A 60,948-nucleotide genomic window follows, 5' to 3' on the forward strand; every position below is an offset into this window, starting at 1 on the left:
AGAGATGAGTTGCAAGCTTACGATAGATGGAATGTAACAAGATATGGAGTTACTCTGAGTGAGAACCAGCGAGCAAAGAGATCCTCCTTGATTTGGATCGTACCCCATCAGGGTCACCTATGTCTGCAAGGTAATGGCAAGAATCCCAGAGCTCAGCTAGGGAAAAGTATCTGCACTGAAACATACGTTTTTTCATCTCAGACTTCCCCTCCGTTTCTAACAGCTAAGGGTACCTATTTCATCTGCCATGATAGAGCCTATACGTGGTTGCCCCCTAACTTCTTGGGCACATGTTTTGTTTCGTTCCTGTTGCCTCCCACCTACACGGCCGCGGCAGATTACCATAATACAAGGATAGTTAGAGGTGTCATCAGTAAAGAAGACACTGCAGGACAAGAATTTGGAGATTTTGTAAAGGGTTTTCCGCCGTTTTGGGGACCTATGGTTAACAGCAGGAGCATAAGGCAATTGACAAGGGTGGTTGAATCCACCGTAGTTGAAACTGCCGGTGCCCTTAGTAATTTGACGGCTGAGCTCCAGCCAGATCGCCTTATGACTCTCCAGATTAGGGTCACATTAGATGTCATACTTGCAGACCGAGGTGGGGTATGTAAACTGATCCAATCAAGTTGATGCATTTTCATCCTTGATAACGCTCCGACAGTTTACCAGGCCATTTCCAAACTGCATAAGTTCTCTGAATCTATCCACGTGGATAAAGGAGATTGGTCATTGATGGGGTGGTTCTGGGAACTGATATCTGCCTGGGGATGGAAGATTCTGATAGTCATTGGGATGATCTTAGCCATTCTTTTCCTGTTCTGTCTGTGTGTACAGTGTGCTCCTGCAATATGTGGCCTCTGTGCTACATCGTATGTATGGAAACCTGTATCAAGAAACGAGCTAAGTAATAGGATGATGCTACAGCAACATCTCAATGACTTTATGAATATAGACCTGGACTCAGATTAGCGTGAGTATAGGTTATTGACTATGTAAGGGCAAAAGGAGGATCTGTGGTACTGAAAATTCTGGACCCGTGTTATAAACATCGTCGTATCATGGCGATTTTGGTATCAGCAGACCGGTAATGATTGAGAATCTATGTACAAGCATTTCTGTCATATTCGAGTGACGAAATCACCCTGAAATCAGAGTTTCCGTCCTGAACCCTCGGGGTCCATTTTGTGAACGGCAGCCATTTTGTGATTGCCCTCACCTAGGCTAAATGACTAAAGCCGAAATCGAGTCAGAAGGACACGTATACCTTTGCTGACTCCTCTGTGACCTGGGCGAGCTGAGTCCACTGCCTGAAGCCAAACCTGTTCGGCCGGTTCCTTTCCCAGTGGCCGAATGAGATTAACATCAAAGCACAACATGTCATAAACCTTTCATCGCACACAAACTATGCCTAATCTTGCACACACCTGTCCCTGTTTCTTTCTTTATGACTTGCTTTACGAGGAGGAGGTGCCCGTTTTTATTAGGGGTCCGTCGATATCTGATGAAAGTACTGGGCCTTACCAAGTAATTGATTGTGGGCTGAACAAACTGAAATATGGGCTTGTCATCATGACTCTCCTTTTTCTTTGTAGTGAAAATATGTGAATGGTCAACTGTAAAATAAGGAATGTTTGTCCGAAGCATAATATTTTGTATAAAAAGAGAAGGCTGGCTTTGTAAGATTGAGCAGTCTCCTGAGAACATACACTGTGTTGTACTTCTAGGATACCTGTTACTGGCTGCAGCCAATAAATACAATCTTTGACTTTACCTAGAAGACTTTGTGTTTCTGTAGTCTGAAACAGGAAGTACTCAAAGTCTTCGGGTGTGTCCCTGGCACCGCTGGGTTCTTAAAAACCCAGTACTTCAGGGTTCCCATTTAATCTCCAACCAAAAAGAGTCCAAAGATGAGTGCAACTGCCACACAGATCACAGACATCACCATCAATCATGGCCTAAGAGCTTGTAATGGGTGTACCTCTTTGGAGCTCTCTGCCACGCCAACCTTTAAGAGGGGAAACGATTTCATTAACATTGACTACATAGTACTCAGCTTCGCTATCTGGTACGAGCTGGTTGATATGGAGATGATCGATTGCCTAGAGAGCGACTACTTTCTTCTTGCCCTGACACTAAAAGGGACCCACATTGAGGATCAAGCTTGCTTGGGGATATCATCCCATAACTCCATGGTGCTGAGCAGTAATAGATGGAAAGTAAAGTGGGTGGATATTATAAGCAACAAGGCTATATTGGATGAGTTGTATGGTGCTGTTTATTTCACATTAGTAATTGTATAGCTCATGCATGCTCTCCTTCCTAGACATTGGACACACACAAATCATTGCTTGGAAAATTGAAACCCTTTTTTTCGAAAAAAAATCCCACATCGCAAAGTGGTACCTAGAATACAAGAATGGTTTGACAAACAATTTAGAGGGGCCAAAACAGCCCTGATTAAAGCCTTAAAAGCCAACACAAGGCCAGCTATTGTGCAAGACAGATGGAATTATGCCCAATTATCAAATCCAGTAAGTCCCATTGGGAAGACAGGGTTTGGGAGGATCTGTTGGAAGAAGGTAAGTAGAGGGACCCCAGGTTGGTCTGGCATCTGGTTACTCATAATGGTCGTAAAGCTAATGCCGTCTCTGAATGCCACCTCCCTAAGGCTGACTGGTTGGTGCATATTACGACTCTCCATGCAGACCTATCATAATCCTCCCCTAATGGAGTGAAACACTTCCCACTAGAAGGAACGAAATAGAGGAAGTAGTGCATTTTACCACAGAAAAATCTATGAATGCAGTGGAGGAGCAGAAAGTGAGGAAAGCTCCAGGCATTGGCGGGACTCCTTCAGACTTGTTCTGTGCCAACCCCTGATATGGGCTCCCCAAATTAATATCCAGACCAATGCAATTGTTGTGGTTCCCCGATCACCAACTCATGCAGAGGGGCCAAAATAATATCCATCTATAAAAAGGGCTCAAGGCAAGAACCTGGCAATTTTTGCCTAATATTGGAAAATGATAACATCCAAAAAGTATACACCAAACAACTTCTGGTAAGACTCTGGGATCATATAAGATCTAAAAAGGCCCTGTCTCACCTTCATGCTGGCTTCATTCCTAAAACAATCACGGTGGAGCACATTTTTCGGCTCTTGACCCTGAAATGAAAAGTTGTCGACTTTGAACGGAGCACAATGTGTGTCACATTCGTTGAACTTCGTGCAGCATTTGACCTTGTCCCAGGGCTTGTAATGCATTCATGAAACCATATTCTATTTTATACATGTGTGAACGATGCTCCCAAAATTGACGGTTCTAAAATTCCAAGTATGCTATTCGCAGACGATGCACTACTCATATCCAGAACTGCTGTTGTCTTACACACATGCATCATTGTTACATTTTGCGATTTCTTAATTGCGAAAATTAAGGAATTGCAATTAAGAAATCGCAAAATGCTATGCATTAAGAAATCTCAATATTTTTTGCGATTCCTTAATTTTCCTTAATTGTGATTCACAATTTGCGAATCACAATTAAGGAATCCCTTCCCATTGATTCCTATGGGCCTAGAGGCCCATAGGAATGAATGGGAAGCCATTCTCATTTTGCGATTCGCAATTAAGGAATCGCAAAATGAGTATGCTATTATAAGGGTGCAGCCCCCCCACCCCCCCTGCACCCCTGAAATTTATCTTTAAGAACATTTTTCACACACACATGCCCCTAAGGGCATGTGTGTGTGTACAATGAAACTTTCAAAAATGCACTTTTTGTGCATTTTTTAAAGTTTTAGCAAATTACCATGAAGTTCAACTTCATGGTAATTTACCTCTTCCTATTTGCGAATTCGCAAAAAAAAAATATTCATGCATTGCATTTAAGAAATCACAAATTGCGATTTCTTAAATGCAATTACAATTTAAGAAATCGCAACATAATTGCAATTCCTTAAATTGCGAAAAAATAAAAAAACACCATGCATCCCAAAAAAGGAAATTGCATTTGCAAACGGCCGAATTTTGCGATTCGCACCGTTTGCCAATGCAATTTACCTTAATCTTGATGCTTGTGGGCATTACTGCCCTCCTGGGGAAGTTCAACAAATTTGGCAAAGACCATGGCCTTCAAGAGAATGAGTCCCATAAAAATTATATGATATTCACACACAGAAAGAAAGCGAAAGGGAATGTGGTCCTAAATTGAGCCAAGATGAACAAGGTGACATAATTTGATTATTTTGGGGTGAGGTTGACAGACTCCACTAGCTGGTCATTGCATATAGGCAAACGCTCTCTGTCTCTTAAACATAAAGTTGGATCTTTGTTTAGATTCACAAATGAAGCCTCTACTTGTCCCATCTCACCGGCACACAAAATGTATAGGGCACAAGCATGCAGTGCCGCCCTACATGGCTCTGATTTGTCAGGATGTTGTAATCTTGATGTGCTAGATAAAGGAGAAACTACCTTTTTAAGATCTCTACTGACGTTACCAAAAGACAAACCACCACTTTCATTAGGGTCTGACTTAATTGTCAAACAACGTTTAGACGCAGCCCATCCGAATCCTATTTTATTGTGCCGAGGGATATGGAAATACAAGCAACTAGAGCCATACAGAGCAGGTCTAGAGGAAATTTCAGCTCGCCACCTGGCCATTAGGATCCAGTGGATAGCCCACGTTAAATTGTGGCTGGTTAAGCTAGGACTGTCTAAATTCTGGCCTTAACCAACCTTAATGACCAGCTGCTCATGTGGTCCCTTTGCTACCCAACCCCTTCACCCCCCACCTTTGAGCTGCAAAGTGTCTCAAATGAACCTATATTACATCTCCAGTAGCAAAGCGTTTATAGTTGTCACTAGTAGAAGATTACATTTGAAAGGAGACCATTACCCCTAACTAAACATTCCTGGTGCCTTATAATGATCAGTTTCACATTAACCAGAGATGGCTTTCAAGCAGCGTATGGATCCAGGAAGAGAAATGGAAAGCCAATGTGTTTTGTCCTTCCTGGGACTTCTTAAGGGCTTGGAGATTCCATTCAAATGTGTTAGTGAAAATAAAGTTTTCATCATGTTGTCCATAGATTCAACGTTCTCTGGAAGGGGTTCTGTGCAGCATGCTCATAGTTTACAGCTGTATGCTATGAGCACCTTGCACTAGATGCCTTCAAGAGAACCTTGTTCAAAACTACAGGAGAAACTTGTATCCCCAGTTGAGAGCTGGGTGGGTACAGTATCATGCAACAATGTCTCAATGGGAGGGTACAACTTTTTGATAGTAAATTAATTTTAAAAACACACGCAATCTCAACATTTTGTTTCCATGTAGGGGAAAGAATGTGGCCTAAAGGCTAGGGCGGTGAACCTCGGAGCTGGGGAACCAGGTTTGAGCCTCAGCAGAGAGGCTCAAATTCTGTGATTCTGGGCAAATCACTTTGAGCCCGATGTAGGTGTCAAAATACCGGTCGGAAACGGCCGAAAATACCGATTTTCGGCCGTTTCTGACCGGTATTTCGACATTAGTATGTAGGGCATTGAAAATCCTACAGATTCGGTAATTTTATAGAATCGTTAATTTTACTGAATCTGTAAAATTACCGATTCTGTAAAATTACAGAATCGGTAAATTTTACCGATTCTGTAAATTTACAGATCGGTAAAATTACCGAATCTGTATTTTCCTATGTAGGTAGCACTTCTAACAGTGCTACAGGGCCTTTAGAATTAGTTATTTACCATGTAATACAATTGCATGGTAAATAACGAATTCTTGCGTACATGCACATCTGTGCATGTACACCTGTGCCATGTGGCACACACATACATGCCCTTAGGGCATGTATGTGTGTGCCACATGGCACACAAGCCAAAAACAGGGGTGTAACAGGGTGTCAAAGTGACACCCTGTCCCCCTTGGCAATTCGGTATTTTTACTGATTCGGTAAATACCGCATCAGTATTTGCTGATGAATCCTATGGGCTTCGTGGCCCATAGGATTCAATAGCAAATACCGATTCAGTATTTACCGAATCGGTAAATACCGAATCTTAACGATTCGGTAAAAAATACAGAATAATTGCCTACATCAGATTTACCGATTCTAAAATACTGAATCGGTAAAATTCGGTATTTTAGAATCAGTAAATCTAATTTACCCACATCTAGGGCCAGATGTAGGTAGCCCTTTACCGATCGGAATCGGCCGAAAATACCGATTTTCGGCCGTTTCCAATCGGTAAAGGGCTATGGAGATGTAGGGGCACATATTCGGTAATTTTACCGAATCGTTATTATTACCGAATCGGTAAATTTACCGATTCGGTAATATTTACCGATTCAGTAACATTGCCGAAAATGCAATGTGGGTAGCCAATTTTTCATTGGCACATGGCTTTCAGAATCGGTATTTTACCATGGAATACAAATCCATGGTAAAATACCGATTCCTGTGTACATGCACATCTGTGCATGTACACATGTGCCATGTGACAGACAGATGTGCCCTTAGGGCATGTCTGTGTGCCACATTGCACACATGCCCGTTTTGGGGGTGCTAGAGGGTGTCAAAGTGACACCCCCTGCACCCTTGACAAATTCGGTATTTACCGATTCGGTAAATACCGAATCGGTATTTGAATTGAATCCTATGGGCTTCAAGGCCCATAGGATTTATTACCAAATACAGATTCGGTATTTACCGAATCGGTAAATACCGAATTTCAAGGTATCGGTAAAAAATCCAGATGTTGGTACCTACATCCCATTTACCGATTTTGAAATACCGAATGGTAAAATGGGATTTACCTACATCTGGGCCCTAGCCCTTAATCTCCCCGTGCATAAAAAAAATGAATGTGTCCATCTGTTTCGTAATTGGTGCTCATGTAAAGTGCTCTGATACCGTTAGGTAAAGTTCACACTATATAGAATTCCATTAAAAAAAGATATATATTATCAGAAACAACATAGATTTAAACTTACAAGGGTTATAATGCAGCAACACCAATGCTTTTTAGGTTCTGTATTAAGTGCAAAGTGAACACATTGCGCTTGTGCAAGGTTTAACATGAGCGAGGAACATGCTTGGCTCAGCTGCGCCATTTTGGGTATAAATGAAGACCGCAAGAAGAGCAGATTCATCAGGGATCGCTTTAGGACCTTCAATTTCAATTCAAATTCCAGATGAGCCTCTTTGCCGGTGACCAGCTGGACTGGCCCAGGTCCAAGCACTAGCTACCACGTGTTTATAAACTCATTTAGGAAGCAGTCATCCTTTTTGTGTTCCTTTGTGCTGATGATGACCTCAGGGCATGAAGGTCAAAATGCTGTTGACTTGTATCAGCTAAATTGGGATTGTTAATTATAACATGATTTTTTATTTGTGATATAAAGAAAATGTTCATGTATAATATTGCTTCTCAAATACCTCCAAGATTACGCTGTTTTACCTTTATCACCTTTCACTTGCGCTGTTTAAACCTTGCAGGAGCACACTGTGTTAGCTTTACTCCAAATAAACAACAACACTTTACTATCAACAAATTGTAACCTCCCTCAATGACTCCCATTGAGACATTGTTGCATGGTACTATTCAAAAGAACCTAGGCACCATTCCGGGGAGCATGCCTGCTGCCATTTTGGCTTTAATTGGAAACAGAGGAATACTGCTTTGACATTACCTCTCCAAACTAGAATAAGGTTTTGGGTTGCCAACAGGCTGTTGATTATATGGATAACATGATTAATACTTTATTTTCATTAATACATTTGATTGGAACCTCCAGGTCCTGAAGAAGTCCCAAGTGGGATGAAACGTGTTGGCTTTCCATTCTGTATATCGCCCTGGCTACAATTGAGATGTTTTAGGAGAAGAATGAGACAATAAAGAATCAAAAATACGCGGCATGCAAGATCCTTTTTCACATTTATTCAGAGATGGTCATTGATTGGCATTGCATAGTCTACAATATAATTTGGCTTCAGTGTTATGGTTTAGAGTGCTGAGTAAAACTTAATTAGAATTGTGTTTAGGATGATTCCCTGACAAAGGGCTTATAGTGGCTGGTTCCTCATACTCGTTTACCCTTTTTCTCTGATTGAAATCAATAGGGGAGAGTTGTAAGTGCAGTCTTATTAACATTCTTTTTTATTATCAGTGTGATGTGTCTTTCCTACCAGATGTTGCCTAGTATTACTCTCAGGCCTCACTAGAATGATATAGCACTTTGGAAAGAATATGCACCCGAGCAGTCCAGCACTGGAGCACAGGATGGCAAACACCTCCACGGCTGCCATGTATTTGCCCCGTGTGCTCAGGTACGCTGGGATGAAGGAGATCCACACACTGACAAACACCAGCATACTGAAGGTGATCAGCTTGGCCTCGTTGAAGCTTCCAGGCAGATTCCTTGAGAGAAAGGCCACTATAAAGCTGACTGTGGCCAGGAGGCCCATGTATCCCAGCATGCAGTAGAAGAAAATGGTGTTTCCTTCATTGCACTCAAAGATGATCTTCTCATTGTAAGTCTTCATGTTCAGTTCTGGAAATGGGGGAGACTTCACTAGCCAAGCAGTGCAGATTACAGTCTGGACCAGTGAGCAGAAGAAAACAATGCAGATTGGGGTCTTTGATCCCAGCCACTTCCTCGCAGAGCTGCTGGGATTAGTTGCCTTGAAGACAAGAACAACAAGAACAGTCTTTGCAAGAACGCAAGAGACACTAATGGAAAAAATTACCCCAAACATAATTTGTCGAAACATGCAGGTGAGTGTCCTGGGACTGCCGATAAAGAGGAAAGTACAGAGGAAGCAAAATATGAGTGCAAGGAGGAGCAGGTAACTGAGGCCGCGGTTGTTGGCTTTCACAACAGGAGTGTGTCTGTACTTGATAAAGATTCCCAAGACAGAAGCAGTGAAGAAGGTCAGGATGGTTGCAGAGGAGGTGAGAGTTTGCCCCAGGGGTTCGTCATAACTCAGATACTCAATCACTTTGTGGACACATTGATCACGCCTTTCATTGGGCCATTGGCTGTCAGGACATTTTAAGCACATGAGTGTGTCTGAAAAAGAAAGAAGATCCTTGGATAAGTTAAGGGTAATGTTTCATAATGTTTTAGGTTTTTGGAGACTTATCTAGATACTCGAAAGGTTATATTTTCTAGGAGTTTATTGTTCTTGAAGATTCCAAAAGGCAAGAGTTCCTTTTGGTGATTATTTTCTAAAGAACAATGGAGCATTTTTGACAAGATAACCACAAAGTCAAAATGCATTTTACGATTAGAAAACTACTCAACTGATACAACCCTCCATCCTTTCATTTTTTTTTTTTTAAATGTGTTTTTATTGCAGACAAATAGATGACATATAAACATTTGTTCCGTGTGCCATGGCTCTCAGGTATGGTCCGCACCATTCGTAAAGTAAACTTCACACAGCCTTTTAGCCCACATCCCGGGGGCCGGGCGGCAATAACTACAGAGTGCCAAACTAGAACTCACAAAAGGAGACCATGACATTTGCTCGGCAAAATTATCCTGCATCTGCTCACCTTTTTCTTCCCAACCCCTAATCCCAACACTTAAATGGCTCTAATGCTCGAACGACAAGGTGAGTAGTACTATGAGAAGCATGTGGCTCACCTCCCGCCTACTTGCCTCCTTGCGTAACTGCCTCATAGAAACATACCCATGTGTACTACCTTCTAAGCTCGGGGGCTACTGTTGTTGCATGATGATATACGAGAGAACATGCCTCTGCACTCCTTCCCCTCGGGCATGGTATGGGCCCCTAAATTCCCTAGCAACATTCTGTGTTAGGATCTGCAGCTGCGCCGCTATGTAGTAAAGTTCGAAGTTAGGAACTGCCAGTTCCCCCTCCGACTTTGGCCTCAACACAGTATTTAGTGCCTCACTTCGCCGTCCATGCCCCCACAGGAAGTCGATGGTTAGCGTCAGAAATTCCTTGAAGAAACGCGGAGGTACCCATATTGTCAGCGTACGGAAGTAATAAAGCAGCCGGGGTAAAGCTACCATTTTTAGCAGAGCCACTCTCCCTACTACCGAGAGGGGGAGAGTCACCCAAAACCCCATACAGCCCTTCAGGGCACGTATACAGCGTCTCCTCCAACATGTCTGCAACACTATGGTAAATCCGGACAACCAAATAGGTGAAACAGGATGGTTCCCACAACAGATCAGCGTCAATGGTGGCTGGGGCATATCCGCACGTAGCGGGAAAATGCATGTCTTGGCCCAGTTCACTCTAAGGCCCGACAGCTTTCCAAAGTCCGAAAGCAAGTCTACCGCCCCCTGTAATGCTTCCGTTGCGTTCTCCAGAAACAACAGCAGGTCATCTGCATATAGTGAAATGTGGTGCAACGTACCACCACACATAAAGCCCGTGAAGGCCGTCCCCATACGCGCACGGGACGCCAAAAAGCTCGATTGCGAGCGCAAACAGCAGGGGCGAAAGCGAACATCCCTGCCTAGTTCCCCTCCTCACCGGGTACCCCGCAGATACCACAGGACCAAAGAGCACCCTAGCAGAGGCGAGGGAATACAAGACCCTCGTCCAACATCGAAAGCGCTCTCCTAAACCAACATTTTCCAACACCTTATCGAGGTAATCCCACTCCAGGTTATCAAACGCCTTTTCTATGTCGACAGATAACACATCCAGCAACATATCCACATCTAAGGCACTCCCCATCACTCGTATCAGACGTCGGATGTTGTTCGAGGTATTTCTAGTGGGAATAAACCCAGCTTGATCCTCATGAATTAGCGCAGCCACGTGGGGCAGCAGTCTTGAGGCCAGTATGCGGCTTAAGATTTTATAGTCCACCGTCAGCATAGACAGGGGTCTATAGGTGTCACATCACTACTCTCCCTCCCCGGTTTCAATAAGGGGATGATCAGCGCCTCCCTCATAGATTCCGGCAAAAGACCCAACTCTACCGCCTCATTATATATCTCCACCAGGTGTGGTGCCAGGAGGTTGATGTATTTTACATAGAATTCTATCGGCAGGCCATCCACTCCTGGTGTCTTGTTCCTAGCCATTTGCTTAATCGCTCCCCGAACTTCCGTCAAGGAGATGGCCTGGCCCAGACTCTCTGCTTTTTCTACATCCAAATACGGGAGTTGGATTCCCGCCAAATAGTCCTCCATGTCCAGTTTGCCCGCCTCCTGGTGACTCTGGTAGAGCTTCTCATAGTAGCCCAAGAAACGCGAGATAATCGCCTTCTGGGAATAGACCATTTCTCCTGTCTCCGTACGTACGCTCAAAACTGGGCACCCACCCATCCTCGGGTTCGCCATCCTCGCTAGTAGTGTACCCACCTTGGCCCCCTCGTTATGAACTTTTTCCAGGTATTGTTTGTAATCATAGATCCGAAGCTTCTCTGTTTCCGCTGCTACCAGTTCTTTAGCCGCTAGTAGCTGTTCTTGCAGTGTCTGCCGTTCTGGTCTCTGCCTCTCCATTTCCCACAGCGCCTCCTTTGCTTTTTTTACATCCGCCAGTACCACTAGCCTTTCCCAGAGTGCTTACTTATGCACAACCCTCTCACCACCACCTTAAACGCTTCCCATTCTACAGCCCTGGTGAACGCTGTATCCCTATTCTCCGCGAAATAGCGTTCAATGCCGTTTCTAATTTCAGAACTAAAGACCTGATCCTCCAGAGTGTCTGGCTGCAATCGCCAAGTGGGGATCGCCGCCCTCTCATGCTGCCATTGGAGGGACACCAATTGGGGATTATGATATGATATGGTCCTAGCCAGATACTCCGAGTGCGTGGTCAGCTGCGCCACTGAGTTGCTACATAAGATGGTGTCAATCCTAACATGTACTTCGTGCAGTGCCGAAAAGAACGAGTAGTCCCTTTCTGCTGGGTGATGTCCCCGCCACACGTCGACCAATCCCCACCTATCCTGCCACTCTACCCTCTGCTTCGCTATTCTGCGGACCTGTGAATCAGCCAATGGTGGATGCGATCTGTCTAATGTGGTATTCGTTATCGAGTTGAAATCTCCTCCTAGTATGACCTGGCCCGCCAGACAATGCGCTAATGTCCTCGATAGTTTTTGCAAGAATCGTGGCTGTTCCGTGTTCGGTACATAGATACTGCAGAGCACCACATCCCATCCAAACAATCTCCCTTCCACCGCCACATATCTGCCCTCCGGGTCAATTACACTATTCATGACCTGAAATAGAATCCCCGTCCTCACCCATATCAGAACTCCCCTGGCAAACGCAGAATAGGCGGTGCCAAATACTTGCCCCACCATCGCTTCTGCAATGCAGCACATTCTTGCTTGGTAAGGTGTGTCTCCTGAAGCAGCGCTATTTGGATTCCACGGCGCACCAAATATGCATGCACCTTGTGGCGCCTGGACAAAGTGTGCAATCCACGCACGTTCCATGTAATACATTTCAGTTCAGGTAACGTCCCCATTGCAATAGTTCCTCAACAGCTCCCTCTCCATTCTTCGCCAGCCCACCCCAGCCTGAACACCCCAGAAAACCCCCCTGACCCTTCCCCCCAGAACAGGACCCAATAACAAATTATCAGCCCCCATCCAAACTACCATTCCAACTCACACAGTATAATCCTGTAGTAGTCACTACAGGGTGCCTTAAGGGCAAAGGGAATGTGGTTCAGCTCCGACAGGTGGCGACTTCCACCCCAGCTCCCATCCCCAATCCCACACAGTGGCAGATACAATCATACTGATCAGGAATATTACCAGGGGCTCCAACCCCTCCAAGTGTAGTCCATCGACGGGGACCCACAGAGAAAAGTATACCGTCTACACATCGTCCGCCGACCTAGGTGTCACTTCCGGGCCCTGAGCGCTGTCTGCATCCGACAGTTCAGTACCCGATTGTCATTTGTTGTCGCCAGAGTCCCAACCCTCTGTTCAACTCCTCCTTCTGTGACCCTTTTATCGCCGCCGTCGCCGCTAGTGCATCCTGTTTATCAACTGCCAATTGTGTGAGCAGGAGGCCCTGTTGGGTCCTGTTCCTCTTCTAGATACGTTGAGATTGGCGCACCCGCAGTGGTTTTGGTTGTCCTTGGTCTCCCCAGCCTCTTCGGTCTGTGCCTACCCTGTATGATTCCAGCCACGTCCAGGCTTCCTCGGGCGTCAGGAAGAATTGGGTTGGGCCATCCAGAATGACTCTCAGTTTGGCTGGGAACAACAGCGAATATTGGATCCCCTCATCTCTGAGCTCCTTTCTGATGGACAGATAGGAGGCCCTGCGTCTCTGTATCTCTTGCGTATAATCCGGGAAGAGTGTGACTGTGCCATTCTCCACTTTAAAGGGCCCATTTGTGCGTGCATTTTGAATCAATAAGTCCCTGTCCTTGAAGTGAAGGACTCTAGCGACCACAGGGTGAGGCGGACCGCCTGGCAAGGGTGGTTTGGCTGGTGCTCTATGCGCCCGCTCAAGTGTGAAGAAGGAGGAGAGGCCCTCGGGGGCAACCTGTGATCTGAACCAGCCTTCCAAATATGCTACCATGTCCGTCCCCTCCACTTTTTCAGGCAGGTCGACCACCCTGACATTGTTGCGCCGATTTTGACTTTCCGCATCCTCGCCCTTCTTTTCTAGGGTTGCCAGGTGCTGTAGCTCATTTTCCAGCTTACGTTCTACTGTTACCACCGCCGGTTTTAGTTCTTGAACTACCAGTTCAGTGTCTTTCACCCTGTCAACCAGCTTCGAGTGGTCTGCTTTTAGGAGTCCCAGCCCCGCGAGATGTTGTTGTGTAAGGATTCCTTTGTTGCTGTGATGGCCTCTAGTATTTTGTCCAGGCGATCATTCAACATTCTTTCCGACGCCGTACCCTCGGTATCCTCCCTGTCAACACTGGTGACATCTTGCTGTGTTGCACCCTCCGCCCTATTCTTCGGCTTCATTGCGGTGAACAAGGCACTCCTTAGCCCGTAGGGCGACAGTCGCCCGCACAATGTTGCTTCCCGCAATGAGTGCCCGTGCTACTGTGTAATGGGTGTGCCGCCAGGTAAGGCCCTGGCTCACTGTCTTGCGCTCTCCAGTCGTCCACTGCCCCGCTCAGGTATTCTGCGAAACACCAAGCACCCCTAGTAAGGCATCCTTAAGTCACCTCTGGGGGCAAGGGAGCACTGGGTGCATGTGTATTTCCCAACTCTGTGCTCCGTGCCAACCGACCACATCTGACATAACGTGTTTACTGGACTTCCTCAGTATGCTGGCCTCACACCCTGCTACCTCAGTTCGATCCTGTTGCGGGAGTGTCCAAGCTAATTCAAAGGGGAGGGCACAGCGGACTTTCAGGTCGATAATTCCAGGCACCTCGTGCGCTCATCAGCCCACAACCCTCAGGACTTTCAACATTGTATTTGGACCGAGGGTGAGAGCAGGTTGACGGACACATCTCCACTGGATATCTTTGCTACGATGCCGGCCACTGCTGCCCGCCTCCGCACTCCGTGCGGCACCGCCGGTCCAACCGATCCCCCCACCCCCGCCCCCGCTGCCCTGGGGGACGGGGTTAGGTCCGCAGCCCCACACTCACCAAAGCCGCTGGGATGAGCCGTCCGCCAGCCGTGCTCCCTGCCGCCGACTTCGTTCTCCGCAGACTCCCACTCTCCACTGGGCACTCAGACCGCCCAGATGTCCAGCAAGCAGCGGTCCCCTGCCTGCACTCCTTATGCCACACAATCACCTCAGGGGTCAAGACTCATTCGGAGCGCTGGCCAAGTCCAGCCCCGTTCTGCTCATTTGTCCCAGGTGCTACGAGCTGTACAGGGACCCTCCAGTCGCGGATCTGTGTAGGCTGCCCCCTCAATTGGTCCGTCCGATGGCCGCCATTTTGACTCTCCTCGCAGGTCTTTGTTCCCAGGGCTGATGCCGTTCTCGCCCGACTATCGCCACGGACCGTTCGGCCTAGGGAGTCCGGTCGCAGGCTGTACACCGCTCCGCACCTCTGTTGCGTCTCAAAGCATGCCCCCTCCAAAGCCCGCAACAGTTCACTCAGCGCGGGTCACTGCAGTCCTCAGGCTGATGCCGCCATTTTGCTCGCTGGGTCACCGCTCTCCCTGCACTTCGCTCAGGGGCCCACTTTAGCCGCGATAATGATCCCAGAGCGTGCCCCCGGTGTTCAGATTGAAGCTCCGCTATCGCAAACCACAATCAGGATAGTAATTCAGGATTAGAATCGAGATCGGACGCGGAGCTATCGGCTCACGCCGCCGTCCCCATCGGCACCTAAGCCACGCCCCACCCTCCATCCTTTCATTATGGGAAGAAAGAGTGCTTACGCCCACTCACCTTGGGGCAGCTTCACTATTCTTCATGTAATGCAGAGCAGCAAAACAACTTGTTGCACTGTGTTACGTGAAAGGGAGAAAGAAGAAATGTGCCATATATACAAAGATAAGGCACATTTCTGCTGTTTCATTGGGTTGGGGCACTTGTTGCTATCTATCTCCAACGCAGACACCCTTGCATCAGTATGCAAGGGTACCTGCATTACTGGCAGGATTGTTCTTGTGCAAGAAAGAACACCTTTGTTCACAAAAACTATTCTGAAAGTCATTTTCATCTTTGTATGCGTGCTGCAGAATGCATATCTTACTAAGAAACATATTCACCATCCAATTGACCATTATTTGTAATCCCCTGAAGATGTTCAGACCAGGAAAACTCTGGAATGAAATCCCTTTCCCGTCTGATCTTCTGGAACTGAGCAGACTGCATTCTTTATTAGTGACTTGGGTTCTTTCAGACTCTATTGAGTCATTTGTGTAGGTGTGAAATCCACGCCATAACCTTCTTCTATTTGCAATAAAACCCATGTGTCTGAAACTGCTTCTTGCCATCTCTGCAGAAAGAATGAAAGGCACCATTCAACAGGATGCTCAGCAGAGTCAGGCATACCTTTTGTGTTTCTGTGGAGCAGGAGGGGGTTTATTTAGAGTTCAGAATTCTTACCGAAAAATGGAAATTGGAGCTGCTTATTCCCACCTGTAATTTGAATTGAAACCCTTCTGATGCCTTCTTCTTAATGTTCTTTCAGGAGTGGTCAAATCTAAATTGGGCTCTGAATACCTGCTCAAGCTTCTGGTTTTTTAAAGCCCCCAGAGACATATCTTTAAGTTAATTTCCAAATACTCTAATACCAGAAAAAGGCACATGTAACAACCCAGCCTTCTGAGCACCATCTGCATTCCAATCTCCTAACCTCGTCGGTGCTCATGACGGGCTCACCTCGTCATGAGCCATGGTGCCAGTGTGCTCATGACAAGCTCAGCTCGTCATAACAGCTTTAACACTTGCACGTGGGGATAATTACCCCGCTATGCCGAGCGTTCTACGAAAACAGGTGTGGCTGTGACGAGCTCAGATTCGTCTTGAGCACAAGAGCACCGTGGCTCATGACGAGCTGAGCCCGTCACGAGCACCAGTGCGCAGTGCGCTCCCCCGCCCCCGCCCCCCAGCACAGCGGGGGAATTACAAAGGGGTTAAATAAGTGTGTTGCTGGACTGCCACATGTGAAGCCTTAGAAAAAGAGGATGTTTCTATATCACAGGATACATCAGGCAAACCAATCCCTCTTGAACATCATAAAGCAGAACTTACAAATCTTTACCTAGGGAATGAGAAACATAAACTGCATATACTGTCGCACAGAGTAACTATTCATCCAGGATGCGTCTACCTTACGGTCTACAAAATCCCTCCTCCCCTGAATTAGAACATTGGACCAAGAAGCTAGGTGAGACAACATTGAATCAGCCTTTAGCGATGCAGGAATTTCCATGACACCTTTCGCCAAAAGATTCAGACAAATCCCAATTGTTGGAAGATCTGGCTTTTTACATTCTCCTTGAAGCAAGTCCATGATGTCACTTGGTCTGTAAACAAGAAGAGGATTGAATTGCAAGTGTTTAAATAACCCGGAACCAGTACTCAGTCTCTTGTCTTGAAAAGGGATCTGAAGATTTTGCTAAAAAAAAGTACTCCTATGAACAGACTCATGAACCTGAACTTCTTCTTTCTCATGCTTAGGGAAAGGCCAGGAAGATAGAGAAGATGGGGAAAAACATTTAGAGATGAAATTGAAGAAGTGGGACAGGAATTAGAATAGCGGCTACCAGTACTATCCTTTGATTTCTGGAAAGCATCTGCTAAAGAGGAACTCAACATTTGCTTCTGCTCTTCCAAGAGCTCAAAACCACCAGATGGAGGAACAGGGTCAGTTCCATCACCCTTGCAACTCTTTCCATTACCATCATTATACTTTGTGCAATGATGACTCTTAAAAGCAGGTTTCTTGTGCTCCATGTTGCAAACACCGAGACTGTGTCAAGGGTGGCCTTTTATACCCCCTCAAAGGACCACTGTCTGTCCAAAATAGTGCCTGAAAAAAATCTAAAGGACCCTTTTACCTTGTGTCCTCAGTTTAATACTATTTTCTTTCTTTCCCCTATTTTTAATTTTTGGCATAGTAATACATTTAAATTTTTATTTAATTTTAAACTATTTTACATAATTCAATTTATAAAAAATATGGAAAAATGAAAAGAAAGGCGACAGCTGGCTCAAACTACATTTTTGAAAAGACTAAGAACAACAACCATGAGGTGACTGAGCTCCATTCATCTGTTGAAACCACAAAAGACTGCTTGCGTCATGTTTATGGAGCATTATGACCAGAAACACTTCAACAAAGGGAGGACAGCTGTCACAGTCATCGAGCGGTTCACGTTAAACTTGGTGTGAAACGTGCACTGAAAACCATGAAGGAAACCTTACCTCAATGTGAAGCTCCACCCTCTTGTTTGAGGAGAAGCGACGTGCCATGGGGACGGCAGGAGCTCTTGGAGGAGCTCGACAAGTGCGTCCTCATACAGTTCCAAAACTGCCCAGACTAAGAGAAGTCACACGGTCATCAGTAAAAAACGAAAGCACCCCAACTCACAACAAGCATTTGCAGTGCAATAGGTCTTGCATTCAAGTGAGTCAGAGTTATTGGCATTGTAAATGACAATACGTTTTATTTATGCTTTGGTTTTTAAATACTAATAGCTTAAACTCCTGCAAATGCAATACCTATCACATTGCATCAGGCATAAAGGGAGGAAAAGATGGTCTTGGCTGCAGCTCCGGCCTCGTACAGTGCTCCTGCTATTACTAATGAGCGAGAGGCACTGAGGTGGTGGTATTGGTCTTGACGGTGGTGGTGGCGGTGGTATTTGTATTAGTGGTACTAGTGGTATTGGTGGTGGTGGTATTGGTTTTGGTGGTATTGGTGGTGGTATGGTTATTGGTGGTGGTGGTGGTAGTATTGTTGGTCCTGGTTTTGGTGGAGCTGGTATTGGTGGTTGTGGTATTGGTGGTGGTGGTGGTATTGGTGGAGGTATTGGTGGTGGTATTGGTGGTGGTGGTATTAGTAATGGTGGTATTAGTATTGGTGGTGGGAGTACTAGTGGTATTGGTGGTGGTGGTATTGTATTGGTGGTAGTATTAGTGGTATTGGTGGTGGTGGTATGGTGGTATTAAAGGTTGGTGATAATGGTGATCGTATTGGTGGTGGTGGTGGTGGTATTGGTGCTGCTATTGGTGGTGGTGGTATTGGAGGTGATGGCATTGGTGGTGGTATTGGTGGTGGTCATGGTATTGGTGGTGGTAGTATAGATGGCATTGGTGGGGGTGGTGGTATTGGTGGTGGTGATGGTGGTGGTGGTATTGATTGTATTGGTGCTGGTGGTGGTATTGGTGGGATTGGTAGTGGTATTGTTGGTGATGGATGGTGGGATTGGTGATTGTAGTGGTATTAGTGGTGGTGGTGGTGGCAATATAGTGGTGATATTGGCTGTGGTGGTGGTATTGGCGTTGGTGGCAGTATTGGTGGTATTGGTGTTGGTATTGGTGGTGGTGGTAATGTGTTGGTGGTGGTATTGGTGGTGGTGGTGGTATTGGTGGTGGTGGTAGTGGTGGCGGTAATGGTGGTGAGATTTGGTAGTTGTGGTGTTGCCTGGTGATATTGGTGGTGGTTTTAGTGGTGATGTTATTGGTTTTGGTGGTGGTGATATTGGCTGTGGTGATGGTATTGGTAGTGGTATTGACATTGGCAGTGGTATTGGTATCGGTGGTGGTTGTGGTATTGGTTGTGGTAGTATTGATGGTATTGGTGGAGTTGTGGTATTGGTGGTGGTTGCATTGGTGGTGGTATTGGTGATAGTATTGGTGGTGGTATTGGTGGTGAGGATGGTTGATTTGGTGGTGACAGCGGTATTGGTTGTGGTGGTATTGGTGGTGGTGGTATGGATGCTATTGGTGGTGGTGGTGTTGGTGGTGGTGGTGGTGCTAGTGGTGGTAGTATCGGTGGTGGTGGTATTGCTGGTGGAATTAGTGGTGGTGGTATTGGTTTTAGTTGTATTGGTGGTGGTGGTGGTATTGGTATTGGTGTGGTATTGGTATTGTTGGTGGTGGTGGTATTGGTGGTGGTAGTATTGGTGGTATTCTTGGGGTGGTGGTATTGGTTGTGGTGGTACTGGTGGTGGTGAGGGTGGTGGTATTGGTGGTGGTAATGGTGATGGTATTGGTGGTGAAGGTGGTGGTATTGGTGGTGATACTGGTGGGGGGTATTGGTGGTGGTGGAATTGGTGGCTGTGTTGTTGGTGGTATTGGTGGTGGTGGTACTGGCTGTGGTGGTGGTATTGGTGATGGTGGTATTAGTATTGATGGTGATATTGGTGGTATTGGTGGTGGTATTGCTGGTGATGGTATTGGTGGTGCGGGTATTGCTGGTGGTGCTTGTGGAATTGATGGTGTTGGTGGTGGTGGTATTGGCATTGGTGGTATTGGTATTTCAGGTGGTGGTATTGGTATTGGTGGTCGTGGTGGTATTGGTGGTGGTGGCATTTGTGGGGTTGGTGGTGGTATTGGTGGTTTTGCGATTGGAGGTGGTGGTTGTATTGGTGGTTTTGGTGGGGGTGGTGGGTTGGTGGTGGTGGTAGTATTAGTATTGGCGGTGGTATTGGTATTGGTGGTGGTAGTGATATTGGTGGTGGTGGTATTGGTGGTGGTGGTGTCATTGGTGGTGACGGTATTGGTGGTGGTGGTATTGGTGGTGGTGGTGTCATTGGTGGTGATGGTATTGTTGGTAGTGGTATTGGTGGTGATGGTATTGGTGGTGGTGGTTGTATTGATGAGGGTGGTATTGGTGGTGGTGGTATTGGTAGTGGTGGGGTTGTTGTTAATAAAACAGACTTTTGAAAACAATCTGTCAGGTGGCTTTAGTACAGATGACATGTAACACAGATGTGCTGTTGTCAGCTTTAGCCCATTAGCACAGGATTATGTGCTACTTGGAATTCACATGACTTAATTCGCTAATCATTTCTAAACCCATTTTACTTGTGGGGTTAAAAGAGACACAAGATAATGCTGGGTTAAAGTGATATAAAGCAGATGCCCGTGTTATGGGGGCGGCCATGCTGCTTGAGAAACACAAGCGGTTTCCGCTGAAGCTGCATATGTCCGGCCTGCAGTAAGAGAAACTCAATAAAGTAAATAGTGCTTACAGACTACATAACAGGTCCCATGTACCAACCGAAGTAAAGGGCCCAGTAGTCATAGGAGGTTACAAATTGAGACAAGGCCGTACTAAGAAGGAACTAATAAGCCTGTTAACAAAACCGAATGCAGCATTTACGAAAGACAATGACACAAGTCAATAAAAAATATCGGCAGAGAGTAGGCACTGGGTTCTCTCCCATACACTACTACAGCAGTCTCGCAGAGCGAGTAGTGCATGCGTGCTGCCGCTAGGCTCGACCTAAAAAACACCATGTATAAAAGAGAGCAAAACATATAATATAAAATGTGCTATTCAAGAGGCTTCTTCAGTAACCGGCATATTTGAGGGGAGTATATAATCAAGAGAAGAAATAACACATCCCCCATAGAATGACTCGACCACTTTAAAATAAATCATCAATAGGTTTTTTACATCATTGTAACAGAAATAATTCCTAGGTGAAAGATAAAGGAATACAAAAGAAAAAGAGAGAGAAAAGACATACGACAATTCACTTATATGTATTGTTCGTTCTTTAATTGGCTAAAAAATCACTATTGTCATCCGTTTTAACAAATCTTTTTTTATAATATACTTTGTTTTGTGGTACTTACTATAAGTGAGACCGGGTTTAGGTTACTATATCACATTTGGCTGACATTGAATGTCTACATTTGAGAGTGATCAATTGAGTTTATATTTGATATATTACAGCTTCAGGACCAGTTTTGAGACCCCTGTTATAAGGTATTTTACAAGCGTGTGTCCTTCGTGAAACTGGATATTAGACATCTGAAGAAATTTCCTTCAGCATCCTTTACCTGTGTCATTGCTGACCTCTCCTTGTGAACAGGGAACACAGTCAAAGCAGCACACGGGCTCCCCTTCTCTGGTGGCCCTTCTGTACCCAGGAGGGCAACTCTCACTGCAGACAGAGCGCAGAACCTGCAGGAGGAGCAAAAAGGGCTATTAATGGAAGATAGGATGGAGAACCTGTGGGAGCAAAAAGAAACTAATAATGGAAGACAGAGCGCAATACCTGTGGGAGGAGCAAAAATAAACTATTAATGGAAGGCAGAGTGCCAAACCTGCTGGGGAAGCGAAAATTAACTAATGGAAGACAGTGTACAGAAACTGCAGGAAGAGTAAAAATAAACTGGCAATGGAAGACAGCGGAGAACCTGTATGTGGAGCAAAAACTAAGGGGCATGTTTATGAGTGAGGTTGGATCACCCTTGCACCATGCAAGGTGGTGCATGTGAGATTCAAGCCCAAAACACAATTCATGAAGCCATGCAAGGTCACCTTGCATGACCTGAGTGACTTCACAAAAACAGAGCAATGCAACACAGAGCAAGTTATCAGACAGATTAGCGAGACGGCAAGGAAGAGAAGGAGGTCAGCCTGGGGATGCCACAGTACAGGCAAGTGGTTTTAAATGTATTTTTAATTAATGTTTAATTACTTGTTAATGGGGAGTGAAGGCAGGGGTTGGCCAACTCCGCTCCCCTCTGGAGTGTGCAGACATTTGCCTTCTCCGTGGAACGCGGAGAAGGAAAATTTCAGCACACTCAGCGGGCAGAGGGGAGTTTTCTGCCTGGGGTTACTCAGGATCTGGAAGAGTTACGGGGTAACAGCTACCAGGCATTGCTGTGGGGTGTAGGAAGCTACCTACTGACAGAAAGATAAGCCTTCTCAGAGGAGGCTTAACAAGGAGATATATCTTTATTTCTCCTTGCTCCTTCCTCTTTCTATGTGTGCTGCAGAGGAATATACCTCAGGGGATTGTTTTTGTGCAGGAAGGTTCTCTTTCCTCCACAAAAACAATAGTGAATGCAAAACAGGTACCCTTGTACCATGGTGCAAGGGTGCCTGCGTTGGTGCTAGGCAGCCAAAACAGCGCCAACCCAGGGACAAAGGCTGCAATGTGCTGTATTCTTTTAATTACAGCATATTCCAGCCCTGTCCATGTCACGCACCGCAGCAAGGTGACTTGCTGCACTGCGCTGTGTGACTTTCTTTTAAATATGCCCCTAACTATTAATGGAAGATGAAGCGTGGCACCTGCAGGGGGAGCACAAATAAACTATGAATAGGAGAGGGGGCACAGAACCTTCAGGAGGTACAAAATGGAACCTGCCGAAGAAGCAAATTGTGAATATTAATGGGATAAGTGAGCAGGAAAGGTGCAGGAGGATCAGCTAGACACTATTAATGTAAGGTAGCATGTTGACACTGCAGGAGGAGCAAAGTGTGAATATTAATGTAAAGAGAGAGAACAGAACCTGCAGAGGAGATTAACCTATGTTTAGGTTTTTGATTTACATTCATTTGAAGGCAACTTAAAGGGCTCGTAATAGTTTTAAGCATAACATTAGTTGTAGGCTCAGGTCTAGTGTTGAGTTTAGGCTTATTTTTTGTCTTACATTTATGTTCAAGTCTTACCATTAGCTTTAGCTATAAGGTCATGGCACAGGGATAGAGTTTAATTTATTCTCAAGTCTTGGGTTGTTCTCATGCTTGAGGTTCATATTATGCTTAGGTACAGGGATTCATGTACATTTTAGTCATAAGTTCAGGTCACTGGCAAAGTGTTACATTTAGTCTTTGTATTAGTGTTAGGATCAGGTCTAGGGTTTGCCTCAGGCTGAAGTTTGTAGTGTGCTAGGTTCACGGCTCAGGGTTAGCATTAGTCATAAGGTCGTACACGGATAGAATTTTTTCAAGAGTAGGATTAGTATTAGACTGTGGTCTGAGGATGGCCTTAGGTATGAGGTTTATATTATGCTTAGGCTTAGGGCATAGAGTTAGCATCAGTCATAAGGCCATGGCACTGTCCTTGGGTTACAGTTAGGGTTATCATTGGTCGCAGACTCAGGTCTAGGATTTTCCTTAGGCTTGAGGTTCATATCATGGTTAGGTTCAGGGTTTACGGTTAGCATTAGTCAGAAGGTCAGGGCACAGTGATAGGGTTAGTGTCAGGCATTTGGGGCCCCGATTCAAAGAACTAACTTAAGACAAAATCCTAAACTTACTACCAGTTTGGTATTCACAGAAGGCATTTACTCATTTTGGTATACACAGAAGGCACTTACTCATTTCGGTATTCACAGAAGTTAGGAGTCCTAACTTTAGGACTCCTAAATGCCTTCTGTGAATACCGAAAGTCTTAAAATTAGGCTTTTTCTCAATTTAGTAGTAGTAAAGTTAGGAATCCTAACTTTAGGACTCCTAAAGGCCTTCTGTGAATACCAAAAGTCTTAACATTAGGATTTTTCTCAACTTTACTACTACTAAACTGAGGAAAATCCTAATTTTAAGACTTTTGGTATTCACAGAAGGCATTTAGGAGACCTAAAGTTAGGAGACCTAACTTTACTACTACTAAACTGAGAAAAATCCTAATTTTAAGACTTTTGGTATTAACAGAAGGCATTTAGGAGTCCTAAAGTTAGGACTCCTAACATTAGGATTTTTCTCAACTTTACTACTACTAAACTGAGGAAAATCCTAAGTATTGACCAATGTTTCAAGATGATTTGTTTGTACTTCTTGCTGACTGTGGAATATTTTGCCACCACCACAGTGCGTGTTTGGTCTGATTTCACTTTGGGAGTCAAAAGTTTTGTTCTGTCAATTTTGTCAATCCTCCCTTTAGATTCTTCCACTAAAGTTTGGGGATAACCTCTAGAGATGACTAATAAAATCATCACACTTCGTAGAGGAACACCACAATGTTTCCCAAATCAAGTTTGTTATACTAGAAACTGTCCAGAAAATCGAAGGGAGAGATAATTCCAAACATCTCCTTAGAAGAGAGAATTACTGGATTCAAAAACTTTCTACCCAAAAGCCGATGGGCTTGAATGAAAGAATTGAATTTTCCTGTTATCTGTAATTAATTGCTCCGAAGACTGTATCTTGTTAATACTGTGTTTGTTCATAATTACATCTGACACTCATTGTACCATGTTTACCGTATCCTTATGTTTCACGCACTTTTTAAGTACATGACAGTGGCCCTACCCTTCGAGCAAGACTGCTTGTAAACACACACACCAGGTGTTCTCACCCGGATGTGTACACATATATTACTTCCCTGATCATTTTTTATTACTTTTTGAGACAGTTTTTACTACTATATCTTTTTCTCATTCCATGAATACTACCACCTAATATCGCAATACACATGCGTTTATCCCCTAACATTTTCACACATTGGTGATTTGCTCACCCCACTCCGATCCTCCGGTCATCAACTATAGACCCCCATAGTCTATCTTCCTTGTTAACAGCCACGTGACACATCACATGACCGGCAGCATTTCAAAATAGTAAAGCGCGGCCGGAAATCTCTGTGCCGTCGCTTCCGAAGACGAGTAACGGACCCGAGCACGCCCAAACTCTCTTTTCAGGTTAGTTTGTGATATGGGACAGGATTACATTTTTGAGTGCCCCACCTAAATACTCGTTAACCATACCCTAACCGAGTCCTACCGTTTCTTCCTTACAGATCTTAGCAACCGCTCAGAGAAAGGCATGTAAGTGACGCCTCGTTCTTATCATTATTGATCACCTTTTATGTATACCATTATCGTACACTTAGACAGGACATTTTCAGGACCGTTCTTTAGTTTTTAGCTCTCTGTTCACACTCTAATGTTTATTTTAATGATGGTACGATGTAATGACATTGTTTGTTTTACATATTGATTGACACCACAGTAATGGTATTATATTATGTTTACAGTGTCGATTCCCTGATGAAGGGCATGACCTAAATGCCCGAAATGCATTGGACACGTTGTAATGACATTGCCTGAAGTATAAAGTGTTCGAAAATTTTAGAGGACAAGAAATCATGTTTGAAACCACAAATTAAAATTCTAATGAAATAAAAAACAAGCAAATAACAGAATCAACGGAGTGGAAGTCTTTTTTATGGGAAGACAATAACATGTGTGCCTGTAAAGGGATGATTCTAGAGAACCTCTAGTCTCACTTCTCAACTTATGTTCACGACGCCGTCGGACCCTCGACGTCACCTTTCGGTGCACCATAAAATTTCAATAAAGCTCAGCACAACCGCACTTCAATAAACTAGCTGTGCATCTATCCGAATCTCAATCTTTCCTAAAGTTGCCTTCCCTTTGTCACATCGACCTTTGACACACATTTGCATTTACTATGCTTGGGTAAGTTTCTAAGAAACACCAACCCTGCTGACACAAAATACCTTTATGAGAACACTATCATACGACCTTGGCATTATTTGCAAGGTCTTCACGTGCTTGATACAAATATGTGTGTATTATTACGTTATGGTGACGCAGATATCTGTGGAAAACAAACAATAGGCAGCTTATCACAATCACGGCCCGAGGCAAGGATGCCCTTTTCTAAATATAACCTTTTGTTTCTGAATACAATCGGAGGAGACACTTTTGCTGACTGTGAAGGGTATGTGCATGTTGAAGCTTTCGCCTAAGCCCTTGACTGTCATCTCCAGGAGGAGTGTTCAGTTCGTAACCAAGTCGGGGTCCTACATTCTTACCCACCAGGTAAAGGGGTTCGATCATCCAGAGGGGGATTTCTTAGCTGACAATACAGTCACACCCTAGACATGTAGGTTAGGGTTTGCATCGTAGGAGTATGTTAGATTGTTATAATACTGTATATGTATGCATATATAAGCTGTCTCAACAGGATGGTGAACATCATTGTTTTATTCACAGTTTTGACACTCATTATAACCTTTGTCTGTATTTGCCTATTAATCATTGCAGCACATATACAAGAATACTATACCATACTATACAAGAATCACTATGGTTAAAAAAATATTGAAAATATCCCTTTCTGCATTCTTTTTATATTTTCTGAACAAAAGAGAGCATGAGCAACTGAGCCAAACATCCTTAGTCTGTCACCACGATTCCTGAGAGAACAGGTTTGTCATGTTCGTAATTGCCAGAACTGTACGCTCCCTGTCCAATTCTATGGGGGCTAACAGTGACACTGTCAGCTAGCTGGTCCAATGGACAACATATCCAGCAGGGGTCCATGGAATCAGTCTGGCACCAATCTAAGATTATGTTGTCTGCAAATGCGCAGTTTGGACTGATTTATGGAAAGTATACAACACTGGAAACATGCAGGAGTCAGCACAAACTAAAGAAACTATCGGGAGACCTAAGCAAACTCAACAACTATTGAGCAATCTCCCTGCTCCCATTACTGGCCGAAGGATTGGCAAACTTCATTAACCAACAACTATCCTCACATCTGGAATGGAACCTCTTACTCGCATCCTCACAACTGTGATTCTGCGCCAACCACATCACTGAGACAGCCCTCCTTACAGCTACCGCTGACAGCCAAACCCTACTTGCCTGAGGAGAGACTGAGGGACTGATCCTCCTAGAACTCTTGGCAGCCTTCAATACGGCCTACCCCCACACATTTCTCACAAAGCTGCAGAACATAGGCATCCAAGGAGCCACTCTCAGAAAAATCACATATTTCCTCATTCGGGGAATGCAAAAGGTGTGCCTTTCCCATTCACCTCCAAACCCAATGAAATATTCTAGGGAGTGCCCCAAGGTTCCTCACTCAGCCCCACCCTCTTCAACTCTCATATGACACCTCTGGCCAGCATTGCCAAAACTTACAAACTCATCCTCTTTCCCTACTCCGATGACAGACAACTCACCCTCTCACTCTTTAAAGACACGCCCAACACCAAGAAGAGATTTCATAACTGCATGACAGACATTACCAACTGGATGTAAGACAACTGCCTAAAGCTCAACTCAGACAAGACAGAGGTACTGATTTTCAGAAACAAAACCTCCCCATTGAATGCATCCTGTTGGCCCTCAGAACTTGGTCCTACTCCTACCCCCACTGATCATGCTAGAAACCTAGGCAGCATTCTGGACAACACGTTAAACATGACGACTCAGGTCAACTCTGTCTCCGTCTTCTACTTCTTCATCCTCCACATGATTCTTATTATATTCATATGGCTATCCTAACACTCGAGCATACCATCACCCACGCCCTCATCTCTAGCCAACTGGACTATGGCAATGCTCTCATTGCAGGGATCGCAGCTCACCTCTTCCAAAGACTACAAATCATACAGAATGCCAAATCCAGCATCGTTCTGGATCTCCCTATAGAAACCCACATCACCCCCTACCTCAGGGAAATCCACTGACTCCCTGTGCAGAAACTATTCCAGTCAAGCTTGCAAACCACGCATTTATGGCGCTACACAACTGCGGATCCATCTTCTTGAACCAGCATCTGAACTTGCATCAGCCCACCAGACACCTCTACTCCACTTCCCTTTCTCTAACCCTCAACCCCTACATCCAACGTAGGGAACACAATCTACCTTGTAGTCACTTGACGTAGACCTCAAGCTTCACCTCCCCAATGAGGCCCTAACAGAGCTGAAGGTTGTGTAATTTTTGTTCCCTTCTAGGGTGGACATAGCCTAATGTTCAGACTCGACCGTGCCATTTTGAGCGATATCAAAACTGATTTGAACATGCTTGGTGCCAGAGTGAGCAAAAAACATGAATGAGAAGGAAGCACGAGTAGCAGAGATTCAGTCAAGCATTCCACCCACCACTTTCTTTTTACTGAGTAGCCTAAGAGGATGCAACTCTCTGTTCTTTCAACTGATGAAAGGACGCTGTGCTGTGAGGATCTTTACAGGTCATACAAAATAAGCCTGTAATGAACCTCCTCGTACCTGAGACTGCCCACTACTCCACAGGATTGCACCAGCATCAACAATGATATCTCTGCCTTCAGCTGCAGTTGGGTCTACCCTGCCCACTTTTACTACCCGAAATTCCTCGTCCTGGGATATCTGCACATTCAGAATGTCGTAGGTGGCAGGGGCATCTCCATTTGCATCAAAGAATATTTCTTCCCCACTGCGAGTCTTAAAGTGAAGGTTTTTCAGGTAGTGGAGGATCTGGAATGAGAAAATATTATTAGACCCAGGAGTTGACATCCAAACCATCTTATGAATCCATAGAATATCAGCAGAAAGGACACAGACTCTGCCCCTGAGATCCTCAGTACCACATACTTGCTTCTTTTCCTGTGTTTCACCAAGGGAATCCATTTAGATAGTTGTATTCAATTAAAATCATCAATAAAATAATCACATATAGCAATACAATGCAAAGGATGACCCCAACAATACTCTTAGTAAATAGCATATAATCTCTTAGTTGGTTACATTCAATTAATTTTCTAGATTTCATAGATTCTAATGATTATATTTTCCTTTTAGAAACCACTCCTGGGACATGTAGCACAAGAAAGAATAACAGCAGGTGCACAGAATTGCAGCAGGGGTGAATGCACTATAATCTATACTTTCTATAACAGCTACAATACACACAATGCAGGTTAGTAGAAAGAGCGGTGTCATGACACTATCACCTTATGTCCGAAGAGATATCCTACATGACTACCAGTCTGGCTTCAGACCCCGCTGCTGCATGTATACCACCACCTTATACACAGTAGACACCTGACCGCAGATGAAGATGACATCTACCTACTGATGCTGCTGGACCTCTCAGCTGCCTCCGACACAGTCGACCATTCCACCCTGATACTCACCCTGGAGTCTCAAATGAGATTTGCCGGGAATGTACTTCACTGGTTCTCCTTCGTCCTCTCCACTCCACATAAATTTGTTGGCATACGCAGCTTCAGGTCTCAAAAGATCCCTATCACCGGTGGAGTCCCCTAGGGTTCTGTTCATTCTCCTGTCATCTTCAGCCTCTACAAGGAGCTGTGTACTGATCCATTCACAGAGAACAGCATCAAGATCCAGCAATATGTTGATGATACACAATTCTAGTTGAAAGTCTGTATCAAGTACCCAATGCTTCAAAATCCTGCAGCACAACATAAAGACCTTGGCGTCCAGCACCTGACTGAAGCTAAACTCAACCAAGATTTTCCAAGAACAACAGAGAAGATACAGTGCAAACTGGGCTCAATGACATGATAATTGATGGCTTCAAACTCCAATTTTCCCTGAATGCAAAGTTACTGGTATTCTCCCTAAACCAACTTCACCTTCAAGGAGCACACTGGCAAAAAAAAGGCAGCGTGATAGCAGCTCTATCTGCAAAAGAAAGTGAAACAGTTTTTTCCAGAAAGTGACTTCTAAGAGAGTAGTGTAGGGTAGAACGTATAGTTCAGGTAGCTCATGTAAGACTCACAATACATGTACGGACTGGCAACAATGAAAAATATCCGGGGAATTGGCTACGGCGCCTCAGAGGGGGAGGGGCTGGAAGAGCCACAAGCTGGGATTCCCAAGGTGGATGCTCCTACAAAGAATGCATTGGGCCACAATTTTCAGTTAGATTTAGTAAAAATCCAGGACTTAAAGGAAACATTAGGTCACACTTCAGGGTGATACATGAGTGTGTTGTGGGCTCACTCCTGTTTCTCATCTACATCAATGATTTGGAACCCCGCCTAACAAGGATAGGGAAGGATCTCCCTAGAATTAAGACAAGAGCCCTGCCTGTGCTGTTGTATGCAGACGACGCTGCATTAATGTCAAGGACCGCTAATGGTCTCCAGCTTCTCTTAGATGGATTTTATTATTTTATGGGGATCTCAATCTTAAAACAAACTTACAACCATCATTCATAATGAGCTTAGGCCCTAGAAATAAAAAAAAATATGGTTTTATTTTGGGGAGAACAGAAATCCATGGAGTAAAGTATTTTAATTATCTGGGCCTCTCGTTTGATCAAACCCTAGCCTGGCAGAGCCTACTTCAATCCAGCGCTGCTGAAGTTTCGGTCACAAACAGGTCAAAGAACTGATGGAGATTTATTGGAGTAAATGTGCCTGTGTGTCGACCTATGTATGGTGCAGGGTTCTGGGGCTATAAAGGCCCGGGTCAATTCAACAGGTAGAACATGTGCTTGTTCATAGACTGCTGGCAGCTTCCAATCATGCCCTGCTTTATGTGCCAAACAGAGCTGAGCTTAACACCTGTAGCAGTGGCTGCTGCTGAACTTTGAAAGAGGTGTGGCGTAATTTTCTTCCTCAAATTAGACCGAGCAAAAGTGCCTTACTTTCACCTTACTTTCAGAGGATCCAGGCGTGTTTTTGCTTTTGAGGAAACGCTAACTTCAAAATAAGTGCCAGTTGGTGCATTTTACAACACATTTGAGTTACCCAGGCCTCCATTAGCAGTTATCACATTTAGGGCCTGCCTCATGCATAACATGAGTAAACATCACCCAATTCTCTACTTGCTGGTTTTGTTTCCACTGATACCATGGTCCCTTCACTTGTCACAAAACACCTGTAAACACCCTCAAAATTAATTAGACAACTTGCACATATGTGTATTGTCCCACAGATAGCTTTAAGAAGGTTTCACTGTCTTGCTGATAATCTCCTACCAGTTCCACATACCCTCTGAGTCATAAAACAATCATGCACAAGCCTACACACAACCAATTAATAAAAGTCACATGCACACACCCGACCAAGCTAACTCACACCTATTCATAAACACACTCACTCATACATAACTCACACCTATTCATAAACACACTCACTCATACATAACTCACACCTATTCATACACACACTCACTCATACATAACTCACACCTATTCATACACACACTCACTCATACATAACTCACACCTATTCATAAACACACTCACTCATACATAACTCACACCTATTCATACACACACTCACTCATACATAACTCACACCTATTCATACACACACTCACTCATACATAACTCACACCTATTCATAAACACACACTCACTCATACATAACTCACACCTATTCATACACACACTCACTCATACATAACTCACACCTATTCATACACACACTCACTCATACATAACTCACACCTATTCATAAACACACATTCGCATACCTCTCAGTCCGTACCCTCCAGCCTTAATCGTCCGCCTACAGCTGAGCAACACATACAGTAAGGACAGTTACTGACCCCATGCACACTAACAAAAGGGGCCACTGTGACAGCCCTAGGCGCACTGATGCTCTGCATCTGCCCTGGATTGTCTCTCCTTCGGTTCTTTGTCAAAGCGCCGGGACACTCCATGGAGTAGCCGTGCGCTATAAAAGAGCCAAAATAACATATCATAACATAACAAAGCCCTCACACACTCGGGAGATGGCAAAAGTGCAATATATAAAACAAATTTTACCAAGCGATGAGCATGTTGCTTCTTTCCTTTTCCCAGAGTGCGTTTCCATAGCACTGTTTTTCACGCAACAGTCGGTCTTAATTGCGCAGAAGTGGCCTCTCGGTGTCTGCGTGACAACAGGTTGTGGATGGGTGTTCAAAGCAGGGCACGACTGACAGGTCTGCATTTTATTGTGAAGGGAGTGGAGTTTCTCACGTGCAGAACGTGCTCAAACCATAGACTATCGTCAATGCACAACTTCAAATTGTCACTTATAAGACAATTAGTTAAGTATAATAATTAGGTACTCAGCTGCTTAACTATAAGAAACGCAAAGTAAAAGAAAATGCAGCGCAATCGGATTCCTCTACAATATATCTGGTTCAATTTAAAGACCCTTAATTGTATCTCTCCTAAAGACCCTCCTCAGGCTTCTGTAGCCCGTTCCAGTGGGATGCTCAGTTCTAGCAATAAATCACTTTATTATCCTGACCGCACCACTTGCGAATTCCGACCGCTGACAGTGGCTCCCAGCGCTGCTGTGCTCTCTCTCTGCCAGCCTGTTGTGACCACAGACGTATCCCAGTGCTATCACCTCTTCCCATCTTTACATCTAGACTACAGCGGCCTATCCCTTGTCACCGGTAGCTGGTTTGAGTTTATCCTCCTCCACGCCTCCTCCACGCCTCACGATGCCGCTGCGCCACCTAGGTGGCGAGTGATAACTAGCCGGAGACTCCCCGAGAGCATCAAGAATACAAAACACTCTTGAGACCACCACCCCTCTGCTTCTGTTCAACTTCCTCGAGAACCGGCTTCACCTTCAACTTGTGTTACAGGCCAGCATCTCTATGAACCAGGCCAGTGATACGAAGCATGAGACCCCACCCCCCCTCCAATACACACTGTACCGCCGGGGAATTAAAATTAAGAAGGAAGAGAGAATTTAAGAAAACTTACCTGACCGCCGGTCAGCGCCGCATCTTCCAGGACTTGTCCTTGGCGCCTTCACTGGAGAGGAAACCCCGCCCTCCGTCCTCAGCCAATCCTGGCACTGGAACAGCACCAGGATTGACACAGGACATGGTTGCAGGCAGGCAGCAGCAAACAGGTGCGCATGAGTGGGGACGGAGGCACATTTTTCAGCCTTGCCCATGCATGCGCACTTGTGTCTGCGCATGCCCATTAGAAGAGGGAAACCTCGCTCTTCTAATGGGCAGGCGGGCAGAAAACAACCATGCCCTGTGTCAATCCTGTTCCAGTGCCAGGATTGGCTGAGGACGGAGGGCGCAAATCACCATGTGGTAAATGTGATCTGCTCTCTAGGGGGCACAGCATCATGTGGTGTATGTAATCTGCTCTCTCTGGGCTTATCACTATGTGGTGTATGTGATCTGGTCCCCGGGGGCACATCACCATGTGGTGTGTGTGATCTGATCCCTAGGGGGCACATCACCATGTGATCTGATCCATAGGGGGCAGATCACCAAGTTGTGTATGTAATCAGGTCCCAAAGGGGCACATCACCATGTAGTTTATGTGATCTGAACCCCAGGGGGCACATCACCATGTGGTATACACGAGCTTGTCCCTAAGGGGCCTGACATGTTCCGCTCTGAAAATACCGAATAAGCAAGGACCCTCTTACCTGCCAGGGCCGGATGTCCTTGATATCAGCACAAGAGTCATTTACAAAGGGTCCTTGGCCTGGAGTGCAGGTTTTTAGACTGTGCAAGGCGTGAGCGAAGGCGTACACTGCGGTGTAACCTTGGTAAGTGTAGCTCAGGTCATTCAGCTCAAATAAAGTCGTGGCCTGTTCATGCAGTGTCTCTGCTCCTGAACAAGACAGTCCTCTGCCTTCTTGTCCATCCACAGACACCTCTCCCGTCCCATTGGCGAGAAGAAAATGACAATGAAAGGCCTTCTCCCACAGGAGTTTTATAAATATATCTTCAGGATACCTTGATGGCTGCAAATTGCGCAAGAACTCTGCAAAGTCCAGCATGAGATCCGAGTGAGGTACAATTCCCAGAGCTCCGTTGAGTATTCTCCAGGCCTGGCTGCCCAGCAATCCTGGGGTTATTTCAAAGGAGGCAGAGAAGACCCAGACCTTTCTGCTAACGTTCAGTGTGTAAAGGGTTTGTAGAAGGGCCTTGAGATGCACTGATGGGCTATGAAAAATGACCACCTTCACTGTGTGTCTCTGGATCATTTCAGCCAGATGGAGGACCTTCTTCTTGGAGAACCGAAGGTTGACCTGCTCCATGAAGGCCACGCAGCCGCCTACGTCTTCGATCCCTCTCTTTATACCCTGTCCTCCCTGTAATCCCAACTCATCGTTGGTCACGACCATCCCCACCCAAGTCCAATTGAAGTGCCTTACTAGCTGACCTAGGACCACGTTCTGGAAGGTAGAGGCTGGCACCGTGCGCAGGAACGATGGGAACTGGATCTTGTCGCTGAGGGCCGAGAGCACCGAGCCCTGGCTGATCTGTTTGGGACAGTTTATTTATTAAATTACCACAGTTAAATAAAACCATTGCCGTAAATGTAATCATAGCGATGTTACCACGTTAAAAGCAGAAATAAAGAAAACCCTCAAATTTAAGTTCATAAACAAATTACTGGCAAGGCAGTTTTGTAGTTACTATTATAATCACGTGACTGGTTTCCAGAGCCAAGGATACAATAATTTGGTACAGGGATACTAGGACAGAGGGCGAAAAAGTCTGTGATAAGTTTTTGGGGAGGAGGAACTGGGAGGGCGGGGACAGGAGGGGGTAACAACAGATTGTCCAAGAGTCTCACATATTTTCCAGCCCTTGCAAGCACCTGTTTGGGACAGAAAATATCAAAGACAACAACTGAAGTGGAGTAAATGTATCACCACAAACATCTCTTGTCTCTTATTATGGTTCACAGGTGCATGGGCACATACAACTGCTACTTAGAAGTAAAATACTATAACTTACATATACAAATTCACACTAGTCATTCACAAAATGTGGATTGTTGCTCTTGAATGGATATGCTCATGCTTGAAAATCCACAAGTGCAGGGAGCTAAGTCGGTGAAAACCCAAAGCTCTGACAGGGAAAAGCCCAACTGAGTGATGTTAAAGATTTGCTTGTGATCATGGGAGGTGTAGGTCCGTAACAGGAAGGGAACGGGGAGGGAAACCTTCCAAAATGTTTTGCAATTTGGGAATGGGTGTCTCCATGGAGGAATGTATTTGTTTCCATGAATCAATCAAAAGAAGAGTTTAAAGTGCAACAAAATGTCCTATATTCTGAAAAAGTGCAGTCAGAACTTTGACTTAAATCCACATATAAACAGAACTGTCAGAGGTCATAATCTTCACATTCTTCACCTAAAAAATATGTAAAAATGTCCCCCTCAACAAAGTAAAAAACAACGATTCAGTAAAAAAAAATCACACACATTAAAGTCGGATTACAGATAGGTGAAAATGTTAGCTAAATGGCTGAGAAGAATGTAAAGCATACATATATGTCCCTCTTGACACACAAACCGCTTACCATGCACATCCATAACCTACTACACACAGCTTTCAGCCTGTGCACAGCACTTCATGGAGAGCCCACTCCCTCCAAAAAGACCCACGCCTGTTAGGTTGCCAAACCCCAACTACACATAGCCTTCACCCTGTGCACATCTCATTGTGGAGAGACCAGACCACTCCTTTCAGCCACCCAAGCCCAATTTAGTTGCAAACTCCTACTAGGCTCAGCCTCAGCCCTGGACACAATGTTTCTCAGAGAGTCGACGGCCTACAGACTCTCAAACTGTTAGATGCCCAATACTCTACTGCACACAGGGCCCGCTTCACAAAGGACCTCCACACTTGTGGAGTCAGACCCGTAGTCATGGTGGGGGGCCTGCACTTGTGGAAAGGCCTCTACAATGAGAAACTGCAGTGCTGTGATTCCACCATGAGTGTGAGGCCCCCGCTATGAGTGCAATCCGCCACCACGAGTGCGCTGCCCCCGCAACAAGTGCGGGACCTCCCCAAATAGTGCCAGGCCCCCACCTCGCTTGCAGGGTCTCCTCCATGAGTGTGGAGGTTCTTTCTGAATCAGGCCCACAGAGTTTATCCTGTGAACATCTTTTCAGGGAGCGGTCACACTTTCCACACAATCGTGCCGATTTGGGAGGCCGAACACAGTGCAAAATCCAGGACTCATTAGCAGTACAGAAGTTGCAGAAACAGGATCTTTAGAACATATAGAACAGTACAAGATCTATATAAAAATTGCTCTAGATGTAGGTCACTAAATACCTTTTCAGTGTCAACAGCGTATAGAAACTGTCACACTTATTGAATGATGTCATCAGCTACGTCATCAATGATATCATTTGACATGTCATCAGAGATGTCATTCAATATGTCTTGAGGGATATAATGTGTGAGGTCATAAGCAGTGCATGTCAGGGGCGAAATTTATAGTTTGCTGAGCTCAGTATCCGGCGAATTTCGGTGTTTTTAGGTTAAAATGGTTTTCTTTAATTGATATTTTCACCTAAATATATAATGTCACTTGAATATGAGTGCCTATAGATATATTGCTAAGTTTGAGACGTACATCTAATTTAACCTGTGAAGTAAAGACAAATGTAGTAAAGGACTTGAAACTTACCTGCAATATAAGGACTCCTGATGTAAAGACTGTGGAGGACAGAGACCCCACGGTAATGATACACAAAAAAGAACTACTACATTTTTTACTAAGCAGTGTGGAGAAGACTTGTAAGGAAGTAAAGTTATAATTTTCAAAATGCAATGTTTGATTAGCCAAGTGCTCAGTCTAAGGTTGCACTGATGTTGGTGCACCTCTGACATTTGTAATCTCTCGCAGAAGTTTGGCGATCTCCCAGATGTTCAAGCTGGCTGTGGTGTTTGAAGTTCTCTGGGTCTTCAGAGGCAGGAGATGCATATGTCAGCGGTTAAAGGTGGATAGTTCGGTGTCAGATGGCCTGTGTTGGTCCTGTGGTAGACGCATAAGCTGAATAGGGTGGAGGGTATGGTCACATGAGAAGGCTACAGTCGGAGTCGCACTAACCATGAGGACAGTCACAGGCAGGAGGGCATGGTGCCTTCTTGCAGACTATGGTGGTCACAGTCAATTGCAGACATCCCACCTTTCAAAGGCAGCTTTGATTGATTTACAGAGAGTTCACAGGTGTTGCGCGTCACCCTGAGGGGTGCCACTCACAGGTCATTCAGGACCTCGGGTCAGTGAGTGTAATGCCGCCGACATAAGCCACCATCCCATTGGGCATTCACCACCTCACAGTGTACCTCTCCCTGTGTCAAAGAGTGTCCCCCGATGCCCAGGGTAGTGGATGCGCGTTGGTTCTTGGCAGCCACAAGTGTGCCAGTGCAGAGAGCAGGTTTGCGTTACAGCTTAGTCAAGTCAAGTCAAGTCAAGATAGCTTTATTCGGTATTTTAAAAAGACCATAAAAGCACAATAAAAAATACGTATCACATTAGATAATTCAATTAGATATTTCTGTGTTACAATGAAAGAAAGCATTAAAAATGTTAGGAAATTTAAAATCCGTATAAAAAAGCATCAGTAGTATCTGAATAATTAAATGTAAAATTAGCTACAAGTTTATGTTATCCGGTATAACCACATATTTCAAATATTTAGCAGCTACATCCACTGTCAAATCATCTTGTAACATGTAAAAGGGGTAGCAAAAACTTCTTTCTCCCCCACTCATAATATTTACAGAAAAAGATGCTGTGGATATTTGACTGATTGGAAGCATCATCACAAGGACATTTAGTTAATAACACAGACCAATCATTTGGAGTAGGGAATGTAATCAACCTGAAAAAACAGTCGGTTCTCATCCTGGTTAGAAGCATTCTTGCATAGCTAGATATTTCCGGGGCCAGGTATGGGTGTAAACCTGGGCCATGAAGAATGCGACGGTGAGAGATGATTGTTGACTTGTTTCCATCCAGGTACCACCGTCTGTCTTCTAGCAACTCAAGGCATGATTCTTTTAGGGTTTTTTTCAATATTGATGAACATGAGCTTGGGGTTGCAAACAATTCTGGGTGGCCAATAGAATTCATGAATTTTTTAACGTATTGGAGCCAGATAATCTTCTTGGCCGCTGATTGGTTCATGCAATCCTGAATCACTTCCCTACTAAAAGCTGTCTCATCAGAGGTCCATATCTTGTGCCAGAGTATAACAGGTGTTATCTTGATTAGATCTATGATATGCACTCGGTTTAGTTCTTTATGGCATATGGTAGTGGAGATAGATCTTGGGACATCCAATAAGTATCTAAAAAATGCATTTTCCACCAATTGGATTTGCGTGCAATCAGCCGTCCCCCATATGCCAGCGCCATATGTCGCGGTTGAAACACGTTTGGCTGCATAGATTTTTATCAGAGTATCTATGGGTTTCCCTCCCAGGCGTTTGGCAAATTGTTTTACAGCGCCAATGGTACGGGAGAAAGCCAGATTACGTGTAGCTATAGCTGTTGTCCATGTTCCTCTATTATTAAAAGTGATGCCTAAGTATGAAAATGTTTTGGTCACATCTTTCTTGGACTGATTGACGAAGGTTTTTCCCACGTTTATCTTCAGACCTTTGGACCCCATGAAAGTTGAAAATCCAGTTAATGCCTTTTGAAGACCCACCTGTGTTCGAGACATAATTACGGCATCGTCGGCATATAAAAGTATTGGTACCGATGAGCTGTTTATTTTAGGGTAGTCAACTGCCAGGATAGTTAAAAAGTCTGCCACTTCATTGATATATAAATTAAAAAGAAAGGGTGCAAGGATACATCCTTGCCGGACGCTCTTTTCTATGGGGAATTTCCTGGTGCATTCACCGTTTTTACCATACCGCACCGTTGCTCCAGCACCTCAATAGAGTTCCTTAATAAAATTCAATATGGGGGGATCTATCACTAACTTGGTTAGAATGGACCATAGCAATTTGTGATTCAAGCAGTCAAAAGCCGAGCTTAAATCGACAAATGTCATATATAGGTTTCCATTTCTGGCCGTCATATATTTACTAGTTATTAAAGATAGGTTCAGGCCCTGCTCAACTGTACCCAGACCACTCTTAAACTCATATTGGAATTTAGAAAGGATATTTTTAGATTTAGTCCAAGATTGTAATTTGGTGAGTAAGACTCTCCCTGCTACTTTCATCAATGAATCGAGCAGGGAGATTGGCCTGTAGCATTTAGGGTCCTGCCTGTCGCCTTTTTCAAAAATTGGAATTACAGTTGCTTTTTGCCATGTATCAGGAAAACTTATTTGGCTGTAAGTGTTTAAGACATTTGTGAGAAGCGGGGCCCATAGATCCATGTTGTCTTTGAATAAATCAATAGGGATGCCATCTGGGCCTGGGGCTTTTGAATTTGTGCTCGACTTCTATTAGAGAAAAAATTATATTCAAAGGAAACGTTTCTGTAAGGTGTGTTACCTCGGATTGTAGGCCAGTAGGGTTATTTAATAAAGTTTCACTGTGATTTATCTCCAGTGATTCATCTTGTTTGTATAATGCCGTGAAATGATTTACCCAGACATCCTCGGCTATGGCTATTTCCAAAGTGTCAGACTTACTTTCTACAAAGAACGGTGCATTAACTTCTCTCCAAAAGGAGATGTTATCTCGAAGAGCACTCGCTTTGATTAATGCTTCCCAGGCATGTTTTTTAAGTTCATTTTTTTCTGTTTGAGAGTGCCTTCTTGTAGGCTAGCCTCGCTGCTCTAACTGCCTTGACATCCTTCGGGAGAGTCTTTACAGCCAGCAGTAAGGATGTGTGCGCTTTGGTGCAGGCAGAATTGAACCAACGGTTCAGTATAGTCCTTTCCCCTTCTTTGCGTTTTCTAGTTAGTTTTTCATTTATAGTGGCCACTATCTTACTATAAGCCAACTTAATCATGTCAGGAGTGGGGTTATGTTCCAGACACGTCATGAAGTGCTTCTGATCTATCGTAATTATCTCTTTTAGAAAATTCTTTGGATCAACCTTAGCCCACTTGATGGCGTAGCCATTTCTTTTAGACAAGGAGATGGAGTGGCGATATAATTTGTCAGATAAACTCGGGGCATGGCTGTTTTGGTGGTCCATATGCAGACTTATACTGGTTGGGAAGTGATCACTCATTGCTAAATTTTCAGTATTAAAACCCTGTGCTAGTCCCTGTCTGTTGTTAGATAACAGCACAAAGTCAATGATAGTGCCTGTCCCATGCCCATGAAACGTTGTTTGAAAGTCGACCATAGGCTTGCAGAGTTCATTCCCGTAGCCTAGATCCCAGTCATGCATAAATTGATTTAGCATGTTACCTAGACTGGTGTGTTCAAAATGTGTACTAGGTTCCCCTTTGAGATCGGTTATGCCACAGATATCCATACCACTATGCGGACATAAATGGCAATTAAAGTCCCCCATAACAAGAATACAATCAGCTTTTCCCATACCCGAGTTTAAGGTATGGGTTAAGTCCTCTATGATGTCTTTAGGCTCTACTTTCAAGGTGTTATTATATAAATTAATCAAAAGGAAATTCATCCCTTCCCAATTTACAGAGAAACCTTGCAGAGATGTACACTGTCTGTTATTTTCCCCCTCCCATGTTAGTTTCTTCATTGTCACTTTTACCAGATTAGAAACGTATGTACAGAGCCCACCAGATCCCCTGCCTCGGGGACCCTGAGTAAATGGTGTAAAAAAAGTAGTAAAACCCTCTATATGTGACTCCTCTTGGTCCCAGCATTCTTGTAGGCAGATGATATCAAATTTATTTACAAAAGATAAGAATGTCTGGTTGTTTAATTTCTTAGATAGGCCCACGATATTCCATGAGGTTAAACCCAGACTTATTGTCCTCGCTGTTTGTGACGACAGTAATTCGGGAAGTTGTGGGCTGATAGTTATGCCCACATTTACCCCTACCGGATCTAAGAAACTATTGTTGGTCTTGTCGTGTGAGGAAATATCATGAGCCTCATAAGATGTATTATCAGCATACGATGTGGGCGAGGAGGCTGTGACAAATTTAGTTATTTGAGTTATTTTAGGGGATGACAAGGTAACAGGTGGGCAGAATCGGTCTATATTTATAGGTATCATATTAGGACTAGTATAAGCGAGGGAAAGTTTTAGATTAGACATATCAGATGTGTTGCCTAAATTTGTAGGGGCATGCGGAGCGATGCATTCCTTTTTTGGCCATGATGAATGCCCTGATGGTCAGTCGACCATATCAAGACATTCGTATCTGTTTCTCACGGGAATGCCCCTCCATCCATCCAAGTTATACTGATCTCTTCTTGGCAGCCAAGGCTGTGTTTCCCATTCTCTAGATCTATATCTGTTGCTATTCCAGCGATCTACATGGTTCCAAGACCAGTCTGGAACCTCCTCCCAATTTTGATGTTCAGCGTTATTATAGAAATTCATTGGTGGGGAAAAAAAGGAGAGGCGATGAGCGTCAATCCCCCCTTTTTTTTACAAATCAGGCCAGGAACAAATATAGTCAACCGTGGCAGAATCACCACAGCTAACTATGACGCAATCGCCCTGTATATTTTTTCTAGAATCCCCAATCCAGGCTACTCTACGGACTGAGGTGATTCTGCTAGAGTTTGGGGATTGAAGGGGTCTATTTATACTTAACCACTGCAACACCTTATTTCGAAGGGACCAAGGGGTTCGTCCGCATTTTCCAGCAACTCAGGGACCCCAGTAAGGATGAGTGTATATGGGGTCGCCTCGGGAGGAAGATGTACAGGACGCCTGACCCTTGTTCCCTTCTTATCAACTCCTATGGGTTGTTGAACCGATGTTTTAGGAGGTGGGGTGGTGTAGATTTCGACTTGGCTGACTTATCGGGCCTTTTGATGGCCCTGGGGTGGCCTTAGGGGTGTCTGTGGATGTGTTGGACTTAGTCTTCTCTACCCCTTGAATGATGCAGGTAGTGTCTTGTGCAGGTTTCCCTACAGGTTCCGCAACAGCAGATTTTAAAGCTTGAGCTGCTGTTTTTTGGGGATCATTTTAGGCTGGTTTTGGTGGTATAACGTGGGCTTTGGTTTTAACCCCCCTGCATTCGTGGGACCCAGAGTTTTCTGATTGAAAGGTGATGTATTTAGCTTTGCTAGCTGTCTTTCGATGTTTATTAGGCTTTTCTCTACTGGGGGTAAGTAGCATTTAAAGAGCTCTCCCACGCTATTTAATAGTAGGGCGTTTGATGCACATGAGTTACAAGTACTACAGGAGCCCCCAGCTAACCCCATATTATTTAAATTTTCAGTAGTTTCCGTGATGTTACACACGGGTGTATTACTATCTTTTTGTGTGACTGTATGGAGTGACTTGAACCAATGTTATTCATATTTGAAAAAGGTATAAGATGACTTGGGTTGGACTTAGTCACTTTTGTCTTCTTTAACCGTTTTGCAATGGCACCTTCCCTCTTCCCTTTGTCCTGTTTTTCCGATGATGCAACATGAGTTGAACAATGTTCTAGGTCAGGTGTTTTTTCCAAATCATCGGATAGGTGTGAGTTAAGAGACAACTGGGAGACAGAGAGATCAACCGTACTCGGAACGGTATGTATCTCTGCAGTGGTTTCCGTTCGCGTTTCGGAGGGAATACTTGGCCCTGACTGTTTCGGCCTTTGAGCAGAGGCGAGAGGGCCCATAGAGGACCTCCTCGCTATAGCCAGCACATGTGAAACCCTACGCTCAAGCATAATTATGCTCTGATCTATCACATCATTTGTTCTGGTGATAAAAAGATCTATAGGTCCAGTTATTTGGGCGGCATTCTGGGCAGTTTTACTTCTTGTCCCTCTAGTAGGTGTCATTTCCCGATGGTAAAGAGGAACAAGGGAAAAAGCAGACAAATTTTTAATAACAATAGGGCAAATGAGCATATGTTTGATAAAAATGCAAATAACATGGCCCAGTCCAGTTTTACCCGGTCTTGAACGGGCTTAAATGGGCCCGCCCTTGGCCCGGGCTTCGCCCGGCGTCCCGCGAGACGGGGCTGGTGCCGATTTAAAGCGCCTCCTGGTGCTTCCCGATGACACGGAGCACCGCAAGGGCTGGTGGGAGTTGAAGTCCGCCCCTCGCCGGTCTCCTCTCGGCGGCCCCGCTCTAGTTGGTAGGAGAGCAGTCGGGCGGTGGGAGACAGGGGGGCGGGTCGGCGGTGGATTCTTTCAGGCAACAAAGGGTTCGTGGCACAAGAAAAGACTGCAGGCAGCACACAGTCAGGCACGGTCAAGGAAAGTTCCCCCTCTCAATGGGGCTGGTGCCGATTTAAAGCGCCGCCTGGCGCTTCCTGATGACGCGGAGCACCGCAAGGGCTGGTGGGAGTTGAAGTCAGCCCCTCGCAGGTCTCCTCTCGGCGCCCCTGCTCTAGATGGTAGGAGAGCAGTCGGGCAGCGGGAGACAGGCGGGCGGGTCCGCGGTGGATTCTTTCAGGCAACAAAGGGTTCGTGGCACAAGAAAAGACTGCAGGCAGCACACAATCAGGTTACAGCTTAGTAAATATGGCACATTCGTGCTCTATCCATGTGATGCAGTTTAGCACAGCAAGTTGTCATCCTGCTTTAGATCAAATCTTGATAGATCTGAGCACTATTTCCATAATACCAGTTTACGCTTCTATAATGCGCATTCTTTGGAACAGTTCTTGGATGTGGAGGACCGTGGTGTCGCTGACAGAAGTTTTTCCAACAAGTCTTCTCTGGGGATCAAGGTTTCCCTTCTCTTCTTTGACGGGTCCTTTCTGGATTCCACGACCCCTGATGCTGGATGGAAGTGAGGCGAGCACCCCTAAGGTGAGCACCCTTATGGCGAGCACCCCTAAGGCGAGTGTTGTATCGTGGGCCCTAGGCCGAAACGATAATGAAGGAGGACACAGATGCACACAGATGCAGTGTATATGGTTAATGGAACTGGCCACGAGCACGTGCACCCGGGCCCTTTTATTAGCATGCTCACTTCACTTGTGACACCTGTGAGGGATGCGTGTGGGGCTGCCAGTGTACCCACTCCCATAGTGGAGTGGCTATAAACTCCATGCCTGCCAAGACACTAGAACATGTCTCGCAGGACATAACAGCGAGCACAGCAGGTAGGGGAACTGAAGCAACATGCTTGATGGACCTTTCTAAAGACTTCTGTTGCGTCAGTTTATTAAATGATATATCCCTGACCCACAATATTCTAATATTCCTTATTGGAACTGGAAATGTACAAACTAGTCTTCATTTGTGGGTAGAAAAGGCAATATTTGGAAAAATAAGTTTACAGTTGATCTTTCAAGTTTTTGGCCTGTACTGCTCATCTTGAAATGTTTGTTACATTTGTTTAGTAGATACATGATCTTGCCTAACTCCTCAGACTGGCATGTTGCTGTAAATGGTTACCTAGGCAATACCATCCCTATTCTCGCTCCCCATACTCAGGGTGCACCCCAATAGTCCAGCCCTCGGGTTACCTATCGTCCTCTCGTATCCTGCATCCCCAGGTGGCCCGTTTTAAGCGGCGCAGTGCTGCTCCTTCAGGCCCACATTTACCATGATTATGCATCAGGGCTGCATCAGTTTTGTGGCACAGCTCTTACGCAACATAATAGTTGGCATTTTATGCAAGGCTTTGCATGGTTCCTAATTGCATAGTAGCATAAAGTGCTCGTGAATTAATAGTAAACATAATTTGTTAATTAATAGTAAATCCCCCCATGGGCAAGAGAGTTCCTCAATTTTGTCGATAAATATGAAAAGAAGGGGCCCATTTTGTTCATGATATGCCGCAGAGCCGTGGACGGGGGCTGCTGTTCTCTTCATTCCTGACCTGCCAGGTCTTAAAGAGACGCTTTTCAAATCTGGTCCCTGGTTCCCACCCCTGCTGCCCATGCTTGCGTTGAGGTGGGTGGAGCTGTGGACATCATTTTCTCTCCTTTCGAAGGTAACGGGATTGTCTGTGGATGCGCCGCCCCCAGCAGAGCATATACTTTGAGTCTGGGTACATAGATTGGACTATCATGTACAGGGTCCAGCACGTTATTTCAATACAGTGGTAATTTCGAGTGCTAAGGCCATATCAGTGTCACAACCCCTGCCAACCCTTCCTAGGGTGGCACTTATGCCATTCCCAATTCTGATTGGATGTGTGTACCAACATGTTGTGATATTATACACAGCTTCATCTATATCTGCCCCTCTAGCTGTATCCTGAACATGTCATGATCTTCATGTATGACTGTAGCTCTAGCTGTATCCTGAACATGTCATGATCTTCATGTATGACTGCAGCTCTAGCTGTATCGTGAACATGTCATGATCTTCATGTATGACTGCAGCTCTAGCTGTATCCTGAACATGTCATGATCTTCATGTATGACTGCCCCTCTAGCTGTATCCTGAACATGTCATGATCTTCATGTATGACTGCCCCTCTAGCTGTATCCTGAACATGTCATGATCTTCATGTATGACTGCCCCTCTAGCTGTATCCTGAACATGTCATGATCTTCATGTATGACTGCAGCTCTAGCTGTATCCTGAACATGTCATGATCTTCATGTATGACTGCAGCTCTAGCTGTATCCTGAACATGTCATGATCTTCATGTATGACTGCCCCTCTAGCTGTATCCTGAACATGTCATGATCTTCATGTATGACTGCAGCTCTAGCTGTATCGTGAACATGTCATGATCTTCATGTATGACTGCTCCTCTAGCTGTATCCTGAACATGTCATGATCTTCATGTATGACTGCCCCTCTAGCTGTATCCTGAACATGTCATGATCTTCATGTATGACTGCAGCTCTAGCTGTATCGTGAACATGTCATGATCTTCATGTATGACTGCAGCTCTAGCTGTATCCTGAACATGTCATGATCTTCATGTATGACTGCCCCTCTAGCTGTATCCTGAACATGTCATGATCTTCATGTATGACTGTAGCTCTAGCTGTATCCTGAACATGTCATGATCTTCATGTATGACTGCAGCTCTAGCTGTATCCTGAACATGTCATGATCTTCATGTATGACTGCCCCTCTAGCTGTATCCTGAACATGTCATGATCTTCATGTATGACTGCAGCTCTAGCTGTATCGTGAACATGTCATGATCTTCATGTATGACTGCTCCTCTAGCTGTATCCTGAACATGTCATGATCTTCATGTATGACTGTAGCTCTAGCTGTATCCTGAACATGTCATGATCTTCATGTATGACTGCAGCTCTAGCTGTATCCTGAACATGTCATGATCTTCATGTATGACTGCCCCTCTAGCTGTATCCTGAACATGTCATGATCTTCATGTATGACTGCAGCTCTAGCTGTATCGTGAACATGTCATGATCTTCATGTATGACTGCAGCTCTAGCTGTATCCTGAACATGTCATGATCTTAATGTATGACTGTAGCTCTAGCTGTATCCTGAACATGTCATGATCTTCATGTATGACTGCAGCTCTAGCTGTATCCTGAACATGTCATGATCTTCATGTATGACTGCCCTTCTAGCTGTATCCTGAACATGTCATGATCTTCATGTATGACTGCCCCTCTAGCTGTATCCTGAACATGTCATGATCTTCATGTATGACTGTAGCTCTAGCTGTATCGTGAACATGTCATGATCTTCATGTATGACTGCAGCTCTAGCTGTATCCTGAACATGTCATGATCTTCATGTATGACTGCAGCTCTAGCTGTATCCTGAACATGTTGTGATCTTCATGTATGACTGCAGCTCTAGCTGTATCCTGAACATGTTGTGATCTTCATGTATGACTGCAGCTCTAGCTGTATCCTGAACATGTCATGATCTTCATGTATGACTGTAGCTCTAGCTGTATCGTGAACATGTCATTATCTTCATGTATGACTGCAGCTCTAGCTGTATCCTGAACATGTCATGATCTTCATGTATGACTGCAGCTCTAGCTGTATCCTGAACATGTTGTGATCTTCATGTATGACTGCAGCTCTAGCTGTATCCTGAACATGTCATGATCTTCATGTATGACTGTAGCTCTAGCTGTATCGTGAACATGTCATGATCTTCATGTATGACTGCAGCTCTAGCTGTATCCTGAACATGTCATGATCTTCATGTATGACTGCAGCTCTAGCTGTATCCTGAACATGTTGTGATCTTCATGTATGACTGCAGCTCTAGCTGTATCCTCAACACTTGCCCGATTGCTCTGGGTCCTGCTTCTGCCCCGGTGTCCAGACCAGATCTGCGCAGTAAGGAGCATTTTGTGTATGTCTTTTGTACTTCTGTCTATTACTTTCTTTTGACAACAGCCATCATGCAGACTTAGGCCCCCATTAGGATGACGGGCGGCATCCTACCGGTGAAAGGGACCGCCCGCCATTAGGGCGGGGTTCCCATGGTTGACATTAGGATGCCCCCTCTACAGTGGCAGGTGCATCCCATATTTCAGCACCGCCCGCCGCAATGCTAAAAATACATTTTGGCATTTCAAAGCACAATGTGACAGGAACCGCGCTGTGCCTGCCACGTTGTACTTTGAATTGCAGGGGGGTACCATAGGTACCCCCCATGTGCACCCCCAGGAGACCATGGGGGCCCACAACAGGCCCCCAAAGCAGACTCTGCATGCCTTTCTGTGGCGGCATTGCAGCCACGGAAAGGCATTTGTAAATGCCCATTGTAATATGGCTGGCGGTGTCTGATAGACACTGCCACCATATAAACCCTTTTCCGCCTCGGTCAGCCATGTTAATATGGAGGGGGTCTTTGCAGCAAGGATGGCGGGCGGATGACCCCCGCCAGGTCGGCAGTGGCTACCGCCAGCCTGTGGGGGTGATCCGCCGCCATCCTAATGGGGCCCTAAGTAAAGAATCTGCTGGCCAAAGCTCAAAGTGCAGCACTGAGAACCCATGTCTGATTTGTGTATTTGTGTCATTTTAACAGTAGTGAAGGGTACCAGGAAGCCTCTAATTTTTAAATATACTTTTTGTGTGGCTGAAATGCTGTTGTTGTGTTTGAGCTTCTGTTAGAAATTGAGTTTTGGTTGGCAGAGGTATGCATCTTGTCCAAGCATGAACCACATTCCTAGTCTCGGTAAGTCAGATGCACACCTTAAATTAACCTGTGCTCACCCTCTGGTACCTTGGCACAGAACAGTCAGGCTTAACTTGAGAGGCAATGTTTAAAGTATTTGTACAACACTTCAAACAGTAACACAATGAAAGCACCAAAAAAGACTCTATAGTATATTTTTAGTAACAAAACAAGACCAAAAATGAAAATAATCCAATAAGTAGGACCGGAGTTATACATTTTTAGGAAATATTTTGAAATACAGTGCTTAAAAGCATAAAGTGCGAACCAAGGCTATCTGGTAGTCCTAGCCTCGGTCAACTCCAAAAGTTCAGGCCGACTGCGATGAAGTGCGGGTCGGATGCAGGAGCCAAGTTGGTCCAGCTGAACCGTACTTTGGTTGTGCTGTTAACGGACCTGAGATGCGTAAAGCAGGAGAGGATGAATCTATGCTGAAGTACAGGATTCGTAGGCAATATGTCTACATTGAGCTATGCAAAGCAGGGATGTGTCATCGTCAAGTCGTAGACTGTAGCATCGAGACTGGAGGCAAAGAGGCGTGCAGATGGTCCTCAGACCTTGTGGTAGCAGTAATGCATTGCATCGAGGGAGATGTGTTGGTCTGACCTGAGCTACATCATTGATGCGTGGATTTTGGCAGATGCAGCAGTTTAGGCCCACTTCCAGTGTTTTAGCTTGATGGATTCAACTTGGCAGGACAGAACTCAATTACGGCAGAGACCAGAAGCTGTTGGTAGTAGAGTGAAGTCTTTGATATCCCTGAAACTTCCAACAGGAGGCAAGGAGAACAACCCTTTAAACAACCCAGAATTCAATTGACGTATGTCTTGTCCAATCAGGCAAGTGGAGAAAATCCACAGCACAGCTAAAAATCAGTTCTACCAGAGCAGAAGTCCAGCAGGGTGGCAGTTCTTTAGCAGCATGGCAATCCTTCATCCTGGCAGAATCTTCACAGGTCCAAAAGTGTACTTAGTTGGTGGTGTCAGAGGTCAAGTACCTATACCAAGTTGTAACTTTGAAGTGGGGGAGACTTCCTGCCATGGCTCCAAACTCACGACAGGGGGGCATGCAACCCTTTTTGTGGGGAAAGGCTCAGCCTATTCAGGTGTAAGTGAGTCAGTGCTCACCTCTGCCCCTATTAAGCCAGTTAATGGCCCATTAATGCCCATCAAGTCACATCTGATTGCCCAATATGTGTGGCTTTTTAGAGAGAATGCACCAAACCCAGCTGTCACCCACCCCAGATCTGTATTTGAGGTGGTCAGGAGACACACTGAACTTAGAGAAGAAAAATGTCAACTTTCTAAAAGTGACATTTTTGTAAGCTTAATGATAAATTCAACTTTACCATTAGGGAGGATTTATGATGACAATTCCTAAACATGACAGTGCTTTTAGATTATTAGATTTATCAAGGAATCTCCAATGTTAACCTACAGGAGAGGTTTGCCTCACAGCAGTGAAAAACAAATTTGGTTTTGTTTCATTACCAGGACATGCAAAACTTAAATGTACATGCCCTACCTTTTGATTACCCAGCTCCCTGCCCCATGGGCTAGTGATGGCCTACCTTAGGGGTGACTTATATACAATGGCATGGGTTTTTAAATAGCAAGCTCATGTGGGAGTAAAACTGATCATGCATGCTTTGCAGTGGTAGGCCTGAGACATGTTTAAAGGGCTACTTAAGTGGGAGGCATATTTAGTGCTGCAGGTCTACTAGTGGAACAAGGGGAGCTTGGCCCTTGGGGGACAAGTGAGAAGGCTGGGCCTGAATTTAGGGAACAAACAAGTGTGCCTCTCACTATTCGATGAAAGCCAAAAATCAGGGCGTTTGACGGTGGGTTTCTGGGCAAAAAAGAGTATGACTATTTACTAAAGAAGCACCCAAGAACTCCGGTGCTATATCTCCTGCCAAAAATCCACAAGAGCCTACAAGATCCCCCAGGACGTCCAATCGTGTCCGGGTGCGATTCTTGTCTTGAGCCCTTGTCCCAGTACGTGGATTTCTTCTTGAAACCCTTTCTAAAAACGGTCAAATCGTACTTACGAGATACGACTGATTTTCTCCTCAAGGTTGAAGACACAGCCTTCAACTCTGAGACCCAACTGCTTGTCACAATGGACGTCACCTCCCTGTATACACAGATCCCGCAAGAGGAAGCACTTGAGGTGATGGAAATCTACCTGAATCAGAGAGATAGGCCCCACCAAGTACCCACAAGGTTTATCTTAAAACTGGCCGAGATTGCTCTAAAAAAGAACTACTTTTCATTCAATGGGGAGTTCTTTATGCAGGTCAAGGGCACCGCCATGGGGTGCCCTTATGCCCCAGAGATGGCCGTGTTGTTCATGGCACAGTATGAACAGATGTTTATTGATAACAACAACCCCTTCAAACAGCATATCCTGCAATGGCTCCGCTACATAGATGACGTCTGGCTCCTGTGGCAGGGGAGCCAGACTGACCTTGTAGCATTCCATGACTGGCTTAACAACCGGCATGCCGACATTAAATTCTCGATGACACAAAGCAACGAAAGGATGACTTTTCTTGACGTTGAAATTATCAACATCAATGGAGTATTGAAATCCTCTCTCCATAAAAAAGACACAGACAGGAACACTATTTTGCACCATAAGAGTGCCCACCCCAGGAACTTGAAGTCAAACCTTCCATATGGGCAACTATTGCGCATAAGGAGGAATTGTTCGAACCTGAGGGACTTCACGTCTCACGCAGACACGTGTTGCCAAGAAATGCAGGAAAGGGGGTATCCTAAAAAACTACTCAAGCACTCCCTAACAAGAGCGCGCTTCACCCCCTGTGAAACTTTACTGCAAGTACGGCCCAAACCCACACTTGATAGGTTGGTCTGTGTTACCACCTTTGGACCAGACACCCACAACTGAGAAAAACGGTGCTGAGCAATTGGCACCTATTGGCGAATTTAGAATGCCCACTATCCAACCCCCTGTTCGCCTACAGGAGGAATCAAAATGTAGGCCAACAACTTATGAGGGCGGATGTAACTCTACCAAAAAAGAAAAGTGACCTTCTTAGTCAATGGAACCTCAAACCAATCACAGGGCACCATAAGTGCGGCACCTGTGTTGTATGCCCAAACACTATTGAAGGCGATGAGTTCCAACATGGAACCACCAGATGGAAGCATGCGGACTTTTCTAATTGCAAGACTAAGAATGTCGTTTACCTGGTCCAGTGCCCCTGTGATCTAATCTATATTGGCAAAACCACACAACAAGTGAACACACGCATTTGCCAACATCGATCCAGGATCAAGAACAGAATCATGACCGCCCCCATGGTGGAGCACTTTATAAATGCAAACCATGATGTCAATCACCTTAAATGGACAGTGTTGTACACATTACGCCCGGCACAAAGGAATGTGGATATCGATAGGTCGCTCTTAAAAACAGAGGCTTATCTGATATTGAAATTCAATAGTGTGCAGAGGGGCCTGAATACTTTATCTGAAGTTGCCAGACTCTAATTCAATGGCGCCTTGGTGTTCTAACTGGTCGACTTGGTCGCGTCTCGGTACGTTTTTTCAATACATTGCGATTCCTTCCCTACTTAATAATTCACAAACTACAAATCCCATAATGCAAAGCGGCACCCCAATGATTCATCACCATAGTAACTGCAGCAGCATCCATCTTGGGAAACCAAACAGTATGCTATGAGCCGCCAACTGAACCACTTCGAGGTAAGCAACGCTCCTGTAGGCAAAGCAACGCGCTCCAGCGCGCTCGCCAGGATTTTTTCTGACTGTTGACTAATAACAACTCCCTTCTTCCCCAGCGGAGTTGGAGCACACCAATTAAATGTTAAAACGGTGACTGCGCCCTTCAGAAAATAGGATCCCTTTTCGGACCACAGCAGCGGCAAACGCTAAAGGTACCATTCACCGCTAGCCGGTCTAGAATTGTTTTTAAACCCGGTTTGTAACTTACCCAGTACCAATATACAAACCCTTTTTTGTACACAGTGCTTCTGCCCAGCCACAGGCAGCGAACACGTTGCGGAGCCCTCGTCCCGCATCAAGCAGCCGTTTTGATCAACTTCAAACCCAACAACGGTACGCTCTGTGGGGATTTGTTTATTAAGTGTAACAATCTAATGTACCACTCGCGCTAAAACACACACTCATTTTAATTGTAGGCGCCTTAATTTTGGACCCACTCTCGAGTCTGCACTCGTAATCCCAGGCTGGAATCAGCTTCCTCTAAAATGCGGTAGGTCACTGCGAATGTCACAATATAAGGAGAGTTGTCCTTACGTCAAAACATGACACTGAAACCTCCCCCTTTGCTTAAATTTACAGATAGATATACTATGCCCTGATGAGAATCCCGACAGTTAATTTCCGGATTCGAAACGCGTCGGCGAATTAGAAAAGGACAATTCAAACCTAAGCCAATGCTGATGATAATATAGAGTTTTGAATTCACTTGCGTTCCTTTTTCTAATTTTTTCCAATCTTTTCTTTCATTCACTATGCTTTTGCTTTAACCAAATTTTGCACTGATACAAATATTATGTGTTGCACTATGTACTTTGTCATATATGTTTAATGTCTTTATCTGTTACCGCATTTAGGTCTATGTTTAAGTTTGACAATGTGTTGCAATGATTGATTCAAATTTTGGGTAAAAACTGTTGTGTTATACAGGTCTTTTCTGCTGATCATATGTTGTTTGCGACAAATCTTTGATAAACTACATAAGTTAATGGTTAAAATAAAAATACCGTGTTGAATACGACAAATAGCGTCTTCAAACGCCCTGATTTTTGGCTTTCATCGAATAGTGAGAGGCACACTTGTTTGTTCCCCCGCAGGTCTACTAGTAGCATTTAATTTACAGGTCCTGGGCAGATGAAATACACTCTACTAGGACCTATAATTAACTTAAATATGCCAATTGTGGATAAACCAATGTCACCATGTTTAAAGGAGAGAGCACATGCGCTTTAGCACTGGTTGCATTAGTAAAGTGGCAACAAAAACTAATTCAGCAAAAAGGGGAGGAGGAAGGAACAGGTTTGGGGTGACCCTGCAGAAAGGGACATTTCCAACAGCTTGAAACAAAATGAGCTACATTTCTACATGAGGAAGGTTCAATAGTTTTGCCACAGATTCTCGATACTAAAGATCTATCTGAAATCTAGGTAAGATCTGTTTTGTGGTCTTTTCTGTACCTTACCTGCGGGTAGTGAAGAACCCCCATGATCCGGGCCATTGGGACACTCAATGATGACAACTGGTCGCCAATGATGCCAGCCATCAGAGGGCGTGGGGGGCACTGGTACCCCGGAACCTGGCTCTGTTCCCCAGAGAGTAGATCCAGCACCCCTTGAAGGGCTCTGATCTCTGACGTGCAGGAATCAAGAATCCGGAAGCCCAGGGTGGTGTTTGACAGCAGATCTGGGGTCTCGTTGATTTCTCTTATGGCAAAAACCATGACCAGCACATCCCGATAATACCGATTATTGAACCTGTGGGACAAAGAGATGGCTGTTGGTCTTACATCAAGATCAGATTAATATCAATTATGGTACATTGGGATATAGGTCCTACTTTAAAAACCTCAGTCTCTCCCTAGAAGCAAACAATTGTACAATGCTGCTGGTTGTTCGGACATGGGGAGAGCTGCTCGTGGTCCAGACATGGGGATAGCTGCTCAGGGTTCAGGCATGGGGAGAGCTGCTCAAGGTCCAGGCAAAGCTAGAGCTGCTCGTGATCCAGGCATGGAGAGAGCTGCTCATGGTCCAGGCATGGGGAGAGCTGCTCATGGTCCAGGCATGGGGAGAGCTACTCATGGTGCAGGCATGGGGAGAGCTGCTCATGGTGCAGGCATGGGGAGAGCTGCTCATGGTCCAGGCATGGGGAGAGCTACTCATGGTGCAGGCATGGGGAGAGCTACTCATGGTGCAGGCATGGGGAGAGCTGCTCATGGTCCAGGCATGGGGAGAGCTACTCATGGTGCAGGCATGGGAAGAGCTGCTCATGGTGCAGGCATGGAGAGAGCTGCTCATGATCCAGGCATGGGGAGAGCTGCTCATGGTCCAGGCATGGGGAGAGCTGCGCATGGTCCAGGCATGGGGAGAGCTACTCATGGTGCAGGCATGGGGAGAGCTGCTCATGGTGCAGGCATGGAGAGAGCTGCTCGTGGTCCAGGCATGGGGAGAGCTGCTCATGGTTCAGAGGTGCACCCCTGAAAGCCCACAATGCAACAATATGAAGTGACCAGAAATAAAGGTTAGTCATAAGCGGTTAAGATCCAAATGGGTTATTCTTGTACATCAATCTAATATCCTGATATTTGTTTTTTATTGTGTTTATTGTTTTGCAGAATCTTGGTGTCTTTCAGGCATCATTAGTATTGTACAGAGATGTGTGAGCTGCTTGGCGCATTCACATAAGGTGACCCCAGGCCCCTCCTCCTTTCGTGTCTGGCCACAAATAAAGTAAAGCCTCCTTTATCTCACTTTGCACCACCATTCACTACAAGGCCTTGGGCACAGTGTCATCTTCTGAGTGAGTTATTCCACTGACATATGAGCCTCCTTATTACAGGCCTTAAATCCACAGTCTATGGACCCGATTCACAAAAGTATTCTGAGACAAAATCCAAACTTTACGACTTTCGGTATTCACAAAGGGCATTTAGGAGTAGCAAAGTGACGGGCCCACTATTATGCCTATTTGCATTTTAGACTGTAATTTGGCTTCTAACAAGACTGATTTATCGTTGGCTGCCTTAGCTTGACCACGCGTTTTATGCACGGGAGAGACAAGCATTTCAGCGTTACATTACGTCTCGCCTATCCGTTTTTTATCTCTAACTCTTCTTTATCACCCGAATACCGATCCATTTTAAACATAGCTGCTCCCAGCACCTCATGGCATTTTTTTTAAAAAAAAGGTTTGCATGCATGCTTTCTATGACTCACTCGCATGTTTTCTGTAGCTCCACACAAATTTTTTCTGTGGCTCCACATGCATGTTTTCTATGCCCTGCATGTAAGTCTTCTGTGGCCCCACATGCATGAATGAATGAATGAAAGAAAATTTATACCGAGCAACTAAAACCTGAAGGCATCAAGGCGCCTGTGTTCTATAGCCTTACATCCATGTGCACTATTCCCCTGGTAAGACCATTCACATGTGTGTAGTGCCAACATTCTTTTGACGTACATTGACATCAATTAAATATACCCACTATACTCCATACTTTTAATAAATGTAAAGAGAATAAGATTTTTTAGGCATTCTATGCTTGCAAATTTTTTATTTTTTTATTTTATTTGAAATTTGTACTTCTATTGTATCTATCTATTGTATGGCTGTCCTTCTGTAACATCACTAACTACCTGGGCTTTTATTTTCTATGTAAAAGTTTGTATGCCTTTTGTTTTTTTCTTTTTCTTTTTTCCTTGATCTTTCTTTTAACAATATGGATGTATTATGTGTGTTAAAATATCTATTTTTGGTTGACTCATTGAATACGTGGTTCATTAATGAAATATTGCATATCATTGCAAATATTGTATACATAGCCCTGAAAAAGCCAGCAAATTTGTGTACCGCAGAGGGCGAAACACGTGTCGGCTGGTAGCGGCTCAGACATTTTTGTACTATACTAAAGATGCTTGAAGAACACCAAGAGCCTTTAAAATTATAAAAACAGTATATCACGAACATCTGGATATTGTACTTTTGTATTGAGTATGGCCCATGGGGGCTTTGGATCTCTAGACCGCAGATGACTGAGCCTTGTAATGTAATGTAATGATGTCTTGTAAAGCGCCTGAATCACCCCACATGGGGTATCACCGCACTGTAGACCGCTGGGGAACCCGTCCTGGCTTTTCTGGTGAGATGGTCCCTACTGGGTATCTCCAAGGTGAAACCAGGCATCCCCGGCGTATGTGGGAGGCCGTTGTAGAGATGAGGAAAGCTAATGCCAAGAGTTGCAGAGTGTGATCTCTGGTTAGAGTAGGCACTGAGGCGAGAATTATCGAGTCCGCTGACCCTGGTTCACAACCCTGCCGCGTCGGGAATTCAACCCCGGTCCCGGGCCGTCCTCTGCTTCCAGGTCTGCCACCTCTAACCAGTGAGCCACACCACTCCACTGTCCCCAGCAGGACCATGTGGCTGCATCAAAACAGGGATTTTAGGTTCAATGAGAGGCGCTTAGAAGGGAGCAATGCTGGGAGCTAGGGGCAAGGAGAAGAGATGTGCTTAGACGGTGGTGATGTAGGGGGCCAGGGGCCAAGAGAAGAGATGTGCTTAGAAGGGAGCAATGCTGGGAAACAGGGGCAAGGAGGAGAGATGTACTCAGGAGGGAGAAATACTGGGGGCCAGGGTGAGGAGGAGAGATCTGCTTAGAAGGGAGTAATGCTGGGGCCAGGGGTGAGGAGGAGAGATGTGCTTAGAAGGGAGTATTGCTGGGGCCAGGGACGAGGAGGGGAGATGTGCTTAGAACGGCGTGATGCTGGGGGGCAGGGGTGAGGAGAGATGTACTTAGGATGGAGTAATGCTCTGGGGCAGGGGCAGGAGGAGAGATGTGCTTAAGAGGGAGTAATGCTGGGGAAGAGGGGCCAGGAGGAGAGATGTGCTTAGGAGATAGTAATGCTGGGGCCAGGGGCCAGGAGCAGAGATGTGCTTAGGAGGGAGAAATGCTGGGAAACAGGGGTAAGCATTAGCTCAAGGAAGAAGTTTAAATTCACTGTACTCGGCACTGGGAAAAAGGCATTTTTCTCATTTACTGGAGGTCTTCAGGGCAAAGGTCCCATCCACCCTTCTATATGGTTTAGAATTAATTGATATAAAGCACTGGGATTTCTTAAATAAGGTGGAGGGGAAATTGCTAAGAAGTATTTCTTCAGTCAGTTCCGCCTGCTCCGTGGCAGCCTGCAGACTTGAGTTCGGTCTGCGCAGCAGCTGGGTGCAAGGCTTGGCAGCTGTGGTGCGCTGGGTCGCAAGCATAGCCAGAGGAGAAGAGGGGACTATGAGGTTCCTCCTAAAGACTGAATTATTGGGAGGTTTAGGGGAACACTCCTTGATTGTTAGCAACTTTAGAAAGGCTGTATCCCTCTTGCAATTGGAAGAGAGTACTCTCTTTTCTTTATCTGCATCCCAGTTAAAGTCTGTCCTGAAGGAAGCCACTTGGGACCTTAGTTATAGACTAGACTTTACTGCTATTTTTGATAAGAAGGGTGTCAATCTTCTTACTGATTCATTTGCAAGAAAATCCGCCCAACCTTACGCCACTTGGAACTTACCTCATGGTATTAGGAGATTTTGGTTTTTATTGAGACAAGATTTGTTACCCCTAAATAATCTTTTGTCTAAATGGCACGGAGTATCTGCAATTTGCAACTTTTGTCATCACTCTACCCAAGACCGAATACATGTACTTTTGATATGCCCAGCGTTGCGTTCTCATCGCAGCAAGTGGTTAAGACAAGTTTGTTTGCAAATGGGTATTCTAAATGTGAATTCTTTTATGTATGCTTTATATAATCCCCCCAATGAGAGATTTTGTTTTCATATTTTTAACTTTTTAAAATGTTTTTTAGAAATTTTTTGAAGATTGGCATGCTTAATAATGTGTCACTTTGTGTTCCAGTAATTGTCATTGCTATGATTTGCCTACTTTCGCTGTGAATGGTATTTTGTATTGTACTTTTTCTTTATGTGGACCTCTAACGAGTTCCAAAGCATAATAAAGATTGAATTGAATTGGGTAAGGAGGAGAGATGTGCTTAGAAGGGCAGGATGCTTGGGACAGGGGTGAGGAGGAGAGATGTACTTAGAAGGGAGCAATGCTGGGAGCCAGGGGCAAGGAGAAGAGATGTGCTTAGACGGTGGTGATGTAGGGGGCCAGGGGCCAGGAGAGGAGATGTGCTTAGAAGGGAGTGATGCTGGGAGCCAGGGGCAAGGAGGAGAGATGTACTCAGGAGGGAGAAATACTGGGGGCCAGGGGTGAGAAAGAGAGATGTACTCAGGAGGGAGAAATACTGGGGGCCAGGGGCAAGGAGGGGAGATGTGCTTAGAAGGGAGTAATGCTGGGGCCAGGGATGAGGAGGAGAGATGTACTTAGAAGGGAGTAATGCTGGGGCCAGGGGTGAGGAGGAGAGATGTGCTTAGAAGGGAGTAATTCTGGGGCCAGGGGTGAGGAGGAGAGATGTACTTAGAAGGGAGTAATGCTGGGGCCAGGGGTGAGGAGGAGAGATGTGCTTAGAAGGGAGTAATGCTGGGGCGAGGGACGAGGAGGAGAGATGTGCTTAGAAGGGAGTAATGCTGGGGCCAGGGACAAGGAGGAGAGATGTGCTTAGAAGGGCGTGATGCTGGGGGGCAGTGGTGAGGAGAGATGTACTTAGGATGGAGTAATGCTGTGGGGCAGGGTCCAGGAGGAGAGATGTGCCTAAGAGGGAGTAATGCTGGGGAACAGGGGCCAGGAGGAGAGATGTGCTTAGGAGAGAGTAATGCTGGGGCCAGGGGCAAGGAGCAGAGATGTGCTTAGGAGGGAGAAATGCTGGGGGCCAGGAGGAGAGATGCACTTAGAAGGGAGTAATGGTGGGAGCCAGAGGTGAGGAGGAGAGATGTGCTTAGAAGGGAGTATTGCTGGGGGCCCGGGGCCAGGAGGAGAGATGTGCTTAGAAGGGAGTAATGCTGGGGGCCAGGGGTGAGGAGGAGAGGTGTGCTTAGGAGGGAGTAATGCTGGGGCCTGGGGCCAGGGGCCAGGAGGAGAGATGTGCTTAGGAGGGAGTAATGCTGGGGGCCAGGGGTGAGGAGGAGAGATGTGCTTAGGAGGGTGTAATGCTGGGAGCCAAATGGGAGGAGGAGAGATGCGCTTAGGAGGGAGTAATGCTGGGGCCAGGGGCAAGGAGTAGAGATGTGCTTAGAAGGTGGTGATGCAGGGGGCGAGGAGGAGAGATGTGCTTAGGAGGGAGTAATGCTGGGAGCCAGGGGCGATGAAAGAGAAATGTGCTTAGAAGGGAGTAATGCTGGGGCCAGGGGCGAGGAGGAGAGATGTGGTTAGTAGGGAGTAATGCTGGGAGCCAAAGGGGAGGAGGAGAGATGTGCTTAAAAGGGTGTGATGCTGGGGGCCAGGGGCAAGGAGCAGAGATGTGCTTAGAAGGTGGTGATGCAGGGGGCAAGGAGGAGAGATGTGCTTAGGCAGGAGTAATTCTGGGAGTCAAGGGTGATAAAAGAGAAATGTACTTAGGAGGGAGTAATGCTCGGAGCCAGGGGTGAGGACGAGAGATGTGCTTAAGAGGGAGTAATGCTGGGGCCAGGAGGAGAGATGTCCTTAGGAGGGAGTAATGCTGGGAGCCTGGGGTGAGGAGGAGAGATGTGCTTAGGAGGGAGTAATGCTGGGGCCAGGGGCGAGGAGGAGAGATGTACTTAGAAGGTGGTGATCCTGGGGACCAGGAAGGAAAGCAGAACTGCTAATGAGACCTGTATGTATATGTGTATGTGGGAATGTATGTATGCAGGTATGTGTGCATGCATGTATTAATGTAGTATCTATGCATGTATGTATCTATGTAGGTATGTGGGTATATATGTATGTGGGTATGTATGTATATGTATAGTATGTATGTATGCACGTACTTATGTATGTATTTATATGGGTCTTTCTATGATGCAATCCTAGTAGGCAGTTGGACAAGGAGATACAAACATGGAAACTATGAAAGGTGGACACAGACACCAATGCTATTACAGAGTGTCACAAACTCAAGAGCAGAGAGAGATGAAAACTAGGATAACAAAAAGGAGAAGGAAAAGAACATACTCCGGTTAATTAGTCATGGGAGTCAGCCTTCATGAGTCAGCATTGTCTGATGTTGTTCTTTATAAATATCAACAAACGATAACAGTAACATATGAGTCCTGTAATAAGCTGTTGTTTCCCATTTTTGAGTGTTCTTTAATTATTGACACAGTTTGTCCTACCTTGGCAGATAACTGACAGTTGCCTTTTATCTCAAGTAACAAGTAGCACACCTACCCTTCACATGTGATCTGCTTCGGCTCGTCTTTGAGGGTCTGTTGAGGTACAGCGAATCCTGAGTGCACCACACAGACTCCCCCAATCAGAATGTCTCCGTCCGAGGAGTAGGAGTCCAGTGTCCACCCTTGGACCGTACACCCCGACTGCAAGCCCCATCCTCCTCCAATAATAGAGGTCAGGAAAAAAGCTGGCCGGATCCACAGAGCCATAGATGATCAAGTGGATTCCTAATTCACCAATGAGACCAGCCAGACTTAACACAGATGTAGAATTCACCCTTTTCAGCATCGACCATACACGTGCCTCTCGAACCCAAACAAGAAACAGAAGCATGGAACGGAGAGTAAGGAACCTGGATGCCCTCATGGGTGACAAGAAACGCTTTGCAAGTCTACTGATCGATTGAAGGGGCAGTCACTAAAATTTTGATTCTTAGCTGTATGTAACAGCGCCATCTTTGCCACATTTTGTTTAGTGTAGAGCAGGCATCATCTGTTGTAGGTCATGTGCTGTATCGAGTGGGCAATCATTCCTTTTTCTTAATTTTTCTTCTCTGCTGAAGTAATTTCAGTGTTTTATAGAGCCAGAGAGTCCTCGGGGATTAGCAGGAGGAGAGCAGTGAACAGTAATGCACGCCTTCATGTGTTGGATAATAACCATAATTTAGATAATACCAATGTACATTATTTTCTGTAAGGTGAAGATTATAGAACACACTCTTCCTCTATAATTTTCTCAATTTTTAAATAATATTCATATCTATATTCAGGCTATGGAATGAGAATATTACCTGGTGTCAAGAGTACCACAATTGCCTTTCTTTTCCCCATTTTGTCACTTCTTTCTAGTTACTTCAGCCTTATCAATCATATTTTACTGTGAGATGTATTCTTTGAAAGAACGAAAATATGAACTTCATTG

General features: G+C 45.1%; 1 protein-coding gene across 1 annotated transcript; it reads right to left on the reverse strand.

Moving 5' to 3' along the window:
• Positions 1 to 8,151: 8,151 nt before the first annotated feature.
• On the reverse strand, positions 8,152 to 53,667 carry LOC147693344 (vomeronasal type-2 receptor 26-like). The gene is made up of 5 exons (XM_086935943.1): positions 53,618 to 53,667; positions 53,203 to 53,494; positions 28,352 to 28,579; positions 21,408 to 21,531; positions 8,152 to 9,077 (listed from the first exon to the last, which is right to left on the reverse strand). The coding sequence occupies exons 1-5, from the start codon at positions 53,665 to 53,667 to the stop codon at positions 8,152 to 8,154; spliced, it is 1,620 nt and encodes a 539-aa protein (XP_086792069.1).
• Between the last annotated feature and the right edge of the window lie 7,281 nt (positions 53,668 to 60,948).

Source organism: Lissotriton vulgaris, chromosome 8 (assembly GCF_964263255.1).
Source record: "Lissotriton vulgaris chromosome 8, aLisVul1.2, whole genome shotgun sequence".
NCBI classification, from domain to species: domain Eukaryota; kingdom Metazoa; phylum Chordata; class Amphibia; order Caudata; family Salamandridae; genus Lissotriton; species Lissotriton vulgaris.

Excerpts from the sequence above, each read along its gene's own strand:
- LOC147693344 (XM_086935943.1), bottom strand. The coding sequence starts at position 53,667 with ATGTCTGGACCACGAGCAGCTCTCCCCATGTCCGAACAACCAGCAGCA. Across the intron at positions 28,580-53,202 it reads GGGTTCTTCACTACCCGCAG|ATCCTCCACTACCTGAAAAA; the intron begins GTAAGGTACAGA and ends TTCTCATTCCAG. Across the intron at positions 9,078-21,407 it reads AGAGGTCAGCAATGACACAG|ACACACTCATGTGCTTAAAA; the intron begins GTAAAGGATGCT and ends TTTCTTTTTCAG.